The sequence below is a fragment of the Carcharhinus amblyrhynchos genome, chromosome 34 (assembly GCF_965287045.1).
Source record: "Carcharhinus amblyrhynchos chromosome 34, sCarAmb.v2.hapA, whole genome shotgun sequence".
NCBI lineage: Eukaryota > Metazoa > Chordata > Chondrichthyes > Carcharhiniformes > Carcharhinidae > Carcharhinus > Carcharhinus amblyrhynchos.
Window position 1 is genome coordinate 15,283,951 of NC_137357.1, and position 71,919 is coordinate 15,355,869.

General features: G+C 48.8%; 2 protein-coding genes across 2 annotated transcripts in view; both read right to left on the bottom strand.

Moving 5' to 3' along the window:
• The window catches only part of LOC145361268 (aspartate aminotransferase, cytoplasmic-like), an 18,471-nt gene extending 11,506 nt beyond the window's left edge, over nucleotides 1-6,965 (bottom strand). Inside the window, exons 1-4 of the mRNA XM_080216898.1 lie at nucleotides 6,812-6,965; nucleotides 3,679-3,860; nucleotides 2,376-2,499; nucleotides 1,456-1,568 (exon numbers count right to left, since the gene is read on the bottom strand). Coding sequence (XP_080073024.1) covers nucleotides 1,456-1,568; nucleotides 2,376-2,499; nucleotides 3,679-3,860; nucleotides 6,812-6,965 — 573 coding nt within the window. The remainder of the gene's footprint in view (nucleotides 1-1,455; nucleotides 1,569-2,375; nucleotides 2,500-3,678; nucleotides 3,861-6,811) is intronic.
• A 27,678-nt stretch (nucleotides 6,966-34,643) lies between these two features.
• On the bottom strand, nucleotides 34,644-36,742 carry LOC145361180 (beta-4C adrenergic receptor-like). The gene has a single exon (XM_080216805.1). The coding sequence runs from the start codon at nucleotides 36,682-36,684 to the stop codon at nucleotides 35,500-35,502; it is 1,185 nt and encodes a 394-aa protein (XP_080072931.1). The 5' UTR covers nucleotides 36,685-36,742; the 3' UTR covers nucleotides 34,644-35,499.
• Between the last annotated feature and the right edge of the window lie 35,177 nt (nucleotides 36,743-71,919).

Below are 71,919 nucleotides of genomic sequence, written 5' to 3' on the forward strand. Positions count from 1 at the left end.
CAGGAGGCCATTCTGCCCATTAACACCATGCTAGCGACCCATGGAGCAATCTTTCCAACCCCTTTCCCCCCAGCCGATTCCTGAATATGTGCAAATTGAAGCCCTCAATTATCTCCGCATGTCCCACGCTGGAGGTCATTACCGCTCGCGGTGTCAATCAAGTCCTTCCTCACCCTCACCCCCTGCAACCCCCCACCGTCCCGTCACCACCTCCCCAAAATTTTGAATGCATGATCCCAAGTCTCAAGGTGGAACAGTTGACGAAGTGGAAAGGGTCGAGAGCTTCAAGATTTTAGGTGTCCAGATCACCAACAACCTGCCCTGGTCCCCCCCACTCTGTGCCGACACTATAGTTAGGAAAGCCCCACCAACACCTCTACTTTCTCAGGAGACGAAGGAAATTTGGCATGTCCGCTACGACTCTCACCAACGTTTACAGATGCACCGTAGAAAGCATTCTTTCTGGTTGTATCACAGCTTGGTCTGGGCTCCTGCTCTGCCCAAGACCACAAGGAACTACAAAAGGTCGTGAATGTAGCCCAATCCATCACACAAACCAGCCTCCCATCCATTGACTCTGTCTACACTTCCCACTGCCTCGGCAAAGCAGCCAACATAATTAAGGACCCCACACACCCCGGACATTCTCCCTTCCATCTTCTCCCGTGGCGACAAAAATACAAAAGTCTGAGTGGAAGGGTTGGCTAAGAAATTTTACCAGAAGGGTTTTGCTGACCCCAGTGGACTGTGATGCATAATTTGGCTGAAATTCTCTGGTCTCGTACACCCCATCCTTGCTGCCAGCGAGAATGGGGCATTTGGCATTCAGCCAAATCTCCAGTCACTGCAGTGGGACTGGAAAATCCCAGCCTTTATCCACACAAAACCTCATTTCTTGTCTCTCTGAATTGCCACATACTCTGACTCACAATGGGAGATGTGTGCACAAAAGGACCGGAATTTTACCACCCCCGTTTCCCCTGCCATGGGAATCGGAGAAGGTCCGTTGACAGGGCAGCACGGCGACGCAGTGATTAGCACTGCTGCCTCATCGCGCCAGGGTCCTGGGTTCAACTCCCGGCTTGGGGCACTTTGTGTGGAGTCTGCACATTCTCCCCGTGTCTGCGTGGGTTTCCTCCGGGTGCTCCGGTTTCCTCCCACAGTCTGAAAGATGTGTGGGTTAAGGTGGATTGGCCGTGCTAAATTGCTCTTTAGTATCCAGGGGAGTAGGGAGGGTAAAATGTATGGGATTGTGGGGATAGGGCCTGGGTGGGATTGTAGTCAGTGTGGACTCGATGGGCCGAATGGCCTCCTTCTGCACTGTAGGGATTGTATGACATCTGGGTGGTTTCAGGACAAGCTGGATGGGAAATCTGGCCGATTAGTAAGTGTGAGATGCCCTCACTGCCCACTCTGTGATGGGCTCCTGCTTCATCAATGCCTGCTGAGCTGTACCTCCAGATCTTCCAGCATCTGTGGAATGGCCACACACTGATTCTCGCTGTCCCAGTAACGATACTGAATGATATCCTGGAAACCAGCTCCTCCAAAAACAAACGTGTGGGTGCCTGTACAGAGAAAAAAAAGAAGCAAACAAAGTCCCAGGAGAATGAAATTGAAATTAGGCCGAGAGAGAGAGAGAGAGAGTGGCAGGGAAATTATTGGAGAGGATTCTTCAAATCAGGATTTATTCCCACTTGGAAATAAGTGGACGTATTAGTGAGAGACGACATGGTTTTGTGAAGAGGAGGTCGTGTCTCACGAGCTTGATCGAGTTTTTCGAGGAAGTGACGAAGGTGATTGATCAGGGTCGGGCAGTGGATGTTGTCCACATGGACTTCTGTAAGGCCTTTGACAGGGTCCCTCATGGCAGACTGGTGCAGAAGGTGAAGTCACATGGGATCAGAGGTGAGCTGGCAAGGTGGATCCAAAACTGGCTCAGTCAAAGAAGACAGAGAGTCGCAGTGGAAGGGTGCGTTACTGAATAGACGGCTATGACTAGTGATGTTCCTCAGGGATCAGAGCTGGGGCCTTTGCTGTTTGAGATATATGTAGATGATTTGGAGGAAAATGTAACTGGTTTGATTAGTAAGTTTGCGAATGACACAAAGGTTGGTGGATTTGTGGGTAGCAATGAGGACCATCAGAGGATACAGCAGGGTATAGATCAGCTGGAGAGATGGCAGATGGAGTTTAATCCGGACAAACGACAACTTTCTGAAGAAGTTTCCAGAGAATTTGAACACCTTTGAACTTAAGAAATAGAAAAAAGATTTCAATTCTTTGTCAAATCTAATTTTGTGTCACAACTGATGGAGCGAGGTTTCGAACGCAGAGGAATGTTCCGAATATACGGTTATGACAGAAGCACTCACCCCATGATGGGTTTGAGATGTAGACGGGTGCTGTTTTGGGATGAGTGATGGAATACCACTTCTTCAGAAATTGTGCTCCCATACTCAAAGCACCGTTGCCTCCGGGAGTCTGAATGCTGTCAGCCTGAGAGAGGGGAAGATGGTTAAAATTCTCACATTACATTCTCCCTTCCTGCTTGTCACATTTCTCTCAGTGCTCACTGGCCACACCTTTCCAATTTCCGGGGGATGTGGGCTTCACTGGGAGGCCAGCATCCACTGTCCACCTCTCATTGATCATGAGACGCGGGTCAGCCATCAATGATGCTGTGCCTCACTCCTCTCCGGGAGTGGGTACAGGCATCGCTGGCTGGGTCAGCGTTTATTGCCTATTTGTAACTGCCCTCCATTTCAGAGGACGGTTAAGAATCAACCACATTGCTGTGGGTGTGGAGTCACATGTAAGCCAGACCAGATAAGGATGGCAGATTTCCGTCCATGAAGGACATTAGCGAACCAGATGGGGTTTTCCCGACAATGGTTTAATCATGAGACTTTCAATTCCAGATTTTTATTGGATTCAAATTTCATCAGCTGCCGTGGCGGGATTCGAACCTGGGTCCCCAGAACATTTCTTTGGGCCTCTGGATTTCTGGTCCAATGTAATACCACTAGACCATCACCTATCTGAATGCACTGCTCAGTTTTCCTCTCTGCTCCTCTCATTCTGACCTTGTTTAACTACAACGTGGAGATTAGCAGCTATTTCTATTGTGGGAAAGGCCTCACACACATCACTTTTCTCTCTTCTTCCATGAGATGTGAATGTCGCTGGCTGGGTCAGCATTTATTGCCCACCCCCCTAATTGCCCCTTCAACCGAGTGGGGACGGGGCTGCAACTTTCAGTTCCTGAATGTCACTGGTGAATAAACTTGGGGAGGCGTTGGCTCGCAATGCCCACGTCCCACAAATGAATAAAAATAAGCCGCTTATCCACCAGCCAAGTCTGCATCATTGCAGGTGAACGTAAGGGGCAGCTGAATCCCTCGTTCCCCCAAGTCTTATCTTTCCTCGAGGAGAGAGCCCCTGGGCTGGCTCACTCTTCCAATTCCAGTCAGGAACTTGCAAATGCACCTCCACATTCTTTTAGTGGAATGTGGGGAGCGGGCAACAGAGAACGTTCCTGAAAGGATCCCACTTCAGATGAGGGACAACCAAACCAGGAAGACTTGCCCTGGCCAAGCTGTGGAAGAGCCAGTGATTTATTCAGGGTGAATGTACCGGTTCGAACAGCAAATGGACTGCAAGTCCGCAGGGACCTACCCGCTTCTCCACGATGGCGATACTGTCTTTGCCCAATAGTAGAACAGTCACTGCCCTGTTGAATTCTGGGTGTCCTCGCACCAAGAGATACTCGTGGTCCAATGTTGGATCAAAGCAGATTTGACGCTGAACTTTGTGCACCACTGGAAGTCTCCACAGCTGCCCATTGTCCACATAGTACTCTGCAAGCAAGCCCACCATTGAGTCAGTCACTCCTTCCATACCATTCAGCTAGGCTTGCAGTCTCTGTGAGCCATTGCCTCTCACAAGTGCGCCAGTGCAGCACTTGCAACCATGAAGACCTGATATTCTGCGGGGTTACCCCAAGGGCCATCCCTCTATCCTGGTTCGCTTGGCGCCCAGAGTCTTCTGCTGCTGTGCTCAATTACTTCATGGCCTCACCACTCCACCCCGCCTGGAAAACTCTCGGCTTCTCTCTCTGGACTCCTGTGTGTACTCAGCCTGTACCTCCCTCCACCAACCCCTTGGCACTCAGGGCTTCTCTCCACCATTCAGCCCCTCCTTCATGCCCAATTCATGGACTCAGATTTTTAGAATTACCTCAACCTTTGTTTCTTCATCCATTTATCTTCCACAAGCCAATGGAAAAGCCTCTCTTGTTACACCTCATTGGCCTTTGTTGCAGCTACCATCAGAAGGGGGAATTTAGCATGGCCAATCTACTGAGCCAGCACGTCTTTCGGACTGTGGGAGGAAACCGGAGCACCTGCAGGAAACCCCCGCAGACACGGGGAGAATGTGCAAACTCCACACAGACAGTCATCCAAGCCTGGAATTGAACCCCAGGTCCCTGGTGCTGTTAGGCAGCAGTGCTAACCACTGAGCCACCACACCACCCTTGTCTAAAGCTTTTGAATCGTACTTGGAAACAGAATCATGCACTGCATGAAGAGGCCCTTCAGTCCATCGAGTCCACACTGACACGTGAGAAACAGCTGACCTCCCGCCTCACCCCATTTACCAGCACTTCACCCACAGCCTTGAGTGTTCTGATGTGCCAAGTGCTCATCCAAGGTTCATCCTGCGCAAGAACTCCCAATCCTTGCAGGTCAGAGGTTGAAGGTCCTGACCCTTGCCTCCTGTCAGGTTCAGGAAATGTATTTGCTTTTGCCCTCACTGCAGACATTCCCAAAGTTTTATTGCATTTATTCTCGGTCTTTCCCAGTTACTAACGAGGATCATAGAATTTCTGCAGTGCAGAAAGAGGCCATTTGGCCCATCGAGTCGACACTGACCACAATCCCATCCAGGTCCTATTCCTGTAACCTCACAGATTTTCCCTGCTAATCCCCTGACACTAGGGTCAATTTACCATCGCCAATCAACCTAATCCGCACATCTTTGGACTGTGGGAGGAAACCGGAGCACCCGGAGGAAACCCACGCAGACATGGGGAGAATGTGCAAACTCCACACAGACGGTGGCCCAAGCTGGGAATTGAACCCAGGTCCCTGGCGCTGTGAGACAGCAGTGCTAACCCACTGTGCCACCCCATTTGAACATCAAGTCTTGGGACAGAATTATTGACAGTGCGCGTCTCTCTGCCCCATTGCACTTTCCAATGCAGAATGGGAAAGCAAAGGGTTAATGGTTATGTTAATTAGACAACCAATGATGATGTCAGTGTGACATCATGGTCCGGTGATCACCTGACCCAAAGGGAGCAAGATGGAGTTGGGTCTCTGTCAACACAATAGTCTGGTAACCAACAGGTCTTTGATGGAAATGCTTCCAAATAAATAGTTTGAGAAGAAACTAAATGCTGACTATCTCCAACCACTTGGAGGACGTGGAACTTCATTGAGCCAGAAGACAGCAAAAGCTAGTAATGATTGTTTATCAAAAATAATCCAAATCTTGACAGTTTAAATATAAAATTCAGCTTGTGCAATGAGATATGATTAATTAATGACTTATTTTGCATTCAGTTTGAGGGGGAAAAGAATGGGTCCAAGACTATTATTTTAAACATTAAAAAGGGTAATTTTTAAGGTGTGAAAGTAGAATAACTACACAGAACTGGCAAATGATATCAAGGGGTAGGCAAGTGGCAGACATGTGAGGGGATGTTTCAGAAAGTACACAATTTGATTTATTATTGCACATGTATCAGTATACAGTGAAGAGTATTGTTTCTTGTGTGCTACATGGACAAAGCATACCATTCATCGAGAAGGAGAGAGTGCAGAATGAGGTGTTATCGTGTAGCTTGGGTGTAGAGAGAGATCAGCTGAATATAAGATCAGTCCATTCAAAAGTGATGTCTTTGTGGGGATGGGGGAACAGCAGGGGAGGGTCGTGTGGGTGGGATAAGGGGGTGTCCCACCCGTGAGGACTTGAAGCCGTGAACACATGGTTTCAAAACCCCGCGCCCAGAGACTCGGAACCCGTTCCATTCCTGAACCCTGACAGGATTAATGACCTGTATGGTCAGACTAATATCTGACTTCACTGTGCAACTCCCTCACCCCGGAGTTTATGAACTCCCGTTTCTGTGAGGGGGAAAGACAGGCAGTCACGGAGCAGCACTGAGGGAGTGCAGCACTGCCGCACGTGCTGCCCCTGCCGTTGAGATGTCAAACTGAGGGGCAATCTGAACTCTGAGGAAGGTCGGTGGTGGGGGGGGAGGGGGGAGGCGGGGGGTGGGGTTCTCCTTTAGTGCCCTGCGCTCCACATCAATCCCTTCACAAACACACCTCCCCCCCCCTCACCCCTCCCCCAAATGATCTGCGGGTTGCCACGTTGCTGCTCTTGCTGTGTGTGGGATCTTGCTGTGCACCCGCCAGCTGCCTATGTTGTGGTAGCGCCCAAACCGCCGAGTGTCTCAGGATGTGCCGAGGTTGGTTTCCTTGCGCCACCCCCACCCCACCCCACCCCCCCCCACCCCACCCCACCCCACCCCCCCCCACCCACAATGCCTGTGATTAAAGTGACTCTCTGAGCATTGCCCTTTGCCCCCTTGCCCCAGCCCCTGAGTCTGTCCTTCTTGCCCCTTGCCCCTATCCCCTCTGCCCCCCTCACCCCCAGCATCTAGCCCCCTTACCTCTGCCGCCCCCCCACCCCGGCTAATGCCCCCTGCTCCCCCCGCCCCCCCCCCCAGGTGTGCACCCACCTCGGAAGCCCAGGAATATGCGGTCCAGGCTGGCGTCATTGCGGTAGGCTGTGAGGGGAACCTTGGACTCGGTGATGGGCAACAGGGGAGTCTCGTGAAAGGCCGAGAGAGAAGCTGTTCTGCTGAGACACTCTGGAACCTCGGGAGTCCCCATGGTAACTGTTAACAACACACAAACACACACACACACACACACACACAGGGCAGTGTGAATAGAATAGCAGCCGTCTGTGGGCTAGACCCTGCAGACACAGCGTCTGGGCACTCCGTCCAGCCAGAGCCTGCAGAACAGGTCGTCCGGACGTTCCCCCTCCGCCCCCTCCTCCCAACTGCCAGAGACTTAACCCTTTCTGCTCTGCCCCCAGCCACCCTCTAAGATGCTGCTTCCCCATTGGCCACAGTTGTGCCCACCCTGAAGAACATCAGTCTCCCATTGGCTGCTGCTGTGCCCATCGTCCACTTCCCGCAAACTCTGGCAAAGTTGTTGGGGTGGTGGAGGGAGGGATCCCAGTTCAGATACCTCCCCCTCCCCCCACAACCCCTAATGGCCTGGTGCCAGCAAAGGGCGAGCACCTCAGTGAGTCAGCCTGGGACAAGCAGCTCAGCGCCAACCTCACAGTTGTATCACGCTGAGATCTCTCCGTGGGAAATCACACAACACCAGGTTCAAGTCCAACAGCTTTACTTGGTAGAAAAAGCCACTGGCTTGAGGAGCGCTGCCCCTTCATCGGAGCAGCTCTCCGGAAGCTTGAGAGTTGACTACCAAATAAACCTGTTGGACTTTAGCTTGATGTTGTCAGACTTTTTACCCTGTTTCCCCCCAGTCCAACGCCGGCATCTCCACATCGTGCCAGATATCTCTGCGCAGAGTTCGTTGGCTATCTGCCCGTGTTGTGGCTGACCTCCCACTGAACCCCTTCTGTGATAACCCGAGGGAGCAAATAATTAGCTGAAGAACTTGTGGATAAGAATGACCCGCAGCGAAGGGTCACAACAAGTCCAGATCTTGTCCCCAACAACGCCACGAGGACAACCGCACCCGCCTGACAGGCTGGCCCTCACTGCCCCGGGGCCGAGGTCCACACGTTCACTCGCGCTCCGCTGGCTCGGGCCCAGGCACGTGGCTCGCAACGGGGCCACGCTCCCACCTCCAGTCTAACCGGAACTCAGTCAGCCTTCACTTCCCTTGGACAGAGCGGAGACCCTCAGCACCAAACACCTGGTGAAGGGGCGGTGCTCCGAAAGCTCGTGATTCCAAATCAACCTGTTGGGCTTTAACCCGGTGTAGTGAGGCTTCTCGCTGTCAGTATCGCTTAACTCCCAACACATTCTGAAGAGGGAGTCCACAACGATCTGGGAGTAATGACACACTCATGAGAATCCGGACTCTTCTCCACCTCACTCTCTGTCTGGTAGAATGCCGACAGTGCAAAAGGAGGCCATTCAGCCCATCGAGTCTGTATCGACTGCAATCCCACCCAGGCCTTATCCCCATCGCCCTGCGTATTTACATTGCTAATCTGCCTGACACTAAGGGGCAATTTAGCATGGCCAATCAACCAAATCTGCACTTTTTTGGAGCATGGGAGGAAACCCACGCAGACATGGGGAGAATGTGCAGACTTCACACAGACAGTGACCCGGGTCCCTGGCACGATGAGGCAGCAGTGCCAACCACTGCGCCACTCTCCTCGCCTCCCAGTTACCTTACTGCCAATGTCACAGTTACATCACCATTGTGGCCTCATTCACAGAACCGTGAGCCTATTTGACTGCAGTAGTCATCACGTTTTCTCGTTGAGAGTGAGCAGTGAGTTAACTGACTGCTGCAGAGGTTGGTTTGCGATTGTGAGTTTCCAGCCTCCCGGGAGAGAGTCTTTATGCGTCATTCTCCAGTCTGCTTTGCCATGAGTGGGTCTGTTAGATCAGGACAGCATTGGGATTCTCTGGTTTGACCCAACTGTGCAATGTAAATCCCAAGATCGCAGTCTGATCTGCAACGTCAACTGAAATGAGTTTCCGAACCCCTCCTTCCAGTTGCCAAGGATAGACCCAGAATTGTGTCACAGCTGCTGTTAGCCCTGAAGGAGAATGGAAACTCCCAGAACCATGAGGATAAATGTGCAGGTTAGGTGGATTGGCCATGCTAAATTGTCCCTTAGTGTCCAAGGGATCTGCAGGGTAAATATGTAGGGTTTTAGGGATTAGGCCTGGGTGAGATTGGTATCGGTGCAGATTCGATGGGCCGAATGGCCTCCTTCTGTACCACAAGGATTCTATGATAGCTTGTTACAGAGAGATGAAATGGCTGATCTCTCCCTGGTCTGAAATCCACCTCCCCAGATGGCACAGGGGTTAGCGCTGCTGCCTCATCGCACCAGGGCCCCGGGTTCAATTCCTGGCTCGGGTCACTGTCTGCGTGGAGTTGGCACATTTTCCCCATGTCTCTGTGGGTTTCCTCCGGGTGCTCCGGTTTCCTCCCACACTCCAAACATGTGCAGGTTAGGGGGATTGGCCATGCTAAATTGCCCCTTGGTGTCAGAGGGGCTTAGCAGGGTAAATACGCGGGGTTACAGGAATCGGGCCTGGGTGGGATTGTGGCCGGTACGGACTTGATGGGCTGAATGGCCTCCTTCTGCATTGTGGAGCTTCGATGGTTCTGAGAGAGTGAGTGAGGTGGAGAATTGTCTGGATTCTCAGGAGTGTGTCTTGACTGCCAGGGGGACAAGCGAGGGTAAATGCAGACAGGGAGAGGGCCTGGGTGGGATTGTTGTCGGTACAGGCTCGATGGGCCAAATGGCCTCCTCCTGCAGTGTAGGGATTTGCTGATTGTGTCCAAAGTTTCTCAGTTGGCTGCTTTGCGAATCATTCCGGTTGGGGGACACAGTACATTCCCAACAGCCTGAGATAGTCACTCATTGCTGGAGTCCTGGGGAGACTGGACACAGTAAATGGGGAGACAACAGGTTCCCCTTGTAGGGGATGGATGTGAGCGTGGTTCGCCTGTGGCAATTTCTCCCCCAGAGAGCGATGGAGAGTCTGTGATTGAACAGCACAGAGTCGGGTTGAGTTGGACAGATTTTTGGTCAACGAGGGAGCTGAGGGGATAGGCAGGAAGGTGCAGTTGAAGCCACAATCAGATCAGCCATCACCTCACAGGGTGATAGAGCAAGCTCGAGGGGCTGAGTGGCCTCCTCCTGTTCTTCACACCCTGTGATTTTGTGTTTCCTGATTCAAACCATCACACCACTGCCTCTCACTGGCGCAGGGGTGGTACTGCACCTTTGCAGTTGCCGTCACAGAGACCTCCCGACGGACAACTCGACCTTGGAGTCTAAGAGAACGCTTCTCCCAATGCTCAGGTCACAAAGCCTCAGTGACGCTCGTCTGCTCGTGGCTTTTTATTTCAGGGTGGCGCAATTGCCCCCTCACGGCATCAGGGACCCGGGTTCGATTCTGGCCTCGGGTCACTGTCTGTGTGGAGTCTGCACATTCTCCCCATGTCTGCGTGGATTTCCTCCAGGTGCTCCGGTTTCCTTCCACACTCCAAAGATGAACAGGTTACGTGGATTGGCCGTGTTAAATTACCCCTGAGCGTCCAAAGAGGTGTAGGTTAAGTGGATTGGCCATGTTAAATTGCCCCTTAGTGCTCAAGTATGTGCTGGTTTGGTGGATTGGCCATGTTAAATTGCCCTTTAGTGTCCAAAGATGAGCAGGTTAGGTGGATTGGTAATGGTCAATGTGCAGGTTTATGAGGAGAGTGTGGGGGACAGGGTAAGATGCTTTTTCAGAGAGGGCTGCAGAGTTGATGGGCTGAATGGCCTCCTCCTGCAGTGTTGGGGTTGTAAGGTTGTACGGTTTGATGGTGTGACAGGGTGATTGTTTCCACAGGGATCTGGACAGCGAGTTGGTGACGATTACAGAACGGAGCGAGTGATTATCTTCATCTGCGGAAAGGGTGCGACTGAAGAGCCTCTGGTCAGGTAAGCGGTTTTACTGTGAACTGTGTTGTGTTGTGGAGGAGATTCTGCTTTTCACACGTCACCAGGAACATCTCCCCATGAATCCTGTGTCTCGCTGACATCCCTCCCTTCCAGCTTCCCACCCTGAGTGCTGGTGCCTTCAACTGCGCGGATCCCAGTTGGCTCCCTGATACACACTGCCTTCCTTTTAAGATGTTTCCAAAAACTTAGCTCTTGGTCCAAGCTCTGAGTCACTCTGTTTCCACCTCTGGTTTGGTGTCAATGTTGCTCTGATGATGACCCTGGATTTTCAATGTTCTGCTGCGGTGCTACATGAATGCAATGTGTTGTTGTTGGGATTGATGAACCGTGACTGAGGATTTGATATTGAAATGGTTGTGGATTTGCATGATAAAAACGGGGGAGTACCCACGGATCCATTTATTGTTGTATTTTGGAGAGTGTCTCAGTTCCCACCTGAGCACAATGGACGCTGGGCTTACAAGTTACCAGGCAGAGTGACGAGTGTGCATTGAGGGTAAACAGCTGCTGAGAAGTCTTGTGGTTTGGGGTTGGAGTGTCTGTCAGATTCCGGCTTTTGATACCAGAATGCAGAGATCCCTCCAGAGCAAGGAGGCGGTTGGGGGGGGCGGGGTGGGGTATCTGTGCTGTTGGTCCGCACCCACTGTCCCAGCAACTCAAACAGGAAAGAGAATTACTCAATGTTTGTCTTTCTTACTCATGGCATTCTCGGCCTTGTTGCTGTTTTTTTTGCCTTTGGGGTGGTTTGGTGTGGCTGAGCAGACCAATGTGCTTTCTCTTTGTAACCACACATGTGTGCGCACAAGCACAGGCACACATACACACAGACACATGCAGACATATGTGTGCACACACATGCACACCACAGATGCATGTAAAGCCCCACACACAGGTACGCATGTTGGCACACACACACTCTCAGATGCATATGCACTTGCACAAGTGCACACAAACACACATGCACAAACACGTGCGCACATGTGCGCTCACATGCACATGTAAAACCCCACACATGTAGGTACACGAACCCACGCATGCTCAGAAAAGCACGTGCACACATTTGCATGCACGTACTCATGCATGTACACACACATGCATATACGCGCACAGACACACACACACTCACAGCAAGGAGCAAGAGGAGACCGTACAGCCCTTTGATCTCAGTGCCTGTGTTATCCTTAAGGTCAGAAGCTCCAAAGTGTTTTGCATTTTGAATTTGGCAAGGATAAGCATGAGATGTTTCACTGCAGGTGTGCTTGAAAAGACCCACTCGGGAGCTTTTATCAAACAGAGTTTATTTATGATGTAGAGATGCCAGCGTTGTGGGTTTCACAACACCAGGTTCAAGTCCAACAGGTTTATTTGGAATCATGAGCTTTTGGAGCACTGCTCCTTCATCAGGTGAGTGTTTACTGAAGAATAAAGTTCACATGGATAGCAAAAAAATTAACAAAACTCATCAATTACAAACAAGGAAAAACACCCATGTTATTGTTTTGCCCTTCATGAATACAGCAAATACCCCTGACCACAGACTGAACAGAGTAAATGCAAATGCTCAGATGATAAAAAATTTATTCTTTTGGATGGAGAACTGATTGTCTGGCTTCCTAGTCCTGTAGCTTCTCGCAGCCCTCTGGACGTACACCCAGACCCATCTGAAGTTAGAACAGCTTCCCAAAACACCAGGGAGAGGGACACTCGTGGCAAGCTAACCACCCAGAACAGATCTTCTACTCCAGGTAGACCAGGAACCTTGCTCCCACCTTGCCAGCAGAACTTCCAAAACTGGGGGGGAGAGAGAGAAACACTGCTTTCAGTCCGATCTGCACCCTCTTCTAAACCAAAACTGAAAATGAATCCTGAGAGTTCTTTTTTTCCTGGGAGGGGGGTATCACCTGACTTTAACTTATCAATCGATCTTGCCCCCTTGCAAAGCAGGATCATAATTTGAATTTTGAATTTAATTTATTATTGTCACATGTATTAGTAAACTTAATGCGAGGCAGGTCCATTCAAAGGTCTGACAGCAGCAGGGAGAAGCTGTTCTTGAATCATTTGATACGTGACCCCAGACTTTTGTATCCTTTTCCCAATGGAAGAAGGTGGAAGAGAGAATGTCCAAGGCATGTGGGGTCCTTAATTATGCTGGCTGCTTTGCCGAGGCAGTGGGAAGTGTAGACAGAGTCAATGGATGGGAGGCTGGTTATCTAATGGACTGGACTATGTCCATTACATTGTAGCTTTTTTGTAGTTCCTTGCAGCCTTGAGCAGAGCAGGAGCCATACCAAGCTGTGATAGAACCAGAAAGAATGCTTTCTGTGGTGCATCTGTCAAAGTTGGTGAGAGTTGCGGCTGACATGCCAAATTTCCTTAATCGTTTGCGAAAGTAAAGGCATTTCTTAAATCTTGTGTCAGCGTGGGGGGACCAGGACAGGTTGTTGGTGATCGGGACGCCTAAAAACTTGAAGCCCTTGACCATTTTGACTTCATCCCCATTGATGTAGACAGGGGCATGTTCTCCTTTACGCTTTCTGAAGTCGATGACAATCTTCTTTGTTTTGTTGACATTGAGGGAGAGATTATTGTTGCCGCACCAGTTCACTAGATTCGCTATCTCTTTCCTGTACTCTGTCTCGTCATTGTTTGAGATCTGACACACTATTGTGGTGTCATCATGAACAATCCTCCATCAACCTCCCTGCTCCCACTCTACATGACATCCTTCAGTGGATCTCTTGTGAAATCACTTCTGCTGTTAATCTGTGAATCGTTTTGGTGTTGCAACACGGAGCCTGTCTATAGAAGACATGCTGACATCTGGAGCCTGATGTCCACTAGATGGTGCCAAATACCAACATTGGAAATGGAAGCAAACAGGAGGAGGCCATTCAGCCCCTCGAGCCTATTCCACCACTCGCCACCTGTCTCCTCTGTCTCAAAAGCTGCCCTAACTATTCAATTATGAGTCCCCCAGCCCAATAAAAACCTACTCGCCTCTGCTTCAGAATGTACACTTGACCTCCAGACTCAGAGGACGGCACAGTGGGTTAGCACTGCTGCGTCACAGCGCCAGGGACCTGGGTTCGATTCCCAGCTTGGGTCACTGTCTGTGCACAGCCTGCATGTTCTCCCCGTGTCTGCGTGGGTTTTCCTTCTGGGTGCTCCGGTTTCCTCCCACGGTCCGAATGACGTGCTGGTTAGATAGATTGAACGTGCAAAATTGACCCTAGTTTTGGGGGGGGCGGGGAGGGATTCGCATGGGGTTACAGGGATAGGGTGGGATTGTTGTCATGCAGGCTCGATGGGGCGAATGGCCTCCTCCTGCACTGAGGGGATTCCATGAAAAGTTTAGCACAGGAACAGGCCCTTAAGCCCGTCCCAAGAAGGCGTTTTGAGGGAGAGTGTCCAGGGAGATTCCAGCTCGGGTGGAGAAACCTTGTCTGAGGCTACCCCACCCCCGGATGGCCTGGCTTGAGTTGGAAAGATGTTCACTCCCCTTTGCTCTGGCCTCAGGCCTGACCTCCCCGTGCGTACGAGGGCAGACAGAGCCCACCAGTCAGGGGCATGTCAGAACCAAGATGCACATCTGTCACTCACTCACCAACAAAAAGAAGCGCTTTGGACAAGGTTCTCTCTGCTGGGGGGAACATGGAAACCTGTCCCACTCCCAGTTCCCCACTGCTGCTCACAGGTACAGCAAGTGATGAGAAAAGCGAACAGAATGTTATTGTCCATTGTGAGGGGGGGGATTGATTACAAAAGTCAGCAGTTTATGCATCAGTTGCACAGAACACTGAGACGCCACATCTGGAGTTCTGTGTGTACAGAACTGGCCTCGTTACTCAAGCAAAGATGTAATTGTTTTGGATGCAGTTCAGAGAATGTTTACTAGATTAATACCAGGAATGGCTGACTTGTGTTATGAAGAATGATAGGATAGATTTGGCTTATGTTTGCATGAGTTTTATATATTCATTCCTGGGACATGGACGTCACTGGCTGGGCCAGTGTTTATTGCCCATCCCTAGTTACCCAGGGCGGTTGAGAGCCAACCACATTACTGTTGCTCTGGAGAGACGTGTAGGCCAGACCAGGTAAGGACGGCAGATTTTCTTCCCCAAAAGGACATGAGCAAACTGGTTGGGTTTTTGTGGTCATCAGTAGATTCTTAATTCCAGATTTTTTTTTTATTGACTTCAAATTCCACCATCTGCTGTGGCGGGATTCGAACCCGGGTCCCCAGAACATCAGCTGAGTTTCTGGATTAATAGCCGAGCGATAATACCACCAGGCCATCGCCTACCCCCTGTTAGAAGAGATAACTGGATTGAAACTTTGAAGATCTTGAGAGACATTGACAGGGTGGATGTCGAGAGACTCTCCCTCCTTGTGGGAGAACCGAGAACCAGGGGCCCATGTTTAGAAATAAGGGGTCACCAGTTCAAGACAGAGATGAGGAGAAATTCTTTATCAGAGAGCAGTGAGTCTCAAGAACTCTCTTCCTCAGAAGGCAGTGGAAGTTGAGTCTTTGAATGCTTGTAACACCACCAGGTGAACAGGTTTATTTGGAATCGCGAGCATTCAGAGTGCTTACCTGATGAAGGGGCAGCGCTCCGAAAGCTCACGATTCCAACTAAACCCGTTGGACTTTAACCTGGCTTTTTGAGACTTTTTATTCAGCCCACCCCAGTCCAACGCCGGCATCTCCACATCATGGATATGTTTGAGGCAGATGTAGGTAGATTCTTGATGAACAAGGGTGCGGGGGGCGGTGAAAGGTTATGGGTGGGTCGGCTGGAATGTGGAGTTGGCCAGCCGAGATTGAGGGGCTGAGTGGCCTCCTCTTTCTCCTCATCTCAGCGTGAACCCTCTTCTTAATCGCAACCTGCAGGCCAGCTGTAGAGCGGGAGGGGGCCCGCTGTCCCGAGGATGAGCTGGAAGATAGTGCCGTATCAATTTGTTCCGGTCTGGAATGTTGTAGCGGAAGGGCAGGGAAGTAGATTTAATCGGAACGTCGAAGCGGAATTGTTGATAAGGAGTGAGTAAATCCCCGGGGGTGGGGAAGATCTGGGTGGTTTCTGCAGAGGGAATGGCAGGGTGGAACAGTCCGAATCTGTGCGTCGTTCCCAGAGTCAGGGGAAGACGTGGACCAACGCAGAGTTGCCAAGCTGTGACTCCCGTCCGACAACAGACACTGGAAGTTGTCTATAAGGTATCTCGCCCCCTCCCCACCCTGTGTGAGGTTCTCAGGAAAGTTTGGGATGGGCAACAAATGCTGACCTTGTGGTGATCCGGAAAATGAATGATAACATGAGTGACTATCTGCTTCACTCATCTGCTGTGTTTTTGGTTCTGAATTGAGCTGCTGATTGAGTTTATTGTGGAATGGATGCTCACTGTCACAGCGAGCCATATTGATGCCATCTCCCAAAGCAGTCTCCACACCTCCCCCCCTTCTCCTGACCCGACATTCACTCTCTCACCCTGTGGATGTGAATTACAAACCTGCTTCTCATTACAAGGATTAGTTTCCATCATTACAATGGTGTTTCTGTAATTGCAGGGGCATCGCTGGGGAAACTTCTCTCTTTGAGATATTAGCTCTGATGGATGACTGAAGCTGTGAAATGGCTGGGTGGGATATCAGGATAGATTGCACTCTCGATCCTCTCTCTCACACACACACTCTCTCTCTCTCTCATTCTCTCTCTGTCTTTATCTCTTGCTCACTCCCTATCTCTCTGTCTCTGTCTTTCTCCCCATCTCTCTCTCTCTGTCTTCATCTCTCACTCTCATTCTGTCTCTGTCTCTCTCTCTTTTCATCTCTTTTCTCTTTCCCTCTCTCTCTCTCTCTCTGACCGTCTCTCTCTGTCTGTCCCCCTCTCTCTCTGCATTCTCTCTCACACTCTGTGTCTCTGTGTCCCCTGGTCCCATCTCGCCCTGATCCCCTATTCATGTATTTGTCCAGATGCTCCTTAAAACTCACTACCATATCCATTTCCATGACCACAACCCTCCCCTCCCCCCCCCCTCACCTCCCCCCCCCCCCCCCCCATCCCCCCATCCCTGGCAACGACCAGTATTTTTATTTCCCCTGTGATAACCCCCACGAGGTCCATGGTGAATTGCTGATTGTCTCCCTTTGGGGCTCATTGAGTACGAGTTCCCCTGGTAACAGGCAGTGGCCTGCCCAGCTGGGCCTCATTACCTGAGCTCTTCATAAGGCAGGCCCAGGACTGGGCCTGCTGAACTGTAATCCCAGACAAACATGTGTACACTACAGTAATGGCTTTACTTTGAATTCTGTAATAAATGATGTTCCTTCCCAGTCGGGATTCTTGAATTATTACGTTCCCGTTTTAATGTTTTGTTTTTTCCTTGCTGTCAATGCAAATGTTTCCCCTTTATTAGTCCAAATACTTTTTGACTATTCCCACTACTTGAATCCACTACTTGATTTAATTTGATTTGATTTATGATTGTCACATGTCTTAACATACACTGAAAAGTGTTGTTTCTTGCATGCTACACAGACAAAGCATACCGTTCATAGAGAAGGAAAGGAGAGGGTGCAGAATGTAGTGTTACAGTCATAGCTAGGGTGTAGAGAAAGATCAACTTAATGCGAGGTAGGTCCATTCAGAAGGCTGACAGCAGCAGGGAAGAAGCTGTTCTTGAGTTGGTTGGTACGTGACCTCAGACTTTGGTATCTTTTTCCTGAAGGAAGAAGGTGGAAGAGAGAATGTCCGGGGTGCGTGGGGTCCTTAATTATGCTGGCTGCTTTGCCTAGGCAGCGGGAAGTGTAGACAGAGTCAATGGATGGGAGGGTGGTTTGCATGATGGATTGGGCTACATTCATGACATTTTGTAGTTCCTTGCGGTCTTGGGCAGAGCAGGAGCCCAAACCAAGCTGTGATACAACCAGAAAGAATGCGTTCTATGGTGCGTCTGTAAAAGTTGGTGAGAGTCGTAGTGGACATGCCAAATTTCCTTCATCTTCTGAGAAAGTAGTTCAGCCTGAGCTGGCGTCGTCCAGTTCTGGGCACCATGCCACAGGAGGAATGAGAAGGCATCAGAGAGGGTGCAGGAAAGATTCACAAGAGGATGAGGGACTTCTGAAGATGCATTGAAGGCAGTTGAACTGCTTTCCTTGGAGACAAGAAGGTTGAAAGGGGATTTGAAAGAGGTGTTCCAAAGCATGAGGGGTCCAAACGGAGTAGATCAGGAGAAACTGTTCCCACTGGCAGGAGGATGGAGATTGAGGTGGGGTGCACAGATAAGGTAACTGGCAAAAGAAGCCATGGATTCGTGAGGAGAAACTTCTTCACCCAGCGAGTGGTGAGGCACTGCTTGATGGAGATGTATCCAATCACGGCTTTGAAAGGATCATGATCTGTAGAGGATCAGGGAAAAGGTCAGGGAGGAGTGAGCTCACATATGATAGGCTGAGTGACCTCCTTTTATAAGACCATAAGACAGAATTAGGCCACATGGACCATTGAGTCTGCTCCACCATTCAATCATGGCTGATGTTTTTCTCATCCCCATTCTCCTGCCTTTTCCCCATAACCCCTGATCCCCTTATTCATCAAGAACTTATCTATCTCTGTCTTAAAGACACTCAGTGATCTGGCCTCCACAGCCTTCTGCGGCAAAGAGTTCCACAGATTCACCACTCTCTGGCTGAAGAAATTCCTCCCCATCTCTGTTTTAAAGGATCGTCCCTTCAGCCTGAGGTTGTGCCCTCTGCTTCTAGTTTTTCCGACTGGTGGAAATATCTTCTCCGTGTCCACTCTATCCAGGCCTCACAATATTCTTAAATTTCAATAAGATCCACCTTCATCCTTCTAAACTCCAACGAGCACAGACCCAGATGCCTCAACAGTTTCTCACATGACAAGCTCTTCATTCCAGAGATCATTCTTGTGAACCTCCTCTGGACCCTTTCCAAGGCCATCCTTCCTTCCTGTGAACCTCCTCTGGATGCTTTCCTCTAATCTCTTCTCTGTCTCTCTTTTTTACGAATTTTTTTGAATCCATGTCATCTGAACAAAAAGCAAAGAAAATTTTGGCACAGGAACAGGCCTCCAAGCCTGCACCGACCATGCTGCCCGATTGAACTAAAACCCCCTACCCTTCCAGGGACCATATCCCTCTATTCCCATCCTATTCATGTATTTGTCAAGACGCTACTTAAAACTCAATGTTGTATCTGCTTCCACCACCTGCCCCGCAGTTGGTTCCAGGCACTCGCCACCCTCTGTGTAAAAAAAATCTGCCTTGTACATCTCCTTAAAACCTTGCCCCTCACACCTTAAACCTGTGCCCCCTAGTAATTGACTCTTCCACCCTGGGGAAAAGCTTCTGACTTTCCACTCTGTCCATGCCTCTAATAATCTTATAGACTTCTATCAGGTCTCCCCTCAACCTCCATCGTTCCAATGAGAACAAATCAAGTTTCACCAACCTCTCCTCATGGCTAATGTCCTCCATACCAGGCAACATCCTGGTAAATCTTTTCTGTGCCCTCTCCAAGGCCTCCACCTCCTTCTGGTAGTGTGGCAACCAGAATTGAACACTATATTCCAACTGTGGCCTAACTGAGGTTCTATAAAGCTGCAACATGACTGGCCAATTTTTAAACTCAAGGCCCCAGCCGATGAAGGCAAGCATGCCGTATGCCTTGACTTTCTTCTCCACCTGCATCTGGTTAGGAACTCTGACCCTCCTGTCAGGAATGGGTTAACAGACCATCCAATTACGTCTGACTTTAATGACAATTATTCACTCGAAGCCACTGATATGTAAAGGGGACATAGGCGGCTCTGGGTGTTGGTGAAGAATTGTGTGCAGAGTGGGATCAAAGAAATCAAAGTATTTTATGGAGAAGCAGAACTCGTGTCTCCTTTTACTCAACATCAACTACAGAGGCTCAAACATGTCCTGAACCCCAATCTACACACACCGCCTCATTTTCAAAACCTCTCTTGCCTCCTGCTTTCACCGTTTCCCCTTCATCGGAACTGTTCTATATTTTACCTAAGTTTCACCGCACTGAGTGAGAGGGAGAGAGAGGGGGCCCATGCACCAAGTCTATCGTGGGCCTCCTCCCTCCCTCCCTCCCTCCTTCGCTCCAGGCAAATACGCCTACACACAGCAACATTTTTTTTGGAAGGGACGTTTCTGGCTGGTACCACACAGCAGTTCCAGTAAAGTCTCCGTTGACTCCCAGGGCGAGTTCCCGAGTTCAGGGGGAGACTGGAGAATTGCAAAAAGCCCGGGTGGCTGAAGCAAGTTTTCCTAATCAATCTCACGACTCGTTGCAGGAAAAGGCAATGATGCCAAGTGCAAGATGTATCTCTCACTCGCTGACCTGCAAGCGAGGGTTGAACCCGCTCGGGACATCAGTCTATTCGGAACAGAGACGCGTAACATGCACTGAGTTCCAAAGTTCCAATTACTCATTGTGCGGGGGAGAGAATAACTTTCTTGGTTCTGTTGCATAATTTTCTTCAGCGAGTTGGCCCCTAAAAGCTGCAAATTGCTCCGTGCAATTGAAAGACGCAAACATTGCCTCCTATTCATCCCTCTCCTGCACGCAAGGGACGGATTTCTGCTCCTGAAAAATGTTTCATATTTTAGATCTGAGTGAGGCACAGGAACACAGCCTGAGGAACATCCATTCAAAATTAGAGCAGAAGACTTGATTTGATTTATTATTGTCACGTGTGTCAGTACACAGGGAAAAGTATCATTTCTTGCGCACTACACAAAGTATACCGTTCATAGAGAAGGAAAGGAGAGACTTCAGAATGGAATGTTTGTCACAGCTGGGGTGTAGAGAAAGATCAACTTAATGCAAGATCAGTCCATTCAAGAGTCTGACAGCAGCAGGGAAGAAGCTGTTCTTGAGTCGGTTGGTACGTGACCTCAGACTTTTGTATCTTTTTCCTGAAGGAAGAAGGTGGAAGAGAGAATATCCGGGGTGTGTGGGGTCCTTAATGATGCTGGCTGCTTTGCTGAGGCAGCGGGAAGTGTAGACAGAGTCACGGGATGGGAGGCTGGTTTGTGTGATGGGCTGGGCTTTGTTCGCGACCCTTTGTAGTTCCTTGTAACTTGGGCAGACCAAAGTCAAGTTTATTTATTCGTCACAAGTAGGCTTACATTCACACTGTAATGAAGTTACTGTGAAAATCCCCTAGTTGCCACACTGTGGCACCTGTTCGGGTGCACTGAAGGAGAATTTAACATGGTCAATCCATCTCACCTGCACATCTTTGGACTGTGAGGGGAAACCGGAGCACCCAGAGGAAACCCACGCAGACACTGGGAGAATGTCCAAAGTCCAGACAGTGACCCAAGCTGGGAATCGAACCCAGGTCCTTGGCGCTGAGAGGCAGCAGTGCTGACCACTGTGCCACCCGATGGAGCCATACCAAGCCGTGGTACAACCAGAAAGAATACTTCCTATGGTGCATCTGTAAAAGTTTGTGAGAGTCGGAGCATACAGTCAAATTTCCTTGGTCTTCAAAGGAAGTCGAAGCGTTGGTGGGATTTCTTAACGATAGTGTCAGGAGGGGGACCAGGACTGGTTGTTGGTGATCTGGACACCTAAAACCTGAAGCTCTCAATCATTTCTACTTTGTCCCCATTGATGTGTGAACACTACTCGATAATCACCAGTGTTCTTTTCCTGGTGGGGAACACTTCAGCAGTCACGGGCATTCAGCCTCTGATCTTCGGGCAAGCGTTCTCTAAGGTGGCCTTCACGACACACAACAGCGCAGAGTCGCTGAGCAGAGACTGATAGCCAAGTTCCGCACACATGAGGTTGGCCTCAACCAGGATCTTAGGTTCGTGTCACACTATCTGTAACCTTCATGACTTTCCTTTGTTTGCAAAATTTCACTAACTGTCCTGTCTGGAGACAATACACATCTCTTTAACGTGTGCTTAATGCTATCTCCACTCACATTGTCTGCACCTTTCAGACTTGATTACCTGTAAAGACTCGCATTCCAACCATTATCTTGTAAATTGAGTTTGTGTCATACCCTTTTTGTGAACAGAACTCCCACTCACCTGACGAAGGGGCAGCGAGCACGCCGAAAGCTCATGGCTTTTTCTACCAAATAAACCTGTTGGACTTTAACCTGGTGTGGTGAGACTTCTTACTGTGTTTACCCCAGTCCAATGCCAACGTCTCCATCCCACTGATGTAGACAGGGGCATGTCCTCCTTTACGCTTCCTGGAGCCCATGACAATCTCCTTCGTCTTGTTGACATTGAGGGAGAGATTCTTGTTGCCGCACCAGTTCACCAGGTTCTTTATCTCTTTCCTGTACCCTATCTCATCATTGTTTGAGATCCGACCCACCACAGTGGCACCATCAGCAGACTTGAAAATTGAGTTGAAGTCGAACTTGGCCACACAGTCACAGACTGACCCTGTCAGCAAGAAAATGCCCTGACCTCTTGGAATCTCGACCCAGAGGTCACAGGTATGGGTCGAGAGGCGTTAGATTTAAAACTGAGGTGAGGAGAAACTTGTTCTCACTGAGGGTGGTGGATCTGTGGAACTCGTTGCCCCAGAGCGCGGTGGAGTCTCAATCATTAAATGGTTTCAAGAAGGAGATGGATGCATTTCTAATGAAAAAGGGATTAGGGGATATGAGGAGCAGGTGGGGAGGTAGATGTGAGACCAAGGAGAGATCAGCCATGATCTGATTGAATGGCAGAGCAGGCTCGAAGGGCCAAATTTGCCGACTTCTGCTCCCAATTTCTGTCTTCCTGTATTTTTATACGTTCCAGCTGCTCTCTACAACAGGCTTTTCTCTCTGCACTGGGGACCCAATGAAGGAATGGAGACTTATTCAGTTCCTATTGTGCTGTTGCATTATACAAGACACCCCACCCAAACTGCCTGAGACACCTCACCAAGCAGACAGTCCCGAGTCACATCCGTTTTGTTTCAGATTGTTCAATCCAAATCGAAATGCCCTTGTGTTTAAAACTAAAACCACGGATGGAGAGTCTGGATGGCAAGTTGGAACAGGTCTGTGGGAGGCAGATAAGATTAGGCAGGGCGTATTTTGATCTTTTCTGAACCATTTTTGTACCGGTATTCACACGGTGTATCATTCCATCTCTTGGTCGATTCCTCCTCCTGATTTAATTCGCATGGAACATGCAGCAGAGCCGCGGACTTAACCCTTTGCAGCCTTCCAGCTGTCGACCAAAGCAGGGTGGAGATAATGGACAGAGTGAATATGTATCCATAGATAGGAACATTTGAGTTATAAGGAGAGGCTGGAGAGACTGGGACTTTTTTCCCTGGAGCAGAGGAGGCTGAGGGGTGATCTTAGAGAAGTCTATAAAATATTGAGGGGCACTGATCAGCTGGATAGTCAATACCTTTTCCCCAGAGGTCAGGGAGTCTCAAATTAGAGGGCAGAGGTTTAAGGTGAGAGCGGAGAGATACAAAACGGTCCAGAGGGGCAATTTTTCCACACAGAGGGTGGTGAGTGTCTGGAACGAGCTGCCAGAGGGAGTAGCAGAGGCGGGTACAATTTTAAAAAGCATTTAGACAGTTCCATGGGTTCGATGGGTCTCGAGGGATATGGGCTTCAGACGGGCAATTGGGACAAGCTTAGGGGTTTCAGAAAAAGGGCAGCATGGACAAGTTGGGCCAAAGGGTCTGTTTCTATGCTGTAAACCATTGTGTGACGTAGAGAAAATGGTCACTCGTGTCGGAGGTCGTGTGGCAGGAGTGTGGACTTATCCCAGAATCCCAGGCACACTCTAACTGTTCTTCTCAGCAATAACCCACCTTTATTGGAAGCCTTTGGTGTGAGTGACTGAAGGAACCCACAATCTTCTACGTGGAGGGCAGAATTGTCCCGTTAGAGGGCCGATCGTGCAAATGTCTGTCAACCTCCAGCAGGATTTTCCAGTCTCAGGGCCCCATCCCTAATGTCTGAACCCTCTCGCTCTGCTCTTTCAGTTACTGTTCTTGTTTAAATTTTTGTCCAATTTTTACCTGCCTGGAGAAGGTGGTGGTGACTGTTTCTTTCTGGGACCGTTGCACTCCCGTGTGGTCAGTGCATCCACAGCCCGGGATTGGAGCTGCACAGTGGTTAGCACGGCTGCCTCACAGCGCCAGGGACCCGGGTTCGATTCCCAGCTTGGGTCACTGTGCAGAGTAACAGTGAGGCCAGGCAGTGCTGATAGGCTTCTGATTGGTCAGGGGATCAAGGGTTATGGGGGAAAAGTGGGAGAATGGGGTTGGAAAACTTATCAGCCATGTCTGAATGGTGGAATGGACCCAATGGGCCAAATGGCTGAATTCTGGCCTGCAGTGTGCTCTGCACAAATCCCTGATGACAACCTGACAAAGGACAGAATCCTGATCTTGTCAGACAGAGAAAGGCAGAAACTGAGGCCAAATCTTTCTGGGTGATTGGTGAGGTCTCAGACGGACTACCGTGCACAGAATACCATCGGGAGTGGGAGACTCGGAGCGGCCGAGGAGGAGGTTTTCCCAGGAGGAGGAGTGATGTGGAGGGACTGGGAAAGGCTGTGATGTTTCTCCTGAGGGCCAGTCGTAGAGTGAATCGAGGAGTTGACAATTCGGAAGGGTCTGGATCGAGAGTTTTCTCTGCCTGGTTTGGGCGCTGCGGGGGGGCTGGGGGATAAGTGGGGCGGGAGTGTTGTGGGGTGGGGGAGAGGTAGGAAGGTTGCGGTCAGTGACCAGAAGGCACAGAACTGAGGTAACTGGCCAAGTATCAGAGGATGGAGTTTTGTGAAGTGTCAAAGATTACAGGGCACTCTTCCAAAGAGGTGAGGCAGTTGTCTCCCCAGCCACCCTCCACCCACCCCCCAGCACCCCCTCCTTCCCCACCCAATGTCCTGATTAACATTTATCCTTCAATCCACATCACGGCAATATATGACCCAGTCACTGCTGCTAGTGGGATCTTGCTGTGCACTCAATTGGATGCTGCGTTTCCGACATTACAGCATCATTGGGTGCAAAGCACTGTGGCAATGTCCTGAACATGTGGAAGGTGCTATGGAAAGGTAGATTATTGTGAGGGGTGTTGAGCTCCAGAGCAGAGAGGTTACGCTTGAGTGACAGAAGTCATTGGTGAGACCACATCTGGAGTATTGTGCACAGTGTTAGCATCCTTATCCATGGAAGGATGGAAATGTGTTGGAAACAATTCCCAGGAGGTTTACCAGACCAATACCAGGAAATTGGCGGGTTGTCTAATGGGGAAAAGCTGGACGGACTGGGCATGGACCCACCAGAGTGTAGAAGAGTCAGAGGTGACTTGATTGGAACCTTAAAGAGGGGTCTGAGGGGTGTTGACGGGTGGACGTGGAGAGGATATTCCCTCTTGTGGGAGAATCTAAGACTTGGGGTCCGTGTTTAAAAATAAGGAGGTGGCTCATTTAAGATGGAGATGAGGGGAATTACTTAGTCAGGGTAGTGAGTGTCTGGAACTCACCCCTCCCCTCCAAAGGGCAGTGGAAGCAGGGTCTGTGAATATCTTTAAGGCAGAGCTGGGTAGATTTGTGATTAACATGGGGATGAAAGGTTATGGGGGGTGTGGACAGGAATGTGGTGACAATCAGATCAGCCATTGAATAGGGAAGCAGGCTCGAGAGGCCGAATGGCCTACTCCTGCTCCTAGTTCATGCTTACGTATGTTTGTATGTGAGCTGGTTATTTCTGGAATGAGAAGGACTCTCCCCACTCTCTGGAGAATGGAAGGTGGAAAATTTCACACTTCTGCAAGGTTCAATAACATCCTCAACACACTCCCCACTTTTTGATTCATTTGTGGGACATGGGTGCTACTGGCTGGGCCAGTATTTATTACCCATGCCTAGATGTCTGAGGGCAGTTGGGAGTCAACCACATTGCTCTGGCTCTGGAGTCGCATGTAGGCCAGACCAGGTAAGGATGGCAGATTTCCCTCCCTAAAGGGCATGAGTAAACCAGGTGGGTTTTGCTGACCATGGTTTCATGGTCATCAGTAGATTCCGATTTCCAGATTTGTAGCTGAGAGACATGATTTGCTTTGCATTGTTTGTGAAGTGTGAGCCTTGACTCTCTCAGTCAAAGCTGGGAAGGGGGTCTTAGCGAGGTGGCAATGAGTCCTGCCCCCCTACACAGTGAGAACTGGCCCATCCACTTCATCAAAAGCCCTTCTGAGAAGTTGCTATTTCCTGCAATCCCACCGTCCTGAGACTGCTTGGGATCTGAGTGAAAATCAGCATCAAGGGGAAAGGAAATAGGAATCCTCTGATTCCCAGTAGGGTGACAACATGCACACTTCCAGTCAGGTTGTCAGTGTGGTCTGAGAGGCAGATCCAGCACTGACTTGCAGTGTGAGGAGATAGGCATCCCATATCATGGTGAATGATTCTAACCAGGACCTTTTCAGTCTGTAACTCAGAGTGGGGAGCTGACGGAACAAGTGTCAGGAGAAAGACGGGTGTGGGTTTAGGTGGAAACAGTGTATGATGTACAGTGGGGAGGGAGAGGAGTCCTGAGAGGGGCCAGTCCTTTGTGAAGACAATGGGAGGGGATTTTGAGAAGGGGTAACTGACAGGTGAAAGCTCAACAAACCTTGAGGAGAAATGTCTTTCCTGTTAACATTTGTCCTGGAAAGAAACACTGGCATGAGCACAAAGCAATTATTGAGATTATTGACATTGACAAGCAAGAGTTGTTAATGAGCAAGGCAAATCTCAGGAGATTGAGAGTGTGACTGTACTCCTTTCTGAGGTGTGTGACAATACTGTGCCTTGAAGAAATTTATTTGTCATGTCCCTTGTGCAGGATTGTTTCATAGTCTATTCTAACAGTGACATTAGGTCACCTAATCGTTTCTGCAGCAGCATCATGCCTGTTGTAATCTGTTTTGAATTCTGTATGTAATCTATTTTGAATGTATTCCCCTGGGGTTTTGCAGAGTGGGACTTGATGAGGTTGATTGACAGGCTCCGGGTGAAGCTGGGCTTACACACAGAACTCGAGCTTAGATCAAAAGAGAAAATGCTGGAAAATATCAGCAGGTCTGGCAGCATCTGTAAGGAGAGAAATCTTAGATGCTGCTTTGAGTTGAGAGAGAGCAGTGCTTCTCTTTTCCCCCCTCTCTGGAGTTGGAGACAGGAATCTGCCAAGAAATACCTCCTCTCTCTGTCTGAGTTTCTGCTGTTTGAAAGCCAGAAGACGGATGTCTCTCTGGATCCCTGCCCAGAGGTGTTAAACGGCTGGTAATCCAGCATCCATGGGTACATCTTGGTTTTTGATGCTAAGTAGTTCTGAAGAAGCGATTTGTGTTGCTGGGGATGTTACTTACAATTGGAATTACAGAGATAGCTGGCTGTTAAGAATAGTATTTTGCCATGTTGAAGTGTTTTAATTGGTAATTCTTTTTGTTCGGTTCAAACTGTGTTCTTGAATAAAGTTTGTTTTGATAAAAACTAGCTAGTGGGTCATTTTAAATCATAATACCCTTCAGGGAAGGAAATCTGCCTTCCTAGCCTGGTCTGGCCTACATGTGACTCCAGAGCCACAGCGATGTGGTTGATTCTCAACTCACCGCTAAATAAGGCCAACAAGGGATGGGCAAGAGATGCCCCCATGCCCCACAAATCAATAAAGGAAATCCCTGGAGTGAAACACCTTTCGCTCATCTCCATGCTAAAATCAAAAGGAGAAGTTGGGGCGAACTGTGTCAAAAATCTTGGGGTTTCTGGCCTGGCGCCGACTAGGAGTGTGAGTGGAAAATGAGCTGGGAGGATGTGGTGGAATTGCGGTCTCTGTAAATCAGGCAGGAAGTGGGTTTACGAGTCCTGATTCCTCTGGTTGCGCTGGCGGCTGCTGTTACCTTTCCCAGAATCAGGATAAACGAGCCCTCTGCAATCCGCAGTGTTGCCATATCTTCACTCCTCCTTTTCCTCCACCCAGCAGACAGAAGGATTAGAGCTTTGAAATGTTTGCATGTGGCTTCAATTCACACTTGGGAATGAAAATAAACATCTTGCGAAGTGACGATTGCTGTCTTTTTAATCTGCCGGGATGATGGAGTGGCTGAATTCTTGGCGGAATGTTCCCGTGCAGCTTTCCCAAGTTGTGAAAGTCCCGTGTGAGAGATGCTGTTTAATACATTTCAGCAAATATCCAGTTCCCCCGCCTGGAAGCTCTTAGACTGCAACTGGAAGCAGGCGGAGGCCATTCAGCCCTTCGAGCCTGCTCCGCCATTCATTGTGATCGAATTCAACATCCTGATTTCACTCCCCCTCCTCCCCCCAAATGTCCCTCGATCCGTTTAGCCCCAAGGTCACGTTAAAAGAGCCTGCGTGTGATTGTGGTCGGTACAGGCTCGATGGGCCGAATGGTCTCCTTCTGTACTGCAGGGATTCTATGATGTACGAGTTATATCTCATTTCTTCTTGAAATCAGACAACGTTTTGGCCTCAACTACTTTCCGTGGAAGTGAATTCCACAGGTTCACCACCCTCTGGGTGAAGAAATTTCTCCTCACCTCAGTTCTGAAAGGTTTACCCCTTATCCTCAAACTTTGACCCCTGGTTCTGGACTCCCCCACCATTGGGAACATTCTTTCTGAATTTACCCTGTCTAAACCCTGTTAGAATTTTATAAGTTTCTATGAGATCCCCTCCCACTCTTCTCAACTCCAGTGAGTATAATCCTAACTGACTTAGTCTCTCCTGATGTGACAGAGCTGCCATCCCAGGAATCAGCCTGGTAAACCTTCGCTGTATTCCCTCTATAGCAAGGACACCAAAACTGTGCACAATATACCAGGTGTTGAAAGAAAGGGTTGCTTTAAAGTGATGTCTAACATCATCAATACCCACACAGTGGGTATTAGGCGAGGCGATGGCCTAGTGGCATGATCGCTAGTTTATTAATCCAGAGACTCAGCTAATGTTCTGGGGACCCGGGTTCAAATCCCGCCACGGCAGATGGTGGAATTAGAATTCAATAAAAAAAATCTGGAATTAAGAATCTACTGATGAACCATTGTCGATTGTCAGAAAAACTCATCTGGTTCACGATTGTCCTTGAGGGAAGGAAATCTGCCGTCCTTACCCCGGTCTGGCCTACACGTGACTCCAGAGCCACAGCAATGTGGTCGACTCTCAACTGCCCTCCGAGGGCATCTCGGGATGGGTAATAAATGCTGGCCCAGCCAGTAACGCCCATGTCTCAGGAATGAATAAACAACAAAGTGACCTGGACTGATTAAACTGATGACAGAGTGTAAACAGGGTAGCGTACAGACATTGGGGTGGCGCAGTAGCACAGTGGTTAGCATTGCTGCTTCACAGTGCCAGGAGCCTGGATTCGATTCCTGGCTTGGGTCACTGTCTGTGCGGAGTTGGCACCTTCTCCCTGTGTCTGCGTGGGTTTCCTGTCTGTCGGATGTGCTGGTTCGGGTGCATTGACCTGAACAGGCGCCTGAGTGTGGCGACGACAGGAATTTAACGGTAACTTCATTGCAGTGTTAATGTAGGCCTAACTTGTGACCAATAAGTAACCATTGTGCGGACAGGGACTCTTGTACTGTCACCTTGCTGGATATCCTGGGGGGCGGTGAGAAACTGTACTGCCCACTATCTCTCTGCTGCCTCCATATCAGAACAATCTGCCGAAATGCTATCCTTTGCTGCCACTGTGTAACCTTTCACGTCTGATGAAAGAGCATAAAGAGGCCATTCAGCCCCTCCAGACTGTTTGGCCATGAACCTATTGAATGGCGGCTGTCTGATCTTGGCCTCAACTTCATTTTCCTGCCTTGTCCCCGCATCCCTCAGCTCCCTGAGTGTCCAACTATCCATCTTTATCCTGAATGTGCTCATCCCCTGCTCTGGGCAAGAGAATTCCATGGACTCGGAACAAACTGTGTGAGAACGTTACCCCCCCCCGCCCACCACCCCCCCCCCCACCCCCCCACCTCGGTGCCCAGTGACTGGGTCCTTACCCTGGAATTGGGACCCTGACCTCTGAACCCTGAGTGAGGTGGGAACAGCCTCTGCGTGGCTACCATGTCAGTGCGAACTGGAGATCACAATTCTGGCAGCCTAATGCGTTGTTTCAGAGAAAGAAATTCTTTATATAAATAAATTACAAAGTTTAACAAGAACAGTAACTCAGTAATAACAATGAAAACTGGGGCACTCGTAAAACAGGGCTTGTTAACCTCTTGTAGACTGAAAAGCTTCCCCACAGGCCAGCGCCTGTTTGGGTTAATGCACCCTTACTAATGTGGCAGCAACCGAGGAAACCCACACAGACACGGAGAGAGCATGCAAACTCCACACAGACACTGACACAAACCAGGAATCAAACCCAGGACCCTGGTGTAACAAGGTGTGCCAAGAATCCAAAAATGTGCGGGTTCGGTTAATTGGGCCATGCTAAATTGACCCTTAGTGTCAGGGGGATAAGCGAGGGTGATCGGAATATCGCCTGGGTGGGATTGTGGTCAGTGCAGACTCAATGGGCTGAATGGCCTCCTTCTGCACTGTTGGGATTCGATGATGATACATCGTCAGCATATCGTTGGACACTAAGGGGCATTTTAATATGGCCAGTCTACACCATTGGAGTGTGGGAGAAAACAGAGCAACAGGCACTCAGTCAGGGAGGAGACTTGAAGCTGTGTTCAAACATTGGGTTAGAAGTCACACAAAGCTTTGTACCAGCACAGATAGCCCAGGAACAGCCACGTAACCTTGACAATAAGATCAGGGCAGTTGCCTCTGTCACTTGTTCTACGTAAAACCATATTCCGAGTCTTGTCCGAATGGCTAATCCATTGGAACTGTTCTGGTTTATCTCTTTGCCACTTCATACAGAAGCTGTTTATTTCTCAAGGATTTAGTTTATTCCTTAAAGATTCCCTCTAAACGGGGCCAAGTTGAGCACTGGTTGGAGAGGAGGATGGGGCAATCAGTTGGAGTGTTCGTGTTGTGGGATCAGTTTCACACTGAGATTTCCGTCCATCTTTACTGCAGGGTTATCAGGATGTGAGTTACTCACTGCAGGATTTCCAGACCCTGACCTGCTCTCGTTGCTGTAGGACTGAGGGAGTGCCGCACTGTCAGAGGGTCAGTGCTGAGGGAGTGCCGCACTGTCAGAGGGTCAGTGCTGAGGGAGTGCCGCACTGTCAGAGGGTCAGTGCTGAGGGAGTGCCGCACTGTCAGAGGGTCAGTGCTGAGGGAGTGCCGCACTGTCAGAGGGTCAGTGCTGAGGGAGTGCCGCACTGTCAGAGGGTCAGTGCTGAGGGAGTGCCGCACTGTCAGAGGGTCAGTGCTGAGGGAGTGCCGCACTGTCAGAGGGTCAGTGCTGAGGGAGTGCCGCACTGTCAGAGGGTCAGTGCTGAGGGAGTGCCGCACTGTCAGACGGCGAGTATTGAAGAGGCTGTAAAGGAGCTTGAGACATTATATCGAAGATAAGGAATAGAATTGTTGTGAGTAACCTCAACCCAAACATACCACTCGACCAGTTGTTAGCTCATTAGCATATTGCTGTGGGTGGGATCTTGCTGTGTATAAATTGGCTGCTGTGTTTCCAATTATAGCAATAAGTCCCTAGCACTGTGGGGCTGCATGGTGGCGCAGTGGTTAGCGTTGCTGCCTCACAGCGCCAGGGACCCAGGTTCAATTCCCGGCTTGGTTCACTATCTGTGTGGAGTTTGCACATTCTCCCTGTGTCTGCGTGGGTTTCCTCTGGGTCTCCTCCCACAGTCTGAAAGACGTGCTGGTTGGGTGCATTGACCCAAACAGGCCAGAGTGTGGCGATGAGGGGAATTTCACAGTCACTTCATTGCAGTGTTTCATGTAGTTAACTTGTGACTTAATTAAATAAACTTTCACCGCACTTCCAACATGACGGGGTGGTCCCTGGAGGGGTGCTGAAGTTGGGAAAGGCGCTACAGAAATGCAGCTCCGTCCTGCTCTCTCGATCTGGTTTCAGAAAGCTTTTTGAGAATGTGTTGCACAAGAGGCTTGTGAGTGTAATGACACCAGAGAGCACGGAATGCAGTGTGACCACACGAGAGATGGGGGGCTGGGGGCTGGTTAAAGAAAGTTTAATCAATGTTTTTCACATCAGGCCCTGCTGCAGACATCATTTCCTGCGTTCTTGCCAGGATGGGTTGAGGTGAGTAATTGTAGATGTTCTGGGAAGCAATGTTATATAAACACAAGATGAAAGGTTTTGAAAGAATACTGATTGATTGGATGGAGCATGGTAGAATAGATTTCCCTCATACTGATTGGAATGCAGACATTAGGGATGTTTGAGAGACAGGCATATAATGGAGGGGGCGGCGGGAAGAGGCAGGGTGGTACGTGATGAAGAAGTTGAGGCACAAAGCGCGAGAGTGATGAATTGAGTGGCCAAACCATTAGCAGATCCAGTTCAAAGCAGAGACCAGGATCGCACAGACAGCAAGAGAGGCCTTTAACAAAGGGAAATGGGATGGCGACGTGGGTTTATATGAATTTATTTATCCATGTCACAAGTAGGTTGACATTAACACTGCAATGAAGTCACTGTGAAAATCCCCCTAGTCGCCACCACACTCCAGCGCCTGTTTGAGTACACTGAGGGAGAATTTAGCACGGCCAATGCACCTAAGCAGCACATCTTTCAGACTGCGGGACGAAACCGGAGCACCCAGAGCAAACCCACGCAGACACGGGGAGAACACGCACGCTTGGCGCAGACAAGCCAGGAATCGAACCGGGGTCCCTGGCGCTGCGAGGCAGCAGTGCTAACCACTGTGCCACCCCCTAAACATCACTCAATATCAGAGACATGAAACTTCAACATGGAAAGAAGCGACATTGCAGATGTTTTGAGTGGAGCATGAAAACATTCAGACATTCAGCATTTAGAGGAGGACATTTGGCCCTTCAAGCCTGCTCCACATTTCATTGTGATCATGGCTAATCATCCAATTCAATATCCTATTCCCCCCCCTTCCTCTCATATCTCTTAATCCCTTCAGCCCCAAGAGCTATACCTAATTTATTCTTGAAGTCAGACAACGTTTTGGTTTAACTGCTTTCTGTGATAGTGAATTCCATACATTCACCACCCTCTGGGTGACAAAATTTCTCCTCACTTAACGTGGGCTCTTGCAACCTGAACATTCACTGGCGAATCCATTGGTTCCCTGTCTCAGAAAGAAGGTGATTTCCAAAAACATCACTTCCTTGGGATAGATGCCGCACTGAAGATATTGAAGATATCCAGGGAAAAAGCTCCAGGCAATTGGGAATATTGTGGAGAGTTCGCACCCCAGGAGGTGTGAGGGTCATTCACTGGGGAGTGATAGCCTGATGCAATGTTACGGAGAGAAGCACAGTGGGATGGCTGCTCTATCAGGACACCAAGGAAAGGTTCAGCTTCAATCAGATCTGAAGTTGGGAAAGGTTTTGCAGGAAAAGATAGGAAACATTGATTGCCTTACCTACCAAGTCAGAGAAAAATAGACTCCCAAATATCCCTCAAAAAGTGAAGGAGCAGGGTGAGGAAGAAAACATTCTCGTGGAGAAGATGATTGGAGTTTTCACAGTAACTTTGTTATAATTTTTTTCACACAGAGGGTGGTGAGTGCCTGGAATAAGCTGTCAGAGGTAGTCGTAGAGGCGGGTACAATTTTGTCTTTTAAAAAGCATTTCGTCGATTCCATGCATAAGATGGTTAAAGAGAGATATGGGCCAAATGTGGGCAATTGGGAATCGCTGAGGGGGTAAAAGAAAGGTGGCATGGACCCGTTGGGCCGAAGGTCCTGTTCCCATGTTGTAAACCTCTCCATGAGATGGCACTGGCAGTGAACTGTGAACTATCAATTCACTGGATGTTCATCCCTGCCCATCTCCATTTCATTCTCAACTTCAAAATACTTCGGCTTTTTAATAAAGGGACAATCTCAGCTTGAACAGTCACTTTTAGAAAAGCATGCCATATTCTAAAGTTTTGTTTTTAAAGTTTATTTATTAGTGTGACAAGTCGGCTTCCATCAACACTGCGGAGTCAGAGACGTTTACAGTATGGAAACAGGCCCTTCGGCCCAACTTGTCCATGCCGCCCTTTTTCTGAAGACCCCTAAACTAATCCCAATTGTCCGTGTTTGGCCCATATACCTCGATACCACCCTCTGTCTGAAAAAATTGCCCCTCCGAACCCTTTTGTATCTCTCCCCCCTCACCTTAAACCAATGCCATTTAGTTTGAGACTTCCCTACCTTTGGGAAAAGATATTGATTATCTGGCTGATCTGTGCCCCTTATTATTTTATAGACCTCTATAAGATCATCCCTCAGCCTTCTCGGGGATCTTTCTGTGCTGTTTTTTCCGAGTGCCTGGCCCCTTAATCTTGAATTGAACTTTAGTCTTATTCTGTAGTTGGACTTTGACCTGCTGTTTTGAGACTTTTTACTACCTTTGTTCTCCGCCTTCCAATTCCTTCCTCTCAATCCCATCCGAATCCCCCACAAACTTGTCTGTTGTTCCCCCTTGCCCGCCCCTCTCCCACACACACACACACACACACAATCCTCCCAACATTCACAAGAATCCCCTCTCGCCTTTCTGCAGCAGAAAAAACTTTTCCAGTACATTCCAAACTTCGGAAATAACGCCGCTCCCCGTCCCAAATATATATATATATAAAATAAACGGGAGATAGATGGGAAAGAGGGTGAGGTTAAAAAAAAAGCGACCGCAGGGAGGGCTATTGTAAAAAATAACTTTAATAACGCGAATGGAAGTTACCATCACTGTTTAAAAAAATAAGTTAAAATGACATGAGTAGCAGAGTGTGTTGGAATATTTATTACTCACTTCTACACATTCACATTTTTCTTTATATTTATATATATATAGAAATCTAAAATTCTGGAGTTCCCCTCTCTCGTCCCACAGTTAACACATCGCCAGTGACAACTGCGATGTAACCGGAGCAGAGAGCCGGTATCAGGGAGTTCCTGGCACCGCTCCTCTGTATCTCAGCACGCCCTTGTACCCCTTCACAAACCCTCTGAAACATGCACAGCCAGTCCCTGGAATTTGGGGAAGGGGAGGGGAGTCACTTTCTGCGCAGCTCAGACACAAGAGAGCCTGAAGACAGACCACTTTTCTCCTTGCTGGACCATCAGACAGAAGGAGGTGAATTTTAACAAGGGCACCCCACCAACCCCAGGCACGGGAGAGCTTTCTGGTTGTGACTCTCTTTGCAGTGAGGGGGATGTGGGAATTCGCTCCGAACACATATCCCCCAGTCTCAGAACAGCCCCGGGCTGGGGAATCACATTCCCTCCTCAATTCCAACCCCCCCCCAATTCCAGCACCCACCCTCATCTATCTCCCTCTGTTCCTGTGTTGGGGGAAGCCTGTACCATGCCTCCAGCTCGAAGAGAACCATGTGGTGACCCAGAGGCAGATCCCACTCACTCAGTGTAAAACTCTCACTCGACTTTCTGTCTGGTCTTTTTCTTTTGGTGGGAGGGGAGGGGGAGGGGAGGGGGTTCCCACTCTCTTGGCAGTGAGTTGCTATTGGGTTTGGATTGGGGGTGTACCTGGCTCCTCCGAGTGCCCTTGACTCCTAAGCCTGGCCCTCTCTCAGATCATTGACTCCAGGTTGTGGGGAGCGTTGCCATTGAGTTGCCTGATGCCCCCCTCTCTGGTGGAATTGTTGCCCCCGCTTTCGCTGGGGGTAGCGGCCCCTCCCTGGCCCCCCAGAGTCGAGCCAAAGCCACAGGAGCACCGGCTGGTCTTGCTGGCATCTCTGGGCAGCCCCCTGTGGCCCTGGAAGCAGAGCAGGTCCTTGAAAGCTCTGCGGAAGTCAGAGCTGCGGCAGTAAATGAAGGGGTTGAATCCAGAGTTGACATATCCCAGCCAGTTACAGAACAGGAAGAAGACACGGGGCACCCAGTTCTTGGACACAGCTTGGACAATGTTGGCCAGGAAGAAAGGCAGCCAGCACAGGGTGAAGGTGCCCATGATAATACCCAGAGTCTTCAAGGCTTTGTGGTCCTTGAGGGCTAAGAGCTTGGAGGGTCTCCTCTTGTTGACCTTGTGGACCTGTTGCTGCTGCTGTTTCTCACTCACCCTCATCTTGGTTTTCTCCATCTTCTCCATGTGCTTCTTGGCTTCGCTGAAGACCTTGGAGTAGAGCAGGATCATGATGACCAGGGGGATGTAGAAGGAGATGGTGGAGGAGATGATGGCGTAGGGCCAGTTGGTGACAAAGTCACAGCAGGTGGGCTCCCGGTAGCAGCGCTGGGCATCTTCGTCGCCAGCCTCCCACCAGCGGTTCATGATGGGCAGGAAGGAGATGAGGGCAGAGATGGCCCAGACCAGGCACACAATGGCCCTGGCCCTGCCTTTGGTCAGCAGGATCTGGTACCTGAGGGGGGAGGTGATGGCGATGTACCTGTCTATAGCAATCACACACAGAGTCTCAATGCTGGCTGTCACACACAGTACATCCACTGAGGTCCACAGCTCACAGAAAGGCGAGTCCAGCAGCCAGTGGTCAGTCACCACTATGGTGGCACCCAGGGGCACCACAAAGATACCCATGATGAGGTCGGCACACGCCAGGGAGGTGATGAAGACATTGGTCAGAGTCTGCAGCCGAGGGTTTTTGGCTATAGCCAGGATCACCAGCAAGTTTCCGATGACTATGATCAGGATGATGAGGGTAAAGACAACCGCCAGAGCCCACTGCTGGGTGAAGTTGAGTTGCTGCAAGTGTGCAGAAGCGCTCTTGTTGTCCACACTCTCCGACCTGTTCATCCTCATAACCCCCAGCCCCCAAAGCCAGGACACTGTTCCCAGGCTGCAATCATCTTCCTCCAGCTTCCCCCTCTCCCTCGCTCTCTCTCTCTCCAGCTTTCAAAGCAGACTTTTTATAAATAAGTATCCCAACGTCACAAGCATGTCAACAAATCCTGTCTTTAACCCTCCCTCTGAGATACCCCGCCTCTGGCCAATATCCACACACACACAGCAGCCAGTCACTCCAGCCTCCACACTCTCAATCTGGCTTGGTGTGTGTATGTGTGTAAGGGGGAGTGTTGCTGTGTATGTAACTGGCTCTCTCTCTAACTTGCTGTGGTGTGTGTATAAGGAGGATACGGACACATAGCTGTGTGTGTATCTGGCTCTCTCTCTCGCTCTCACTTGGGGTGTGTGTGTGTGTGTGTGTGAGCCTGTCTGAAAGTGTGCGTCCCCGACTCAGCCAGTGCTGCGGTTCTCTGAGTGTGTGTGAGCGAAGTAAGCAGTCTCACAACACCAGGTTCAAGTCCAACGATGTGAGTGAGTGCGGCAATGTGTGGATCTGTGTGTGTGTGTGTGTGTGTGAGTGGGGGGCGGAATGGCAGTGGGAGTAGCTGTGAGTGAGATTTTCAGCCTGCTGGACAGTCTGTGGATTTGTGTGCGTGTGTTTGTGCGTTTTGGGACGATGAGACGATCTGATATTGACGAATGAATCTTTCTGCGTCTCTGTCTGTGGCTGTATGTCATTATTTATCCATGTCGCTATCTGTGTGTGTGTGTGCGCCTGTCTGTCTGTGTTTGGATGACTAAGTGTATATATCTGTCTGTATGTGTGTCTCTACCTGTCTGCCTCTGTGTCTGGTGTGTTTGGGTGTGTGTGTGTGTCTCTCTCTGTGTTTGTGTATCTGTCTGTGTCGATCTGTGCCTGTGTGTTTGGCTGTGTGTGTATCTATCTCTGTGTGGTTGTGTGTATGTGTTTGTCTGCTTGTCTCTGTGTGAGTGTGTGTGTGTGTCTGTGTGGCTGGCTGTGTCTTTGAGTGTGTGCGTCATAAAGGTTTCCAGCATGGAAACAGGCCCTTCGGCCCAACTTGTCCATGCTGCCCTTTTTTAAATCCCTAAACTAATCCCAGTTGCCTGCATTTGACCTATATCCCTCTGCATCCATCTTACCCATGTAACTATCTAAACAGTTTTTAAAAGACAAAATTGTACACGCCTCTACTACTACCTCTGGCAGCTTGTTTCAGACACTCACCACCCTCTGTGTGAAAAAATTGCCCCTCTGGACCCTTTTCTATCTCTCCCCTCTCACCTTAAACCTGTGCCCTCTAGTTTTAGACTCCCCTACCTTTGGGAAAAGATATTGACTATCTAGCTGATCTATGCCCCTCATTATTTTATAGACCTTTATAAGATCACCCCTCAGCCTCCTATGCTTCAGAGAAAAAGTCCCAGCCTATCCAGCCTGTGTGTTTGACTGTATGTGTTTTGGTGTGTGTGTGTGTGTGTGCATGCGTCTCTGTATGGCTGGCTGTGTATTTGAGTGTGTGTTTATCTGTATCTATTTGTGTGGTTGGGTATATCTGACTATGTGTGCGCATGTGTGTGTGTCTGTGTATGTGTGTTTCTGTTTATCAATCATGTCATCAGTTCTGTAAAACCAGAGAATGTTACTGTGAACAACATTGCATTGAAATGAGTTTGGAATCGAGTGGACCATTCAGCCCATCGTTCAGTCAATATCTCACAGTGACTGCATGTACTTTCTTGCCAAGAACTCAAACATAAACGCAATTAAACATGAACGGAAATAGAGGATGCCATAAAATCATGAACTGGACCTAACCATGGAAAAGCTGCAATAATATAATGAAACAGGGGGGATGGGGGGGGGTGGGGGGGGTGGGGCAGGGGGGAGGAGAGGAGGATGGGGCGGGGGGGGTGGTGGTCAGGGGGGAGGAGAGGAGGGTGGTGTGAGGGGGAGCCGAGCTTGAGATTACAACATTTGTAAAAGAAACTCAAAGCAAGCATTGAAACTCTTTCTCGAGGCAGCAGTCTGACAGCAAGAGGCTGGAAATCTCCCATTCAAACTGCAGACAGACAGGGAAACAAACTCTCTCCTGCTTCAGATGAGTGAAGTTTCATTCTTGGTGAAATGGGTCCAACTCCATCTGGAACTGAATAGCAATTCCATCTGACCCAGGGTCATCCAGACTTCAAACGCTGGCTCGATTCTCTCCCCACAGATGCTGCCAGACCTGCTGAGATTTTCCAGCATTTTTGGTTCCTGTTCCCTGTGCCATCCCAGCTGTTTACATGGAACGAGAACTGGTTAAATATGAAAACTGACAGGCTGATTTTATCTTTTAAATGGTGGATGCAGCGAACAGTTCGTTGTGGTTTTCAGTTGGGAAATCTGTCAGGTTTACTTGGATAATCGAATGAGCAGTCTGGCTTTTCACACTGAGATCGGTCCCCCCCCCCTCTGTTTAAAGTGGGGAGTGTGGGGGGGTTTTGCTCCATGTTGGCTGGGTGCAGCAAGGGTGGGGGTGGATGGTGAGGGTTGCTGAGTGAACGGTATGAAGCCACTATCTGCTGATTCCTGCAATGCCCAGTGTTCAGAACTGTCCCCAAATCCTGCCCCAGCTCCCAAAGTACAGGCAACACACACATAGACACAGTCACTCACTTGCTCACCCACCCATTCACCCACTCACCCACCCACCCGCTCGCTCACTGAATATTTGGCTTTCTGTTTTAGCTGTAGTAATGGATCTGTGTGTCGGATCTGTGCTGAGAATATCCTGTCAGAGATCAAAGCTACACAGTGACACACAGTGTCACTGCTTTGCAAAACCCAGAGTACCCAATCCTCATGGCCAGAACAACATGTACTCTGGTTTGTGGGATCTTTCTATGCTGCATTCCGGACATGACAGCAGTGACGGCATGTTGATCCTGTGCTGTAGAAACACGTGGCCTTGTGAGGAAGTCTAGAATGTTCCTGCCTTCCAGAGAGAGGTCGCTGGTGAACCTCATTGCAAACAGCTGACCTGGTCATTCTCACTTTGTTGGTTGTGGGATCTTGCTGTGTGCAACAGGGCTCCCACCTTTGCTGATTTTGCACGGCAGGGAGGACAGACTGGGAAGGGAATTGGGGGCTCCTCAGGCCTGAATTTTCTTCTTCATCTTTCCCGGGTGGGGCCACTGTCCTTCCTGGATAGTTATATCGTCGGAAACAGGGCCCAGGTATCTCCAGCTGCTTCACCAATGACCCTCCCTCCGTTATAAGAAGTGGGGATGTTGGCACAAATGTCCAGCATCATTCACGACTCTTCAGATACTGAAACAGTCCATGTTCAAATGCAGCAAGATCTGGAGAAGATCCAGACTTGGGCTGACAAGTGGCAGCGAACATTCTCACAGTAAGTAGTCTCACAACACCAGGTTAAAGTCCAACAGTGTTATTTGGTAGCATGAGCTTCTGGAGCACTGCCCCTTCATCAGGCGCCTGAGTATCATTCACGCCATACAAATGCCAGGCCATGACCGTCACCAATAAGAGACACTCTAACCACCGCCCCTTGATATTCAGTGGTGTAACCATCACTGAATCCCCCACTGTCAATATCCTTGTGGTTAACATTGACCAGAAACTCAACTGGACTCACCACATAAACACAGTGGCTACAAGGGGCTAGGAATACCATGGTGGGTAACTCACCTCCTGACTCCCCAAAGCCTGTCCCACCATCTCCAAGACACAAGTCAGGAATGCTCCCCATTTGCCTGGTTGCGGCAGCTCCAACAACACTCAAGAAGCTCGACACCATCCAGGACAAAGTAGCCCCGCTTGATTGGCACCCCATCCACAAACATCCATTCCCTCCACCACCGATGCTCAGTAGCTGCAGTGTGTACGATCTACAAGATGCCCTGTAACAATTCACCAAAGATCCTCAGACAGCACCTTCCAAACCCACAACCACTTCCATTCAGAAAGACAAGGGCAGCAGATACAGAGGAACACCACCACTTGTAAGTTCACGTCTGAGGCCCTCATCATCCTGACTTGGAGGTATATCACTGATCCTTCGTTGTTCCTGAGTCAAAATCCCAGAAAAACCTCCCTAACAACACTGGGAGTCTACCCAAAGCACCTAGACTGCAGTGGTTTGAGAAGGCAGCTCACAACCCCCTTCTCAAGGGGCAATTAGAGATGGGCAATGAATGCTGGTCTCGCCAACAAGACCCACATCCGATAAATTTTTTTAAAATCTCACTTCTTCACAGATCATTCCATGGCATTTGCCCTCCACATACCCCTCAGTTACCTCGTCCCAGCTGGAGTTCCCCCCCTACCCCTTTCCACCTCAACACACACTCCTCCGTGCACCCCCCACCTCTCCACCTATCTGTCCATCCATCTCTCCACTTGCCTCTATCTCTCCACCTCTCCATCCACTCTTCCATCCACTCCTTCATTTCTAGGACATGGGCCAGCATTTATTGCCCATCGTTAGTTGCCCTTGGAGGGCAGTTAAGAGTCAGCCACATTGCTGTGGGTCTGGAGTCACACGCAAACCAGACTGGGTAAGGATGGCCGATTTCCTTCGCGGAAGGACGTTCGTGAACCAGATGGGTTTTTCCAACAATTGACAATGGTTTCATGGTCATCAGTAGATTCTTACTTCCAGATATCTTTTTTTGTTATTGAATTCAAATTCCACCATCTGCCGTGGTGGGATTCGAACTCGGGTCCCCAGAACATGAACTGAGTTTCTGGATTAATAGTCTAGTGATAATACCACTCGACCATCTCCATCCACCACTCTAACCCTCTCGCTCTCTCTCTTTTAACTCATTTGTCACACTCTGTTACACTCTCAGATTGATGTACACTATCACACACAGTCACACCCACTGCAACAATCCCTTACACACCAATATAATTGATATTTGTCTTAACCATTGTCTTAATAATCTTTGAGGACATCCTCAACCGGGATCTTGGGTTCGTGTCACACTACGTTAGACCTGGACTTGCAAAATCCTACGAACTGTCCTGGTTTGAGACTATTCGCGCCTCTTGAACCTGTGATTATCCCTCTCTCCACTCTGGACCTGTAAAGACTTGATTACCTGGAAAGACTCGCATTCCAACCATTATCTTGCAATAATGAAAGCAAACTACTGTGGATGCTGGAATCTGCAAACAAAAGAGAAAAGGCTGGAAAATCTCGGCAGGTCTGGCATCATAAGAACGAGGAGCAGGAGTTGGCCATCTGGCCCCTCGAGCCTGCTCCGTTCGTCAATAAGATCATGGCTGATCTTTTCATGGACTCAGCTCCACTTACCCGCCCGCTCACCAGCATCTGTAAGGAGAGAAAAGAGCTGACCTTTCAGATGACCCCTGTCAAAGCGTTTATTATCTTCCAATTGTCAATATATGCTGTGTTTGTGAACCCAACTCTCCACTGGAGGTAGGAGCTAGGAGCAGCGCTCCAAATGCTTGTGCTTCCAAGTTACCCTGTTGGACTTTAACCTGGCGTTGTGAGACTTTTTAATAATCTTTAATTATATCCTTAATAAACAGATAATTGAACATTTCTGTGGATTTTTTGCAAGTGGGAAGTTTTGAGCAGGGATGGTCTTTGGTGGAAAGCTGTGATTCTGGTGTGAATGAAATAACATTTACCAGCCCAGCTCTCCGAGGTGAAGGGAAGTCTCACTGCTGAAGGCAGTCACTCCCTCCACCCTCCTTCACTTGTGTAACTACCTCCGGCACTGTGTTGTCCACAACAGTCCAAACACATGGGGTTGCGTGGAAAGCCTCATCATTTATTCAAATTCTCGCTTGAAGATGGAAATGTGCTTTCAATTTGGCCAATGTTCTCAATCCTGTGAGTTCCCGTCAGTGAAATCCTGTCTCATGTTGACTCTTTCACAAGGGCTGGGTGAAAAACTGGCCAGAATAAGCAGAAACACAGTCACACATATACAGACACACACACACAGACATACATGTACACACAGACACACACACACAGACACACGGACACAGACACGTGCACACAGACACATACATGTACACACAGACACGCGCACACAGACACACAGATGCACACACGCAGACACACTCACCCTCACATACTCACACCCCTGTACTCTCATTGCCCCCCCCTTACTCATGCACCTCCCCCCCCACCCCCCACCACTCACTCAGGACTTGGACGAATTTTTTGGAAACTTTTGGTGTATTTATTTTCTCCTGACTGAAGAATCTATTCAGATTGGCAGTGGATGGCTGGTGAGAGTGAATGCCAATCTGAGAGTGGTAACAGATTCAGCTGGCAACACGGGTACGCCACGAAACTGTTCAACTGATTGAGTTTGTGGCATCGTTCAGCTTGGCTCGAACCAAAATGAGCCGATGTCAGAAATTCAATCGGCATGCTTTCAAGCAAACAGGTCCAAGGAAAGATTGCAAAGATAACTTCTGAAGAAGTAGCGACAGACCAGATGGTTCCTCCAGCGCCTTGCGTCATTCAGAAACATTCTTAGCTAATCTCCTGCCTCAACTGCTCCCTCCAACATCTATCCCCACATCCCTCCATTCCCTGAGATCCGACAGTCTCACTCTGGGGCTGTGCTGGTTGGGGTGCATCAGCCATGCAAAATTCTCTCTCTGCGTTAACAGAACAGGAGTGTGTGTGGCGACTAGGGGATTTTCACAGGAACTTCATTGCAGTGTTAATGTAAGCCATACTTGTGACGCTAATGAATAAACCTTAAACTCAGTGACTGAGCCTCCACTGTGGTAGCGAATGCACCACCCTCTGAGTGATGGAGTTCCTCCTCGCCTCAGTCTGAAATGCCCCCCCACAGTTTGAGATTCCCCAGCCCCGGTAACAGCCTGCCCTCCTGCCAAGCTCTCGGTGAGACCAAGTGGAAGGCAGCAGTCAGGAACTCAGATTGAGGGCACACACAAGGTCCGTGTCTGCAAAGCACTGCACAAAGACTCCAAAACAAACCAATTAAATGAAGTGGGTCAGTGAACGGGGCTTTTATAAAAAATACAGTTTAGCGGACGCGGCGTCTCCCACATGGACAGTTCCATGGTCAGTCCTGCTGCCTCACTGTGCCAGGGACCCGGGTTCCATTCCCAGCCTCAGCTCACTGTCTGCGTGGAGTCTGCACATTCTCCCCGTGCCTGCGTGGGTTTCCTCTGGGTGCTCTGGTTTCCTCCCACACTCCAAAGGCATGCTGGTTAGGGTGCATTGGTCGTGCTAAATTCTCCCTCGGTGTACCTGAACAGGCGCCGGAGCGTGGTGACGAGGAGATTTTCACACTAACTTTATTGCACTGTTAATGTAAGCCTGACTTGTGACTCTAATAAATAAGCTTTAAACAAAGCTTTTAGCTTTCCAAAGCTGGACTGGAAACGTCAGCTTTTTGCTCTCCAGACAGCTGCTGCCAGACCTGCTGAGATGTTCCAGCATTTTCTCTTTTGGTTTCAGATTCCAGCCTCCGAAGTAATTTGCCTTTAACCTTTGAACCTTGGTGTTGGGGGATGAGCGGGGGCGAGAACATGGGGTTATAGGGATGGAGCTTGGGCGGGTAGGTGCGTCAGGGAGTGGGTGCAGACTTGATGGGTTGAATGGCCATCTCCTGGTTTCTCTGATCTATCTCCTATGACCTCTGTGGGATTGGAACCACAGATTTGACATTCTGTAAAGAAGAAAGGTTTGCACTCTATCTAATAACTCTCAGACCAGCCAGCGGGGTCGTGCTGAAATGCAGCAAATGCAAAATAAATGGGTTAAGGGATGGAAGTGTGAGCAAGGTGGACTCACTCGGGGGAGTGAGGGAGACAAGGGGATGGAGATTTTTGAGGACTGTGTTAGATGCACAGTGTGATAGTAAAGGCGAATGTGTCGCTCAGTCTCACGTTTAAGTCTCAGTCTCACCTTGTTCCCAAAATAATGGGATTTGGGAAGTTCAGGGATGATGTCAGGAAGGAAGTGTGTGGAACTGAAGGGGCAGAGGTCAAAAGTCCACAACCATCCAATCACTATTCCGATCCTGTCACATGGGAATTCTACAGTCCAGCCATTCGGCCCATCAAGTCTGTACTGACCACACTCCCACCCAGGCCCTATTCCCACAACCCCGTGCGTTTACCTTGCTGATCCCCCTGACACTCGGGGCAATTTCGCATGGCCAATCAACCAAAGCTGCACATAGAATCATACTTTCCCCATAACCCCATGCATTTACCCCAGCTAGTACCCCTGACACTTTGTCATGTTTTTTACCCCTGAGCTGCCCTGGCTGGTGTCTCTCCTCTTTGCTGTTTGCACAATGTATTCCATTCTCAAAGCAGTGCCAGAGAGAGAGTCATCTTCCTGGGAACGTTCAGTCTGAGTGTCCTTCCTTCTCCAGGTTCTTACCACACCATTCCTGTGTTCTGGCTGCTCCCTGCGTCTTCCTGAACCTGCTGTTCGGGGGTGTTACTCATGCTCCAACACTCACATCATAATCTCCAACAACCATTGCTTCATCAACTCTGCCTTTTCTAATCTTCAAAATCTCTTTCATCTTCAAGATTCCAAAAAACAAGCCCCACCTCTCTGTCTATGTCTCCGAGAGAACGCCATCTACTAATCCACCAAGATATGCAAATATCTTCCTCAATGGTGGAATTTTTATCTTGAGTTTCTTCTTCATTCACAGGACATGGGTGTCACGAGCTGGGCCAGCATTTATTGCCCATCCCTAATTGCCCTGGAACTGAGTACCACACAAGGCCATTTCAGAGGGCATTTAAGAGTGTCCACTCTGACATTTCTGTGTCTCTGGAGTCAATGTAAGCCAGACTGGGTAAGGATGGCAGATTTCCTTCCCGAAGAGGACATAAGCCATTGGGAAGGCATTGGCCGAGAGGTATTATCGCCAGATTGTTCCAGAAATTTAGTGAACGTTCTGGAGACCCGGGTTCGAATCCCACCACGGCAGGAGGTGGAATTTGAATTCAATAAAAAATATCTGGAATTAATAATCGACTGATGACCAGGAAACCATTGACGGAAAAAACCCATCTGGTTCACTCAGGTCCTTTAGGGAAGGAAATCTTCCGCCCTTTCCCAGTCTGACCTATGTGTGACTCCAGAGCCACAGCAACGTGGTTGACTCTCAACTGCCTTTGGGGAACAAGGGATGGGCAATAAATGCTGGCCAGCCAGCGGTGCCCATGTCCCACAAATGAATTATAAAAAATCAACCAGATGGGTTTTTCTGACAATTGACAATGGTTTCATGTCATCAGTAGATTCTTCATTCCAGATATTTTTTATTGAATTCAAATTCCACCATCTGCCCTGGCGGGATTTGAACCCGGGTCCCCAGTGCCTCACCCTGGATTACTAGTCCAGTGACACTCCTCCCCTCCGTGATAATGTATCATCTAAATGTTCTTCTCTCTACATCTAGCTTCTCAGCTCACCGCTGCCAATCTCTTTTCCAAAAGTTCACACAAGCTGCTTCAGAGCTCCTCGGGTGAGGGATGTGCTCTGGCCCCTTGTCTTCAGCCGAAGATTCATCACTGTTCCTGGTGGGAGGTTAGATAAATCGGGAAGCAAGGCCCACTCTTTACTTCCGTCCAGCCACTGACCTGACCCATTCTTGTCAGTGCGCCATGTGCTCTGGTGGACAGCGTTGGTCTGACCAGCCCCTCAGGAAGACCACCCACCCATTACCAGAACTGGCCTCGGTGGGCGGACGGGGTCACGGAGTGGCAGAGCCATCAGGTCGCTGTCCCGTTCCCACCTGAACCTTTGCAGTCGAGGACAGAGTGTGAACCATGATGTAAGTCAGTGGCCAGTTGGGAATGTACCCATTGCAATAACTGGAATCAGATGTATCCTTTGACTCCATTTATTTATATTAAAAAATTACTTCCCACTCGAAAGTCAGTTCCAAGTGTATTCATTTCACTCTGGTGTAAAAGTAGGAATATGAATCCAATTATTTCCAAACCATTTTGAGGGTGTTTATCTTGTTATTTTACATGATGGACACATTAATTCCAAAGAGATTTCCAACAGTTTGCCAAGAAGAATTAGGACTGGACTTGGATGAAAATAGTACATTTGCAAATATTTGTGATGTTGCCTTTGACATTTCTTTTTGGAACATCAATCCCCTGAATGATTGGGAGTGATTTGATTGAAATGTTTAAATTATTAAACAGAGCAGATTGGGTCGAGAGAGCGAGAAGGAAATGATTTCCACAGGTTGGGCAGGGCTAGGATCAGGGCTCCGCAAATCCAGCCCACGCCTTAGAGTCATAAAGCTTTCCAGCATGGAAACAGGCCCTTCGGCCCAACTTATCCATGCCACCCCTTTTACTTTAAACCCCTGAGCTCATCCGAATTGCCCACATTTGGCCCATATCCCTCCACACCCACCTTAGCCATGTAACTGTCTAAAAGACAAAATTGTACCCACCTCTACCACTACCTCTGGCAGCTCATTCCAGACACCACCCTCTTGTGTGAAAAATTGCCCCTCTGGACACTTCTGTATCTCTCCTCTTTCACCTTAAACCTATGCCCTCTGGTTTTAGACTCCCCTACATTTTGGAAAAGGCATTGGCTATCCAGCTGATCTATGTCCCTTCTTGAGTGAGTTTGGGAGATACATGTACAAATAAAGTGAAGTGTGATAAAAGCAACATTACTGCGGATGCCGGAATCTGAAACCAAAAGAGAAAATGTGAGAAAATCTCAGCGGGTCTGGCAGCGTCTGTAAAGAGAGGAAAGAGCTGATGTTTCGAGTCCTCATGGCCCTTTGTCGAAGCTAAAAGGGAGGAAGTGGGAGATATTTATACTGCAGGCGGGAGGGAATGAAAGATGAGTCATGGCCCCAGAAACCAGGGGAAAGGTTGCTAATGGCAACCCCCAGAGAGAATAGAAAGAGTTAATGGCCAAAGGGCAGAGAAGCTAAAATCAGAGGGTAAACTCTAACAGATGAAGGTGTGCGGGGGTGGTGGGGAGAGAGGCAAAATTGAGAGAAAGAGGAAGCAAAGAGGGAGCAAAAGTAAGGAAAGGGGGAACAAAATAGGGGAAAAGAGTGGGAGCGTGGGGGCAGGGAAGGAATGATAGGTGTTTGGAACTGCAATTGATACCAGGTCAGCTGGTAACTTCAGAAGATGATATTGCTAGATTTCTGTTCTCCAACACATTCAGGAGTTCACGACTTGCAGCTATACCCAATGGGGAATGAGCGCAGGGAACTTATTGCGGAGCAGGGGCTTTTACAGCCAGCCAGGGCCAGGGACCTGGGTTCGATTCCCTGCTCGGGTCACTGTCTGTATGAAGTTTGCTCATTCTCCCCGTGTCTCTGTGGGTTTCCTCCAGGTGCTCCAGTTTCCTCCCACAGTCTGAAAGATGTGCTGGGTTAAGTGCATTGATCGAAGAGGCGGTGGAGTGTGGCAGTTAGGGGAGTAACTTCACTGCAGTGTTAATGTAAGCCTTACTTGCAAATAAACATGACTTTTACTTTCGATCAGAGAGCTGGAAGAGTTAACATTGTGAAATCGCTCTGTCTGTTTATCTGCTTGTATTAAACTGTTATAGTTTGGTATGTACTGTCGCAATTGTGAGGTCTGTCCCTTCAAGACAGCACAACAGAAAAGGGTCACCTGCCTCGAGGGAGCAATGGGGAAATGGAGAGCGAGTGATCACCCTGGAGGCTGGAGTCCTCTCCCAGGCAGAATCATCCGAGTACCAAGGAGCGGGATTTTCCAGACACGCTCGCCCCAATACCGGAAAATCCTGCCCGAGGCCAATGGACCTTTGCAATGGTCCATACTCCCCTTCCCCGCTTGCTGTGATTCCTGTGGCAGACGGGATGAGGGAAATTCCAGTCCTGGGAGTCAGCCTGGAAGGATCTGGGATCTGTGACAAGGCAGCCCAGAGCTGCAATCCTCTGCACCCGATTCCACTTGATCAATAAACACCCTGTGGTTTCTCACATGGCCTGAAGCGTTCTGGCATTGCCGAGGGGTGCCACACCATTGTCATAAACTAAGCGGTGGGCACCAACCCTTCCAGCGTTGGCAGCTCCCCTGCAGGAGACTGGAGGTCCTTTGTGAAGCCAACAGTTACCCACATTTGCCAATCATTCCTCAACGGAACAAACTGCTCGCCAGGGAGACGGTGGAAACGGCCCCGTATTCCAGGTACGGCAGAACGATCTGAATCAAAAATATTCCACACACGGGTGTTGGAACAAATTAAACATTGTGCTACATCTGCTTGCGATCAAGAAGAATTTGCTTCCCACTGGTATTCCAAGCAATGTTTTCCTGGATCGGGACTGCAGTGCATATCAAATGCTTTAAAGTGTTATTATTTATTAGTGTCACAAGTGGGCTTACATTAACACTGCAGTGAAGTTACTGTGAAAATCCCTTCGTGGCCACACTCCTGTTTGGGTGCACTGAGGGAGAATTTACACTGGCCAATACATTTATGATGTGGCGATGCCAGCGTTGGACGGGGGTAAACACAGTCAGGAGTCTGACAACACCAGGTTAAAGTCCAGCTGATTTATTTGACGGTAAGCTCACAAGCTTTCGAGGTTTCCCTCTTCGTCAGGTGAATGAAGAGTCCTACTCATTGTTTGGAGTGTGGGAGGAAACCAGAGCATCCGGAGGGAACCCACGCAGACACGGGGAGAACGTGGAGACTCCACACAGACAGTGACCCAAGCCGGGAATCGAACCCGGGTCCCTGGCGCCGCGAGGCAGCAGTGCTAACCCACTGTGCCACCGTACTGCCCATGGCGCTTCTCTCTGCTGGAATTCGAGATGGGGGTGAGAATTCCTCAGGGCTGGTTCTGAGTTTTATCTGGAAGAAGCCTGTTAAATATTGAACGGGAATCGTGTGTTGTGCTGCCGAACATCGTAAACAACCCAGTCCAGAGTCTGGGAATAGCTGGTCTGGTCCAGGCTGGAATGTTCGCATCAGCAAACTCGCTCAGCTCAGCTCAGCTCAGTGTCTTGGAAATCTGAGATTTGACTTCTGAGACAGTCAGTTCCAAGCTGAATGTGGCGCCAGTCTTGTTATGTCACTGTTGGATTCGTATTCACACCCTCACCCCGGGGCCATGGGTTCAGGGGTTCCCGGCGAGGCCAGCGTGCATTTGACACACGCAGTGCGGTACTGAGGGAATGCTGCACTGCGAGATTCCAATCAGAGGCTGGGCTTCAGGTCTGCCTCGCTCCTCCCTCAGTGCAACGTTCTTTATCAGGGGAGCACGGTCCAGCAGGCAAGATCTCTCCCTGGAAAGCGCGTTGAACCAGTATCATAGCCTTCTTTATGGGAGCTTGCTCTGAGCAAATTGGGTGTTGGACGAGCTGCATAACAGCGGTGACTACACTTGATTGTAACTCTCTCCCCAAAAATATACTTTGTTCAGAAAGGGACATGGAACGTTCCAGGAATAGCAATTTTTTTGACCTAACCTGGGCAGACGATGGCCGAGTGGTATTATCACCAGACGATTAACCCAGGAACTCGGCTAATGTTCTGGGGGACCCGGGTTCGAACCCCGCCACAACAGATGGTGGAATTTGAATTCAATTTGAAAAAATTAAGAATCTACTGATGACCATGAAACCATTGTTGGAAAAACCCATCCGGTTCACGAATGTCCTTCGGGGAAGGAAATCTGCTGTCCTTACTTGGTCTGGCCTACATGTGACTCCAGAGACACAGCAATTCCATAGAATCCCTGCAGTGCAGAAGGAGCCATTCGGCCCATCAAGTCTGCTCGGACCACAATCCCACCCAGGTCCTATACTCGCAACCCTCCATACTTACCCTGCTCATCCCCCAACGCTGAGGGACAATTTAGCATGGCCAATCCATTTAATCCGCACATCTTTGGTGTGCGGGAGGAAACCGGAGCACCCGGAGGAAACCCACACAGACATGGGGAGAACATGCAAACCTCTACGCGGACAGTGATCCGAGGCGAGAATTGAACCCGAGCCCTTGGCACTGTGAGGCAGCAGTGCGAACCACTGTGCCACCGTGCCAGCTGACCTTGTGGTTGAATCTCACCTGCCTTTGGGCAAGTAGGGATGGGCAATAAATGCTGTGATGTGGAGTTGCCAGCGTTGGACTGGGGTGGGCACAGCCTCACAACACCAGGTTTATTTGGCGGCACGAGCTTTCGGAGCACTGCTCCTTCATCGGGTGACCATGTGATCAGGCCAGCCAGCAGCGCCCGTGTCCCATATTTTTAAAAAAAAGACGCCCTTTTGTGCCAAATTTGCCAAGTGGCTGAAGACGGCGATGTCAGAATGTCCGGGGGAACCTTCAGACAACATGTTGGCCAACATGGCGGGTTGCAAACACAGTTAACCGCGCAGTTAGCGGTTTAAGGAGGGCTTAACCCCGCCCCGCCCCTCGCTTTTGAAGCATTTTCTGGAAACGAGCTCTGCACTGACATTACCTCACGCACGGATGATGCAACTTTCTCTCGCCCTGCCTCCTGTTAGGCGGAGAAAGCTACCACGAGGCTCTCACTCGCTGCCTCATGACAAGTGCTGCTAAATGTTTTTTTTTTCTCCAGAATGTTTGGCCGCGGCCTGTTTCTTCGCCTCTTGTTTGATGAACTCTGTGTCTCAGTTTGTACGGTAATTTTCTGGAGTGTTACCACATGTGGGAACTTGGCTGTGGAGCTGCAACAAATAATCCCCAGTGGCTTTCGGCGAAGAGAACTCGACAATTTTAATCATTAGGGAGCACTTCAGGATTAATAATGCACTTCTTCCTCAAACACCAGAAGCCAGCGTCAAGGAATTAACTGTTTGAGTGAGACCAGAGTGGAAAATGCCCCTTTCAAACACTTGGGGCAATTCTAAATTGTTGTTTGGGTTTCAGAGCCGTGGGGTTATGCTGCAACTATACCGGACCTTGGTGAGACCACATTTGGAATATTGTGTGCCGTTCTGGCCACCTCACTATCAGAAGGATGTGGAAGCATTGGAGAGAGTGCAGAGGAGATTTACCAGGATGCTGCCTGGTTTGGAGGGTAGGTCTTATGGGGAAAGGTTGAGGGAGCTGGGGCTTTTCTCTTTAGAGCGGAGGAGGATGAGAAGCGACTTAATAGAGGTTTATAAGATGATGAGGGGGATAGATAGAGTGGACGTGCAGAGATTATTTCCTCGGGTGGATGTAGCTGTTACTCGGGGGGCACAACTATAAGGTTCATGGTGGGAGGGAGAGGAGGGATGTCCGAGGTAGATTCTTCACTCAGAGAGTGATTGGGGTGTGGAATACACTGCCTGCTGTGATAGTGGAGTCGGACACTTGAGGAACTTTCAAACGGTTATTGGATAGGCACATGGAGCGCACCAGAACGATAGGAATAGCTTGATCTTGGGTTTGGACACAGCTCAGCACAACATCGAGGGCCGAAGGGCCTGAACTGTGCTGTACTGTTCTAAATTCTGCACTGAGGTCGAGTTAGTCAATGGATTTCCCAAAGAGATGGATGTGTTTCTGATGGAAAGTGGGATAAATGGTGATGGGGAGAAGCAGGAAAATGGAGCTGAGACCAGGATGATCTCTGATTGAATGGGTTGACACTAATCTACAGAGGTTCAGCACATCAGTTTAAAGTTCATTCATCAGTGTCACAAGTCGGCTTACATTAACGCTGCAATGAAGTGACTGTGAAAATGCCCACATCGCCGCACTCCTGCGCCTTTTCGGGTACATCTGTAGGGGGCTCGTAGGGCTGAATTGCCAACTCCTGCTCCAAATTCCGATGTTCCAATGGGTGGCACAGTGGTTAGCACTGCTGCCTCATAGTGCCAGGGAACCAGGGTTCAATTCCCGGCTCGGGTCACCGTCTATGTGAAGTCTGCACGCTCCCCCCACCCCGTGTCTGCGTGGATTTCCTCCGGGTACTCCAATTTCCCCCCAGCAGTCTGAAAGACGTGCGGGTTGGCTGCTAAACTCTCCCTCAGCGTACCCGAACAGGCGCCGGAGTGTGGCGACTGGGGGATTCTCACAGTAACTTCATTGCAGTGTTAGTGTCAGCTGAATTGTGATGCGAATCAGTGACAACTCTCAGCTGACGCGCTGAACCTCTGTGGGCTGGCGTTGGCCCATTCAATCAGATCTTATCCTGGTCTCAGCTCCACTTTCCTGCCTGCTCCCCACCGCCCTTTTATCCGGCTTTCCATCAGAAACGTATCCATCCTCTTCACTGAGCCCAGCTGGGACTCTCCTGCCCCCAAGGCAGAAGGTTGTGAATTCGATCACTGTCCCCAGAAAGCTGAGACCGGAGTGTGGATGGAGCACCCCTGGGAACACTGAGGGAGCACTTCCCGGCCTCGATCCTGGCCTGCTCGCTCTGCTGGGTGTCCAGTGTTGCACAACATGCTTTCTGAGCGAGTTCTCTCCGCTGGGCCATGGTTAATATTTGTTCCTCCAGCAGTGTAATAAATTGATGGTGACTCATCGTGGTTCAAAGTATGGAAGAGGCTGTTGCCAACGAGAAGTCATTATTTACAAACAACGTAAGGAACATTGTGGCTGTGAGGATCCTCCCCGATCCGGGACACGTGTCCTCGCAGCCGATTGGCTCGGCTTTCCGTTTCCACACTCCACAGGCCCCAGCATGTGACCGTCGGGGAAAGGCCGCTTAAAGGGGCCACGCCACCCCACACAGCATCAGCAAAACAGATGCTGTGATGAGTGCCACAAGAAGAGAAATGATGTGTGGCTGAGGAATGAGGATATAAAACAACATGTGTCCGGCTGCCTGCTTCTGCAGCTGGAGATGTAGTCATTGCTGGCAGTGATGCTGTGTGATTAATCGCAAGCGTAAACGTGTCCCTTTAGCTGTCCAGCAATGTGTACATTCGCTGGTTCGAGCCTGTGAATAAACCAAACCAATTTATAGATTACCTGTGTGTGTGTGTCACTGTGCATGCATGTGTCTGTCTGCCTGTGCCTGTGTCTGTCTGTGTCATTGAGTGTGTGTGCCTTAGTCTGTGTGTATCTGTCAGTGTCACTGCGTACGTCATTGTCTGTGTGTAAGTCTGTGTCTTTTTGCCGGTGTGTGTGCCTTTGCGTGTGTCTGTGTGTGTCTGTGTGACTGTGTGTTATTTTGTGTATTGCAATGTGTGTGCCTGTGTTTTTCTGTGTTTGTGTCACTGTGTGTGTGTGTGTGTGTGTGTGTGTCACTGTGTGTGTGTGTGTGTGTGTGTGTGTCACTGTGTGTGTGTGTGTGTGTGTCACTGTGTGTGTGTGTGTGTGTGTGTGTGTGTGTGTGTGTGTGTGTGTGTGTGCATTACTGTGTGATTGTCTGTGTGTGTGTGTGTGTGTATGTGTGCGTGTGCATGCGCACATCTGTGTGTGTTTGTGTGATTGCTGAATTTGCAGAAGGCAAAGCCTTAAATGCAATGAGAATCACATTGTTATCTGTGGGATCTTGCTGTGCACAAATTGGCAGCTGCATTTTGCACATTACAGTGTTGGCGGCACTTCCAAAGTATTTCATTGGCTGTCGAGCCCTTTGTAACACCCGAGTTAACGTCCTTGTTAAAATGCCATTGCTGTGCGCGCATTCCCCCTGGAAAGTCTTGAATTCTTTCGGAACCTAATGTTTTCCTGATGTACGCTGAAAAGCATCACCTTTTCAAATTGCGTTTATTTTCGTCTGCGGCTGAAAGCAGAAAAAGAAAACCCAAAATAAACCTTGTGAAAACTTGCCCAGAGAGTTGCAGAACGGAGGGAGTGCTGCTGTGTCACGGTTTTGGACTCAAGCAAGGCTTCCTCTGCGTTCCTCTGCAGTCGGTGTCAGAGGTGTCACTACACCATTCCAACAACTATCCCCGGTGTCATTGTTAATATTTCTCCTTAACTAGAGCAGCTCTTCTCTGGCTGTCTGTCAGAATTTCTGGGTGTAAATTTGTTGCTGTGGTTCCATGGGATGCTAACAAGGTCCTTTTGAACCTGAGTATGTGGTCAGTGCTATATAAATACAAATTCCAGGAATTAATGTAAATAATGTGATTCTTCAGACTCCATTCTTTGCAGGAGCTTGCAAATACCCATTTATGTTCCAAATCCTCCTGTGGAAATTCACTCACACGATACTCTCTTATCGCCCACTAAAGTTTCAGAGAGCGGGAGAAGGTTTTCCTAAGATAGGAATAAAGGATTTAGGAGCAGAAGTTGGCAAATTCAGCTCCTTGAGCCTGCTGCGCCATTCAATCAGACCATCGCTCATCTCTCCCTGGTCTCAAATCCACCTCATCATCAAATTCCTCCGGTGCAGAAGGAGACCATTCAGCCCATCAAGTCCACACCAACTACAATCCCACCTACTCCTGTAACCTCAGGTATTTACCCTGCTAATCCCCACTGACACTAAGGGACAATGTAGCATGGCGAATGCATCCAACCTGCACATCTTTGGAGTGTGGGGGGGAAACCGGGGCACCCGGAGGAAACCCATGCAGAGAATGTGCAAACTCCACACAGGCAGTGACCCGAGGCTGGAATTGAACTCGGGACCCTGGCGCTGCGAAGCCAAGACGTGGAGAAGCCGGCGTTGGACTGGGGCAAACACAGTAAGAAGCCTCACAACACCAGGGAAAAGCCCAACCTTGGTAGCAAAAGACACTAGCTTTCTGAGCGCTCGCTGCCCCTTCATCAGGTGAGCGGGGAGTTCTGTTCACAAACAGGGCAGATACAAACTCAATTTACAAAATAATGGTTGGAATGCGAGTCTTTACAGGTAATCAAGTCTTAAAGGCGCAGACAGTGTGAGTGGAGAGAGGGCGAAGCACAGGTTTAAGAGATGTGTATTGTCTCCAGCCAGGCAGCAGTGCTAACCGCTGTGCTAACATGCCTCCCTGTTTGTTCTCAGTATCCCCTCATCCCTTGTTTTATCAGAACTATATCTATTGACATCTTGAAACCATTTAACGATTCAGAACCCACCGTGCTATGGGGCAGAGTGTTCCACAAATTCACCACTCTCTGCGAGAAGTAGTTTCTCCTCATCTCAGTTTTAACCCTGTCGGCAGCTCAATAGGAGATGGGTAAGAGGAACAGGAGCAACTCAGCTGCTTTGAGGCAGAGCACTTTCATCGCTGCTGAGGAGGCCAGTCGATTGTTGTCCTGACCTGCCGAGTGAATTTGACCGTGAGATTATTCTGTTATTTCCGAGCATGAGGATGAAACTTTGTAAGTGCTGCTCAGGACGAGAGGGCACAGCCTCAAGATAAGACGGGGGTGGGGGGGGAGGGGGGTGGGTACAGTTTAGAATGGAATTGAGGAGGAACTTCTTCACTCAATGGGTGGTGAATCTCTGGAATTCTCTGCCCGTTGATGTGGTAGAGGCTGCCTCGCTAAATATATTTAAGTCACGGGTAGATAGGTTTTTGGTAAGCAAGGGGATTAAGGGTTATGGGGAGAAAGCGGGAAAGTGAAACTGAGCCACTTCAGATCAGCCATGATCTTATCGCATGGCGGGGCAGGCTCGAGGGGCGAGATGGCCTACTCCTGCTCCTATTTCTTATGTTCTTGTGGATGGATAGAGGATCTCTTCTGTAAATCCTGAAATCGATATCAGCAGCGTACGGTATCATTTTCCAAGCAGTTTTGGGATTTAATTGGTCACTGACACGTGATAATTGTCAAATTGCTGAGTGATAATTGATGTTTTAGCAAGGTTACAGCAACTGCTGACACAATAATGTGGCAGGTTAACAGGGCAAACCGTTCTACCTTTTTGTCATAACTCGGGAAGCCTCACTGATGAGGAACATAATTTATTTCACAGAATGCAAAGTAAAACCACTGCCGTGGTGCACACGTGTATCGGGGCAGCATGGCAGTACAGTGGTTAGCACTGCTGTTTCACACAGTGCCAGGGTTCGATTCCCGGCTTGATTCACTGTCTGTGTGGAGTTTGCACATTCTCCCTGTGTCTGCGTGGGTTTCCTCCGGTTGCTCCGGCTTCCTCCCACATTCTGAAAGATGCGCTGGTTCGGTGCATTGACCTGAATAGGTGCCAGACTGTGGCAACTAGGGGAATTTCACAGTAACTTCATTGCAGTGTTAATGTAAGCCTTACTTGTGATTAACTAATAAACTTGACTTTTACACACACTGGTCCCTCCCTGCAACTACAGTTCAGCAGACCCAGTCCTGGGCCTGCCTTATAAAATGGTCAGGCAATGAGGTCCAGTTAGACAGGCCACTGCCTGTTACCAGGGGAACTCATGCTGAACGAACCCACAGTAAAGTAAAAGTAAAGTTTATTTATTAGTCATAAGTGTGGCTTACGTTAACACTGCAATGAAGTTACTGTGAAATTCCCCGAGTCGCCAAAGTCTGGCACCTGTTCAGGTCAATGCACCTAATCAGCACATCTTTCAGACTGTGGGAGGAAACTGGAGCACCTGGAGGAAACCCACGCAGACACGGGGAAAATGTGCAAACTCCTCACACAGTTAACTCAGCTGGGAATCGAACCCAGGGCAATGGCACTGTGAGGCAGCAGTGCGAACCACTGTGCCACCCAAGGAGACATTCTGAGATTTCCCATGGATCTCATGGAGGTGATCATTGGTTCACATCCCAATCAAATTTGATACATTACCCAACATTGAAAGGACGCAGGATGTTTGAGATTGGACATTCCCACACCATCAGCATGGGTTCATGTGTTTGGAATTATATGACAGCACGTGTTATCATGAGTGGACCACTAATCCAGAGGTCCAGACTAAAGCTGTGAGGACGTGGGTTCAAATCCCACTGTGTCAGATGGTGGAATTTCATTGCTGAACCCGGAATGTGAAGCTCGTCTCAGTTAAGGTGACCATGAAACTATCATGGATTGTTATTAAAACCCATCCAGTTCACTGATGTCCTTTCGGGAAGGAAATCTGCCATCCTTACCTGGTCTGGCCGACATGTGACTCCAGAGCCACAGCAATGTGGTTGACTGTTAATTGCCCTCTGAAATAGTCCCACAAGCCGAGGGCAATTAGGGATGAGCAACATCCACAGCCAGTGAGATGGAAGGAAAATAGAATTGGATGCGGAGGTGAGAATGCTGGAGTGAACGCTGGTAGGAAGAGACGCTTTGCAGAGTGTTTGATCAATGTCAATTGTTATTATAATGGAGAGCTATTTACATTCTCTCCTCTCTGCAACACATCACTTTTTATACACTGCATATGACTTGTCTTGAGAGAGTTTGGATGTGCTGGTATTGCTAAGAGTCTCACAGGCACCCAAAACGCCAGACTCAAACTCAAACACATGACACGTGCGGACAGCAACGTGAGAATTGCAGACGAGTGCACCCAGCCACACAGGGCACGTAGGTCCATCGAGACATGTGGCCTCAACACGTGAAATGGATACATGATCAGACAGGGAACGGAGGGATAGGGACTGCGTCGGGGCAAATGGTCTTTAGAAATGTGTTCTGTGATGGAGCAGGCTTGGTGGGCCAAAGGGCCTGTTCCTGTGCCGTATTGTTCTTTGTTTGTCGGTGGTTCCAGACTTACAGTCCCACTGACACACGTGTGTGTGTGTGTGTTTACACATGTATATAAATGCACGTGTGTGCACGCACATGGACAGATTCACACATACCTGCATATTGACACACCACACATGAGCACACACAAATATACACTCACACATGAGCACATTGATACATACACATGTGTGCATGCATGAGCACACATATATACACGTATACACATAAAAGAAACACACGTTCAGCTGTTTTGCGACCATTTAAAAATAATCTTTCTAAAATTCCTCCACTGAATGTTTGGTGCTGCAATTTGCTCCAAAATGACTGTATTTGGATGTGTCTGTGGCTCTTATCGAGACTGTTTCAGCAAACATCCCCCAGTTTCTAAATATAGTGTTAAAATCAGATGCAATGTTAAGCTTGCCGGCCCAGAAGTGTTTTCCTGTGCTGACTGACACAAGTTCCTTTATCAGGACCCCACACTCGCCCTTTCTCAAAGGCACAAACGGTTCTGCTGTGGAAAAGAATGCACTCAATTTCCTGATATGAGATTCCGGGTGAAACTGGACTGATGAACAGATGAGGTGGGCAGGGGGGGGGGGGGGGGGGGGGGCGGGGAGGATAATTAGAGACTGGGAAGCCTAGCGGGAGATGATCAGGTGGCTATTTCAGTGTAATTGGATATCCAATCTGTGAATTCAATAAGCAGCGCTTACAACGTAAAAACTGATCGCCTGGCTTTAGTGAAATTGTTTTAACAGAGATTCAGATTATATAGAGATGTTTTGGACTTGCCGAGGGTTATTAGTAACCCGTAAAGTATGAACGATTGGCACGGTTGACGCAGAGTTTGTGCCTTTGGTTGCCAAGCGAAGCTTTTCTGAGGTGTCCTGGGACATGAGTGACAAAAGGCTCGAGCGCAGGTACAGAATGTAATTAGGGAGAGCTTAACAGAATGTTCTTTTTCGTTGTGAGGACAGTTGATTATAAAAGTAGAGAGATTAGGGCTTCAGTTGTGCAGAATGAGGCCATTCAGCCTGTCAAGTCTGCAGCAACCACAGTCCCACCTATCCCCATAACCCTATGTATTTACCCTAGCTAGCCCTCCACTACCACCCCCCCCCCCCACCCCGCCCCAGACTAGGGGGCAATTTAGCACAGCCAATCCATCAAACCCGCACATCTTTGGAGTGTGGGAGGAAACCGGAGCACCCAGAGGAAACCCAGACAGACACGGGGAGAATGTGCAAACTCGACACAGACAGTGACCCAAGCCCGGAATCGAACCCGAGTCCCTGGCGCTCTGAGGCAGCAGGGTCACTGTGTCACTTCTGTGTACAGTAGAGGCCACATTACTTCAGGAAGGATCTCAATGTGCCGGAAGACGTTCAGAGAAGGTTTACCAGAAACGTACCCGGAATGGATGGGCTATATCATCGGGAAAGGTTGGCCAGGCTGGGTTTGTATCTGGTGGTGTTTGGAAGAGTGAGAGGCAACTTGAATGAAATATAATCTTCCCTGCTGCCATCAGACTTTTGAATGGTCCTAACATAGTTTAAAGTTTATTTATTGGTATCACCAGTAGGCTTACATTAACACTGCAATGAAGTTACTGTGAAAATCCCCTAGTTGCCACACTCTGGCACCTGTTCGGGTACAATGAGGGAAAATTTAGCATGGCCAATGCACTTAACCAGCACATCTTTCGGGCTGTGAGAGGAAACCGGAACATCCAGAGGAAACCCACGCGGACACAGGGAGAATGTGCGGACTCTGCACAAACAGTGACCGAACCTTGGTCCCTGGCACTGAGAGACAACAGTGCTGACCACTGTGATATGAAGCTGATCTTTCTCTACACCCTAGCTTTGGCTGTGACACCGCATTCTGCACCCTCTCCTTTCCTTCTCCCCGAAGTATTTCATGAACAACTGGGCTGTTGATCAACCTGTTTGCTTTGTCCTAGATAGTGCAGAGTTTCCTGAGTGATATTGAGAGGTGACCTAAAAAGGTCATAGAACGGTATGCTTTGTCTGTATAGTGCGCAGGAAACAATAATACTTTTCACTGTATCCCAGTACGTGTGACAACCATAAATCAAATCAAATACAAGATCGTGAGGGGTATGTACGGTGGGAGGGTGAGGAGAGTTCGGGGCCACTGTTTAAAAATAAAGGAGTGGCTCACGTAGAACTGAGATCGGGTGAAACTTCTCTCTGAGAGTTGAATGTCTTTGGAACTCTGGATCTGAAGGGGCAGTGGAAACAGGGTCCTTGGAGATATTTAATCAGAGGAGGATGCGTTCTTGGAAAGCAAGCAGGGTGATAGGTTACCCGGGGTACTGAAGGGGCGACAATTAGATGAGGCATGTCCTTGTTAAATTGACATAGCAGGCTGGAGGGGCCGAATGGCCTACTCCTGCACTTTGTTCATCACATTGTATATTTCAGAGTGAATGACTGCCACATGATCAGCAATCCTGCGCATTGCTCTGAATCCACTGCACATTCTTGTCAATTCCATTCACAAGACAACATTTATTGGCCATTTCCAGCCGAGAGTGGGGAGGGGGTTGAGGAAGTTGTCGGGTGGGGAGAGAGAAAGGTTGGGCGGGGGTGGGCTGCTGCCTCGTTGACTGACTGCAGGACACGTGGTGCTGTCCACTGCAGAGTTCCAGCATTTCCAATGACAAGGGATGTGCAGTGGTACATTTGCAAATCAGGATGGCGATGTGATTGGAACCAGCGAGGTTCCCAATGCGTTTGCTGCTCTTGTCCTTCCAGGTGGTGGGAGCATTTAGTCTGGAACAATGGCCTTGACCTGTCGCAGTTCATGTTCACACACACACACACACACACACACACACACACACACAAAAACACACACACACACACACACACACACACACACACACAGAGCTGGCATAGTGCAGCAGTGCTGGACAGAGAGGGTTAGGCAACTGGGCTGTTGATCAACCTGATTGCTTTGTCTGAGATAGGGCACAATTTCCTGAGTGATATTGGGAGGTGACCTAAAAAGGTCATTGAAGAGTTGGAATTGGAAGGCTATCTGAGGGTGGGGGTGAAATAGTCAGAGAGATTTAAACACATGCACAGAAACACACGCACGTACATGAGTGAGTGAAATAAGGGGTTTATGTTGTGATGAAAATGTGTAAATGGTACGTATATATCGTGTTGAAGAACAAAGAAAATTATAGCACAAGAAAAGACCCTTTGACCCTTCAAGCCAATTGAACTAAACCCCTCCCCACCATTTCAGGGACCATATCCCTCGATTCCCCTGTTGCCTTTATGTTTCAGAAGAATGTTTAAAAATTCAGTTTTATGCTGTAGGCAGCCAGTATATCTGGAAGGAATAAAGCTCAGAAGCTGGGAGAGCAGAATTATTGCTCTCTTCAACCTTGCGAGTGTGTATGTTATGTAGAGTTAATGGACTTTTATTCGCTCAAGTTCCCCTGGGCTTTCAGATTACAGCGATTGATAGGGTCATGTGATGTGGTTTATTCAAGGACGAAGCACACAAAAAAAAAGCAACAGGCCTGAGGATTGGGAGCAGTTTAAAATTCAGCAAAGGAGGACCAAGGGATTGATTAAGACGGGAAAAATAGTGTATGAAAGGAAGCGAGCAGGAATATAAAAACTGACTATAAAAGTTTCTGTAGATACGTAAAGAGAAAAAGTTTGACCAAAGCAGATGTAGGCCCCCTACAGTCAGAAACAGGGGAATTTATAACGGGGAATAAAGAAATGGCCGAGGAATTAAATTGTATCTTGCTTCAGTCTTCACAAAGGCCGACATGAATAATGTACCAGGAGTGCTGAGAGAAACAAGTTTTAGTGAGGAGCTGAAGGAAATCAGCATTAGGAGTCAGAAATGCTTTTGGGGAAATTGATGGGATTGAAGGTGGATAAATCCCCACATCTGATAATCTTCATCCCAGAGCACTAAAGGAAGTGGCCGTGGAAATAATACATCCATTGGTGGTTATTTTCCAAAATTCTTTGGATTCTGGAACAGTTCGTACAGAATGGGGGGTAGCTGATGTAAGCCCGCTATTCAAAAAGGGAGGTAGAGGGAAAACAGGGAACTACAGACCAGTGAGTCTGATGTCGGGATTGGGGAAGTTGAGAGAGTTTATTATCAAGGATTTCATAACTCAGCATTTGGAAGGCAGTGGGATAATCAGACAAAGTCAGCACGGATTTATAAAAGGGAAATCATGCTTGACGAATCTGTTGGAATTCTTTGAGGATGTAACTGGTAGAGTTAACCAAGGAGAACCAATGGATGTGGTTTATTTCGACTCTCAGAAGGCTTTCGACAAGGTCTCACATAACAGACAACTATTAAAGTTAAAGCACATGGGATTGCAGGAAATGTCTTGAGATGATTAGAAAGCTGGTTAGCAGATAGGAAGCTAAGAGTTGGCATAAATGGGTGTTTTTCTGGCAGGCAGTGGCTAGTAGGGTACTACAGGGATCTGTGCTTGAACCCCAACTGTTCACATGATATATTAATGATTTGGAAGAGGGAACGGAATGTATTATCTCCAAATTTGCAAAAACAAAGTTGGGTGGGAGGGTGAGCTATGAGGAGGATGCAGAGATGTTTCAGTGTGATTTGGACAGGGTGGGTGTGTGGGTATCTGCAACGCAGATGCAGCATAATGTGGATAGATGTGAGGTTATCCACTTTGGTAGCAATAACAGGAAGACAGATTATTATTTGAATGGGTGTAAATTGAGACAGGTGAAAACTCAGCGAGACCTTGGTGTCCTTGTGCATCAGTCACTGAAAGTAAGCGCACAGGTACAGCAGGCAGTAAAGGAGGCAAATGGTATGTTGGCCTTCAAAGCAAGAGGATTTGAGTATCAGGATAGGGATGTTTTGCTGCAATTGTATAGGGCGTTGATGAGGCCACCTGGAGTATTGTGAGCAGTTTTGGTGTCCTTATCTCATAGAGTCCAACTTGTCCATGTTGCCCTTTTTTTCAGAACCCTGAAGCTAATCCCAATTGCCCACGTTTGGCCCATCTCCCTGTACACCCATCATACTCATGTAACTATCTAAATGCTTTTTAATAAAGAAAATTGTACCCGCCTCTACGACTACCACTGGCAGCTTGTTCCCGACACTCACGGCCCTCTGTGTGAAAGAATTGCCCCTCTGGATGCTTTTGTATCTCTCCCCTCTCACCTTAAACCTATGCTGTCAAGTTTCAGACCTCCCCCCAACCTTTGGGATAAGATATTGACTACCTTGTCCATGCCCGTCATTATTTTATAGATCTCGAGAAGATCACCCCTCAGCCCCCTACTCTCCAGAGAAAATAATCCCAGTCTATCCAGCCTCTCCTCATAACTCAATCCATCAAGTCCTGGTAGCATCCTAGTAAATCTTTTCTGCACTCTTTCCAGTTGAATAATATCCTTTCTATAATGGGGTGACCCGAATTGGACACAGTATTCCAAGTGTGGCCTTACCAATGTCTTGTACAACTTCAACAAGATGTCCCAACTCCTGTATTCAATGTTCTGATCGATGAAACTAAGCATGCCGAATCCCTTCTTCTCCACTCTGTCCACCTGTGACTCCACAGCTATCCCTGGATTTCTTTGTTCGGGAGCTCTCCCTCATGTTCCTCGAATTAACTGAGTAAGTCCTGCCCTGATTCAATCGATCAAAATGCATCACCTCGCATTTATCCAAATTAAACTCCATCTGCCATTCACCAGCCCACTGGCCCAATTGACCAAAATCCCATTGCAATTGGAGATAACTTTCTTCACTGTCCACTATGCCACCAATCTTGGTGTCATCTGCAACCTTACTAACCATGCCTCTTATATTCTCATCCAGATCATTAATATAAATGACAAATAAGAGTGGACCCAGCACTGATCCCTGAGGCACACCGCTGGTCACAGGTCTCCAGTTTGAAAAACAACTCTCTACAACCACCCTCTGGCTTCTGTAAAGAAGCCAATTTTGTATCCATTTCAATACCTCACCCTGGATACCGTGAGATTTAACCTTGTGCAACAACCCATCATGCGATACCTTTTCAAAGGCCTTGCTCAAGTCCATGTCGACAACATCAACTGCACTGCCTTTATCTATCTTCTTGGTTACCCCTTCAAAAAAACGCAATCAAATTTGTGAGACATGATTTTCCACTCACAAAGCCATGCTGACTGGCCCTGATCAGTACTTGCGTTTCGAAATGCCTGTAGATCCTGTCTCTCAAAATATCTTCCAACAATTTACCCACCACAGATGTGAGGCTCACTGGCTTGTAGTTCCCAGGCTTTTCCCTGCAGCCCTTTTTAAACAAAGGCACAACATTTGCCACTCTCCAATCTTCAGGCACCTCACCCGTGACTATCGATGATTCAAATATCATGGCTAGGGGACCTGCAATTTCCTCCCTAGCCTCCCACAACATCCTAGGATACACTTCATCAGTTCCTGGGGATTTCTCTCCTTTGATGTGCTCCTTCTCTTGTTTGGATTATATTCATTGGAGTTTACAAGAGTGAGAGGGGACCTCATAGAAACTAGTGAAGTTCTAACAGGGTTAGACAGGGTGGATTGAGAAAGAATGTTCCCAATGGTGGGGGAGTCCAGAACTAGGAGTTATAGTTTGAGGATAAGGGGATAAACCTTTTAGGACTGAGGTGAGGAGAAAGTTCTTCACCCAGAGGGTGGTGAATGTGAAGAATTCACTCCCACAGAAAGCAGTTGAGGCCGAAACATTGTCTGATTTCAAGACGAGATTAGACGTAGCTCTTGGGCCTAAAGGGATTGAGGGATGGGTATTGGGGGGAGTGGGGGGAATCAGGATATTGAATTTGATGATCAGCCATGATCAGAATGAATGGTGGAGCAGGCTCGAAGGGCCAAATGGCCCCCTCCTACCTCCAGTTTCAATGTTTCTATGCACAGAAACATTCACACAGCAGAGTTAGTGAAATATATATGTATGTACAGAAACACATAAGGAAATAAAATGTATTTACCCATCAGAGTTTGATCTTCAATGAGGCTGATGAGGTGTTGGACTTAATTTCAAATTGGAAGGAGAAGATAGGCGGGCAAGTTCTGTTCGTTATATTGTTCCGACCACGTGGAGAATGGTAAAAATAACTTTCCGACTCTCCCACTCCAGCTTTGACCATACTGGGATTTGGTTGGGATTTTTCAGAGGGTGTGTTTTGCCAAGAATCCAGCAGTCCCACGACATACACTTTCCAATGATGAGGATGATTAGCCATGCTGATTTTCAGAGTTTGAAACAGGGAATAAGATAAGTTTATTGACCTGCCATCCTGAATTAAAACAAGTTAGATAAATGACAGAACCCCTTCACATCTCACCCCTGTTCCCTGGGCCTCACATACACACTGGTACTGATGCTAAGGTATGAGGATCGATGGATGTTTCTTCAGAAAGAACTCTTCGAAATGCAACTCATGAAACAACAACAAAACTTAGCTCCAACTTATAAATCAAAGGGTTTATTTAAGAAACATCATTATTCCAAACTTGGTGCCTTGCCCTGGGCCAATCCAAGCTTCCCCACAATTCTACATAGTTCCTTATTTATAGTGAATCAGTTGGTCAGCTGACGATTCCATCATTCTGTCACAGGTTCCATGGTTTACTGGGTTAGCTGACCCTTATATCTTGTTCCCGTTGGTCACATTATAAAGATGTCACTGGTTACATTCTAACGATGGAGAAGTTTTTTACAATACGTGAGGAAGATAGACGATCACAGAGCAGATGGTGAACTATTGTTACGGTGAGGAGGTTGACTCCCCTTTTGAGAAGGAATACCCCAAAGAGGAATCCCTGCCCTTGTAATCTGTGGGAAGTGTTTGGGAAGGTGTGAACTGTCCTTCAGAAATGTTGAGTGGGTAACAGACAGAAGTACCCCACACTCAATTTAACATGAAAACGTAACAATTTATTTCCTGAACTAACCGGGAACTTTAACGAAACAAGTAACATTCTGAATAAAGTAAGATTCTACTGGAATGCAGTTCAAATAAATACAATATTCATTCACCAAAAGATATAATCAAATTCATCACTTGCAAAAAATACAAGCAGGTTTTATGGCTTTTGGAAATTTTGTCTGTTGATTCCTCTGTCTGTAAATTCTCTCTGATTTGGTATCTTTCCCTTGTTAGAAGTTGTTTTGTCTTCAGAGATATCTGAAACTGACAGAGTTGAGAGCTGCGCTCTTCCTCTCGAGACTTGAGAGGTGGCCGTTCTTTAGTTGTTCTCCTGTTTTTTGAAACGCTGGGACAGCTTTTTTTGAATCACGCAAACCAGCCTCCCATCCCTGAACTCTGTCCACTGCCTCGGCAAAGCAGCCAGCATAATTAAGGACCCCACACACCCCGGACATTCTCTCTTCCACCTTCTTCCTTCAATCAGTATTTTACTTTGATCTTAAAACATGCTGCTGGTTGTGTATTCCAAATGACCCAGTAGGTGGCTTGGAGGGGGGCGGGTAGCAGGTGGTGGTGTCCCCACATATTTTCAGTGACTGTGCTGCACTCCCTTAGTCTCCTGCAGTGGCGCATCAGCCAAGGTTATTTATTCATGTCTCTGGATTTGCCCTTGAACGCACAGCCTTCTGATGCTAGAGGTTGGATCATCACCCACTGGCAGCAACAAATGTTGGAGGAAATGAATGAACTGAGTCTTGCGAGATTGTGTCGAGCTTCAATAAAAATGGCTTTATTCAACATGCGTGTGGGAGAGCAGAACACATGGCTGTAACTCCAGCTTACTTCCGAGCTACTCTGCTGAGTGTTAGTTTTTACGGATTCTTATACCCTTCTCTTTACATTGCAAAGCATTACATTTACACAAGTCATCATATTGTCACTTTGAGTTGGTTGCGGTTCTGTTTTTGCTTACATTATGCGGTTCCATTGTCTTGTGTGCTTTCGCTTTAATTGTTTTCTGGACATCTCCTGTGAACCTGTTTACAATATCAAAGCATTATGCTTGTCAAACTGATTTTGATGGGGTGTTAATGGTCTCATCTCCCGGATACTCCATTGGATTTCAAAGGCACAATGGTTCCTCGAGACCTTTTGGAGCCTTGGTAAATGATAGCAATTCTCATGTAGTTGTTGTAACCTTGGAGCGATCCCACTCGGACTGTTTTGGTGCCATCTGAGATGCAGTTATTTGTACTTTGTCCTGTCTGCCTACAGTGAGTGTTGGTGCTGCATGCCATCTGTTTCACCCTTTCCATACATTCCTCTCTTGCTGCAGCCCACACTCCCTGGCTTTGCCCTACGAGATACGGCAATGTCATACTTACTGCCATCCATGTGTGGTGGGCTGTCTGAGTCGCGGAACTCCAAGCCCATCCAACTTACAAACTGGAGCACTAAGGAGGCGAATGAAAGAATATTGGACTGATTGCCTGGGATGGCAGGACTGATGTATGAGTACAGATTCAGTCCATTAGGATTCTATTCATGGGAGTTCAGAAGAATAAGGGGGAATCTCATCGACATTTATAAAATTCTAACAGGATGCGACAGGGTGGATGCAGGGAGGATGTTCCCGAAGGTGGGGGAGTCCAGAACTAGGGATTACAGTACAGGTTTGAACAGTAAAGGAATTAAGGGTTGTGGGGGTGAGCGAGTGGGGAAGTGGAGCTGAATCCACAAAATGATCAGCCGTGATCTTATTGAATGGCGGAACAGGCTCGAGGGACCAGATGGCCGTCTCCTGCTCCTAGTTCTAATGTTCTTACAGTCTGAGGATACAGGATAGACCATTTAGGGTGGAGATGAGGAGACATTTCTTCACCCAAAGAGTGGCGAGCCTGTGGAATTCATTACCAGAGAAAATATTTGAGGACAAAACGTTGTGTGATTTCAATAAGAAATTAGATATCGCTCTTGGGGCTCAAGGGATCGAGGAACACGGGAGGGAGGGAAGATCAGGATGTTGAATTCGATCAGCCGTGATCAAAATGAAGGGTGGAGCAGGGCCGAATGGCCTCCACCTGCTCCTGTATTTTTCTCTCAGTTCCAGTTATTGCCCTGAATTAAACCTGGGATGGACAAGTTGGCCTCTCTGCAGAGAGCAGCCTGCGACACCCGCCCGTCCCAATCCGGATTCACATTTCAGAACAGGTCTGCGGGACTGGGAACGCGGATGGGCCCCAGGCATTTGAACACCAGCCGGAGTTTCTGCTCCCTGAAACTTCCCATTCCTGCAGGTCTCTGCCTGGCCGGATCCGTCTGAAATGGAGGGCGGGAAAAGAAATGAGAAAGTCGGCGGGATTTGATCCGTTATTTGTCTGGGTGCATATTTCCCCTGTCCCTTTCACCGGCGGCCATTGGGAACACAGAAGTGCTCCATGTGTGAGTGGCTTTACCTGGGGGTCCAGTGTGTTCACGGCTGTGAACATGCTAAAAGTTTGACGGATGTGCAGGCTTCTCTCCAGCGCGTTGGTGGGGTGCAGAATTGTTTTTGGGGTCTGCTTGATTGATTGGAAAAGGGTTTTGAGTCTGCCACGTGCGGGCAGTACAAAGGCAGCGGACAACTGCCAAAGGCAAGACCATCTTCCTCTGCGTGGCCAAGCGCTCACTCCAGACTGTTCTCGCTGGGTTTCCATACAGTCCATCAGATGGCAAGCCGCCATCCCCTCCCCCCCCCCCCCCACCCCAACACTGACCCAGTCGAACCATCAGGTGGAGGCGACACCCCACACTAACCCAGTCTAACGCACACAGCCCAGCGGGTGAAGGCGACAGTTCCTTGCCTTTGCACAGTGACAGTTCCGTTGCACTCCAAGTCAGTTGGGATCTCCAGAACGCCCTCTCGTTTTATCTTGGTGGCCGTCCAGACTTCATGAACTGGAGCTGTGAACTCTGCTTCTCCTTCCAAGCCCTGGGAGATGTGGTGGCAGTAAGTGAGCAAAGCCTGGGCCAAAAGCAGTCTAATTGATTCCAGACCTGCCTGGCTGCAGGCAACTTAATGGAGCGGTAGAAATTAGAGCTACAGTGGGAGGATATTTGGCCCGATTATCATGGTACCCAAAACCTTTGGTCATTTGCCCAGCTACCTCCTTCCCTGGCTCTGTCTCAATTTCCTCATCCCACCCCATTTCTGCGAGGCACCACAGGGTGTTTCTAACTCTGTTACCAGTTCCACACAAATGCAGTGTTGTTGTTGTGATAGTGCGAGATCAGTGCAGCCCTCCCTCCCTCCCTCCCCCCTCCCCCGCCGTTTTCCCATCCAACGTTATCCTGCCCCCCCGACGTTCCGAACTCTGTCCCACAAAGCTGTGTAAAAATGGATCAACGCAGGGGTGGCACAGTGGTCGGCACTGCTGCCTCGCAGCGCCGGGGACCCGGGTTCGATTCCCGGCTCGGGGTCTCTGTCTGCGCAGAGCCTGCACGTTCTCCCCGTGTCTGCGTGGGTTTTCTCCGGGTGCCTGAAGGACGTGCTGGTTCGGGCGCGTCGGCCGTGCTAAATTGTCCCTCAGCGCGCCGGGTTCCCCGTTGTGGCAACCAGGAGATTTTCACAGTAACCTCATTGCAGCGTTAACGTAAACCTGCTGCTGACACGAACAACTAAGCTTGCTAAACTTCAGGCAGTGTGGGTGGATGGTTCTGGGGAATGTGCCCAGCCAAGGGGCAGAGGTCAGGGAAAGTTGGGAAGGCTGCTCGGAGCGGGGCAGCCGTGAGAAGTGGTCAGAACTGTTTCCTTCCCTCTTCCACGCTCGACAAGGCGTTACAGTCTCTCACAAAGATTTGTGGTGTTTTCTGCTCTGCACTGACACTGGGGGAGAGAGAGAGACAGCTCCGGCTGACACTGGAATGAGAAGCCTCTCCAGGACAGATATAACGTACTGCTGTGTCCCTGCGCTGGGCTGGCTGACTCCTATCGAGTGTCAGACCGCACCAAGCTGGGGAGAGAAGCCCCCTTGCGCAATCTCCAGCATCTCCGGGTGAAGACTTTCTGAATCTCCAATGTGAGGCTGTCCCGATACCAGAATAAAATGACATGTGACCCACAGGGACCGAGCAGGAAGTGGAGAGTGTTTGAGACACAGCGCTGCTCTGTACCCAAGAGTGTGCCGTGACTTGACTCAGTCTCCTCGCTCCCCCCTCGCGCCCAGTGTCCTAGTTAATGCTGATTAATCCCCTGTATCTCCTGGAGGTGATCACCCCTGGGTGGGGAGTTGTAACTGAAATACGTTTCCTTTATTTCTCCTCATCCCACCGGCCCAGGGGATTCGCCTGCTGAACCTTCACTGCCTCGCTCTGTCACAGAGAGTCAGAGAATCACAGTGCAGGAGGAGACTGTTCAGCCCATCGAGCCTGCACTGACACCAATCCCACACAAGACCTACCCCCGTAACCCCACGCATTTACCCTGGGAATCCCCCTGACACGAAGGGGCAATTTAGCACGGCCAATCCCCCCCTAACCCGCGCATCTTTGGACAGTGGGAGAAAACTGGAGCACCCGGAGGAAACCCACGCAGACATGGGGAGAACATGCAAACTTCACACACACAGTGACCCAAGCTGGGAATTGAACCCGGGTCCCTGGAGCTGTGAGGCAGCAGTGCTGCCTTTAATGTGTTAGGCACCAAGCTAATGGTAAATGCTGAGCTGTTCAAATCCCAGAAGGGAAACTCGGTTTGTTCCCACTGGAACAATAGAGATTGAGGGGCGACCTGAAAGAATTCTGCAAGATTATGAGAGGCCTGGACAGAGTGGATAGTCAGAAGCTTTTTCCCAGGGCGGAAGAGTCAGTTACGAGGGGGGCACAGGTTTGAGGGGCAAGATTTAAAGGAGATGGACAAGATAAGTTTTTTACGTCGAGGGTAGTGGGTGCCTGGAACTCGTTGCCGGGGGAGGTAGTGGAAATGGATCTGCTCGTGACTTTTAAGGGACATCTGGACAAATACATGAATAAGATGGGAATTGAGGGACATGATCCCCGGAAGGGCAGGGGGTTTTAGTTCAGTCGGGCAGCATGGTCAGTACAGGCTGAGAGGGCCAAAGGGCCTGTTCCTGTGCTGTAATTTTCTTTGCTCTTTGAAACAGCTGGCCTCATATTTGTGTTTGTGATTTGTGCAATCTGAGGAGGGGTTTTGAAATCCTGCCATCATGTCCCCAACTCCCTGTGAAGATTTTATGACAAGGTAAATGTTCACAAAGTAGCAGGAAAAAAAATGATACTACGAAGAGAATTATGCTTACGTACGGTAATGGCTTCACACAATACCAAAGTTCCAAACAATCTGATTTTAGCTTCCTTCAGTAATCTACTCCATCTGTACAGCCATGTCTTTTATAGATATTAAAGTCTATCCAAGGTCAGGAATTTTTCCCACGCAGCAGTGGACTTCCCAGAACTTGGTTCAGTTCATATTCCTGGAAGTTTGACCAGCTATTCCTGAGTCTGCTGTGATCTAAAACTTCCCCCCTTCATAGGTTTCAGCATCTCCTTAAATACGTTCTTTCCTTTTCCCCTCTCCATTGCCAAACCCAGTCCCTTTACCACTGCTGTCTCCCAGAATTTCTTCTATTAATTTGTGGGACATGGGCGCCGCAGGCTGGGCCAGCCATTTATTGCCCAT

Bases quoted from the DNA above. Each gene is read 5' to 3' on its own strand.
- LOC145361180 (XM_080216805.1), bottom strand. From the start codon at position 36,684: ATGAGGATGAACAGGTCGGAGAGTGTGGACAACAAGAGCGCTTCTGCA.